At 36.5% G+C, this 72,089-nt stretch overlaps 2 protein-coding genes across 6 annotated transcripts; one reads left to right on the forward strand and one right to left on the reverse strand.

Annotated features, from left to right (window-relative positions):
- The first annotated feature begins 18,828 nt into the window (after positions 1-18,828).
- On the forward strand, positions 18,829-55,883 carry LOC140767560 (plant cysteine oxidase 3). Of its 4 annotated transcripts, XR_012105588.1 has the most exons (7): positions 18,829-19,018; positions 22,092-22,252; positions 31,931-32,093; positions 39,176-39,376; positions 42,627-42,745; positions 42,838-43,108; positions 55,731-55,883. XR_012105588.1 is itself a non-coding variant. In XM_073107520.1 (6 exons), exons 1-6 carry the CDS (start codon positions 18,907-18,909, stop codon positions 42,874-42,876), a joined length of 795 nt encoding a protein of 264 aa, XP_072963621.1. In that variant the 5' UTR covers positions 18,829-18,906; the 3' UTR covers positions 42,877-43,230. The 4 variants fall into 4 exon arrangements, 3 of the variants coding, with proteins under 3 accessions (XP_072963621.1, XP_072963622.1, XP_072963623.1); XM_073107520.1 differs by lacking the exon at positions 55,731-55,883 and having other exon boundaries at positions 42,838-43,230; XM_073107521.1 differs by lacking the exon at positions 55,731-55,883 and having other exon boundaries at positions 42,857-43,230.
- A 3,680-nt stretch (positions 55,884-59,563) lies between these two features.
- LOC140767706 (uncharacterized) lies at positions 59,564-71,083 on the reverse strand. Of its 2 annotated transcripts, XR_012105611.1 has the most exons (9): positions 69,628-71,083; positions 64,391-64,471; positions 64,220-64,279; positions 60,826-60,869; positions 60,621-60,663; positions 60,452-60,523; positions 60,278-60,379; positions 59,980-60,186; positions 59,564-59,886 (listed from the first exon to the last, which is right to left on the reverse strand). XR_012105611.1 is itself a non-coding variant. In XM_073107706.1 (8 exons), exons 1-8 carry the CDS (start codon positions 70,054-70,056, stop codon positions 60,067-60,069), a joined length of 951 nt encoding a protein of 316 aa, XP_072963807.1. In that variant the 5' UTR covers positions 70,057-71,083; the 3' UTR covers positions 59,905-60,066. The 2 variants fall into 2 exon arrangements, 1 of the variants encoding a protein (XP_072963807.1); XM_073107706.1 differs by lacking the exon at positions 59,564-59,886 and having other exon boundaries at positions 59,905-60,186.
- Positions 71,084-72,089: the final 1,006 nt, after the last annotated feature.

Consider the following 72,089-nt stretch of genomic DNA (forward strand, 5'->3'; position numbering starts at 1 on the left):
AGTATTTGGTTTTTATCCTAGTTTAGATCCGTAGTTTTTACCTAGTTTTAAGTTTTTCCACATAAAAACTTTTGTGTTTGCAATCATCATTTTCACGCTTTATTTTCCATATATTATTATCAATAGTGTGTGATAAATCCTATCTCCTAAGACATTTCTTACGTTTTTCAATAGGTATCATAGTATATCTAAGTATTCAAATAAGTTTCAATTTTTTTCAATCTAGCAAAGCTTTCTTAACATTTTTGGGTTCAAATGTTAAAATATAACACAAAAAAGGTACCTCATTGAGCATTTGATTCATGGTTTTCATAGGTTTCTGAACATCTCCATTTACTTGTGTTAGTGGATGATTGAGCTTCACACAGGCGGATGGCTCCAAATGAATTTGATCTTAATGTACTTCAATTTTGGGTGGTATGACTTCTTCTTATATCCTTTAGCTCCACCTCGGCCACATCGGTACATGCAAAATCAAAATTAGAAGAGGAATTAGACAATCCATATTTGTATCATCAACAATAATATTAGATAATTCCATATATTTAGATGTATCTAAATTGAACACTCTATAAGCTCTACTGTTAATAGAATAACCTAAAAGTATCCCTTCACTGCTTCTCAAATCAAACTTAGTTAAGTGTTCACGATCTCGAAGAATATTACACTTACACCCCAAAGCTCTAAAATATTTCACATTAGACTTTTTTTCCATTCCAAATTTCATAAGTAGTTTATTTTGTTCTAGGCCTAAATTAAACTTGATTAATCGCATACGCAGCAGTATTCATAGCCTTGGCCCAAAATCTTTGAGAAATAATTTTTGCATGCATCATAACACGAGCCATCTCTTGCACAACCCGATTTTTTAATTTCTAAAATACCATTTTGCTGAGGAGTTTTGGAGCAGAAAATTTATGTTTAATACCATTAGAATCACAAAATATGGTGTATTGTTCATTCTCAAATTCTCTTCCATGATCTAAACAAATTCTAACAATCTTGAAATCTTTTTCATTTTGAAGTCGCAAGTACAAAGATTTAAAAACATCAAAGGTATTAGATTTTTCTCTTAAGAAAGCAACTCAAGTCAATCTAGAAAAATCATCTACCAAAAGAAAAATATATTTCTTCCCACGTATACTTTTAGTTTTAATTAGGTCCATAAGATCCATATGAAATAATTCCAGAGGTCTTTTGGTAGTGAAAGGGTCAATTTTTGTGAGGACTTGATTTGTTTTCCTAATTGACATGGTCCACAAACTCCTTTCTTTTTCATATTCAGTTTTAGCATACCTCTAATAGAATCAAACTTAGTCAACTTAGATAAATCATTAAAATTCACATGACCTAACATTTGATGTCATAATTCAAAATCATCAAAAGATGTAGAATTGCATTTCATAAGAGTATTTAAACAAACACCATAACAGTTACCCATAGTCCTAACTCCATAAATCACAGTTTTTCCTTTTTGATCGACAATCAAATACTGACTGTTCAAAAAGTGCACTTCATGATGATTATCACACATTTGACTAATACTTAAGAGATATGATTTTAAACCCTCAACATAAATAATATTTTCTAACTTTGGTAAACCAGGAGTGATCGCAACACGTCATCGTATGACCTAATAATGTTATGATCACCAAAAGTTACACTACCACCTTCAAAGTTTTCAAGATATTGAAATAACGATTATCACTAAACATATGTTTAGAGCAACAGCTATCTAAGTACCACATATCGGAATTCAAGGTCTTAAGAGCAGTATGAACAACATAGCACTTAAGATCATTATTCTTAATCCACAAATGTCTAGTTTTCACACCAACTTTAGATAACATTGCATTCTTCAAAGCATAACAATTTGGTCTAATATGCCCTAAAACACTGCAATAATGACAAATAGGTACAAAATTAGATTCTCTTACCTAACCCTTCTTTTTGTAATTTGAAAGTACATTTTTCATATTTAAGAACGATGTACCTTTCATAACCTTAGGATGTGATGGTACACTTGAAGTCACAGATACATAATTTTTGATCGGACATTCTTGAGTGCCTGCAGAAATAAAAATAGCATTAGTTTTACTAGTATTTCCAGTATATCTAATATTATACTTTCCTTTTCTAGTAATTTGAGCATTCAGAATCTCGTCCAGCTTGGTTTTCTCTTGCAAAAAAGTAACTTTTATAGTAAGTCTTTCTGTTTTCAGTTTAGACTTCTCAAGAATGTCATTAAGTTCCTTTTCTTCTTCTAATTTCATCAATTTTTCTAAGGCTTCATTCAGTTGAACCTGTAGTTTATCTTTTTTAGATTCTAGGTGCTCTAGTCTGCTAGAAGTCTTGATGAAATTTTTCTTCATTTTGTATGTCTTGTCTCTTCATATAATTCATCATACGCCCTCTATATGTCCATGTCATCATTGCCCCTTGCCCTTTTGTTTCAAACTTACAAGTTGAGTAGGAACATTAGGACCTTTAGACTTGTCATGAGATTTTGACCTTTTAAATTTATCAGAAACATCCTTTGATTTTTTTAAAGAAAATTTTAAACTTCTTGACAAAAAGAGCCAACATCTTAGGATCAAAATCACTATCATCATTGCTATCAGCGTCAATCTTTTGCACAGAATTCAAAGCAACTCCTTTAGATTTTCTAGGTTGACGAAGAGTAGCTTTAGAAGTCCAAAGATTCCCAACTAGTCATTCAACTCTAATATCATCATCTTTACTCTCTTTGATACTGTAACTTTGGATTGAAATCTCTCAGGTAAAGATCTAGTAATCTTTCTATCAATCTGATTTTTAGAAATCTTTTCTCCAAGATTAAAGCAAGAATTGATAATATCACTAAGTTTGGCATAAAATTCATCAAAAGACTCATTGTCATCTATACGTAGAGTTCCAAACATAATCGTAAGTCTCTGAAGCTTAGATAATTTGATAGTAGGAGTACCTTCATGAGTAGTCTCAAAAATATTTTAAGCTTCCTTAGCAACTTCACAAGTGCAAATTCTATGAGATTCATCAGGAGAAACACTACTAAAAATTGCATTAATAGCTTTACTATTCCAACCACACAATTCATAATCTAATTTATCCCACTTGTATATAGGTTTGATAACTTCTTTTTGATCAATGATCATAGTTGGAGATGTTCAGCCATGAACAATCAAAATCTAGATTCATTCATCTATAGACTTTAAAAAAGCTCGTATTCTAGATTTCCAATATGGATAATTAGATCCATCAGGCAAAGGAGGTCTAACAGTTGATTGTCGTTCCCTAGGAAAATCCATAATAAAAAAAATCTCTTTCTAAAGTAAGAAAGACATGCACTAATACCAATTGAAAAACTCTAGGGCAAACCTTAATCTTAACTATATGGCCTTTAACAAGAAAACTTGATGATAAATAAAGAAAGCTAAAAAGTAAGCAACGCAAATACACATGATTTATGTAGAAAACCCCAAACTAGGGTAAAAATCATGGATCCTATATGCAAGAATCAAATCAACCACTAATTAAAAGCAAGTACAAGAATTGCTTATAGATTAATGTCAGCACCAATCCTTTCACTACCAATTGCCGGTGGCAATTTCATTATTTACAATGATGCTTCACTGAATGGATTAGTTTGTGTACTATGTAGAATGATAAATTCATTACTTATGCATCCCGATAGTTAAAACGTCCTAAAAAGAATTATCCCACTCATGATTTGGAGTTGGAGGCAATTGTTTTTGCTCTTAAAATTTGACATCATTATCTTTGCGGAGAGTCTTTGTTCTTTCTATATAGATCATAAAAGCCTTAAACATATAGTCACACAGAAGGAGCTAAATCTTAGACAATGTCGATGGTTGGAGTTAATCAACGACTATGATGTTTAGCATCAACTACCACCAGAACAAAGCAAATATAGTGGCAGATGCTCTAAGTAGGAAGTCGTCAATGACACTTATTTCATCGCTTATAATTTAGCATCACCTTTTAGAAGATCTTAAATGACTTGAGGTGGAAATAGTACCACATGGTATTGAAGCTCTATATAGCCAATTTATAGTTAGACCTACACTGCTAGACCGCATCAAGTTAATGCAAGAAGAAGACTGAAAAACTCTAGGGCAAACCCTAATCTCAACTATATAACCTTTAACGAGAAAACTTGATGATAAATAAAGAAAGCCATAAAGTAAGCAATGCAAACACGCACGATTTACGTGGAAAACCCTAAACTATGGTAAAAACTATGAATCATTTACATTGGGATCAATTAACCACTAATCAAAAGCAAGTACAAGAACTACTTATAGATTACCTGCTGAAACCCATAGCTAGATCTAAAGATTTCTTACTCGCTAGACCTCGCAATAAGTTGCTTCTAGTTGTTGATTGTACCGATCTCTTTAACCATTGAGATCAAACTAAATCTTGTCTCAGTAACCCTCGAGACAAGTTGCACAATGCTGCAACGATCAAAAACAATCTTTGAACACTCAAAACCTGTAGCTTCTTGATCAATGGAGAACTTACACTCAAATCTTTTCAAAAGCTTCAATTCATGTTCTCCAATCTTTTTTTATCTTCTAGGCTTTTAAAGACTTATAAAGGTTTCCAAGGATAGATAAGAAACCTAGTTTAAGTCGGTTTAGAATTGATCAACTTTGTAAGTGCATTCGAACGCACGAAGCGTCGTTCAAACGCACACAGCAAAAGTAGTCCAAACAGCCAAGGTCGTTCAAACGCTCACAAGGCACATTCGAATGCCAATTAAAGCCCACTTCTCTCGGGAACACACATTCAAATGGTTCTGGTGCCATTCAAATGCCTATTGAATGCCATTGATCTCGGGATAACATGTTTGAACAATTTTGGTTCCGTTCAAATGCCTATTGAATGTCGTTGCTCTCTGGAAAACTCGTTTGAACACTTGTGGTGCCATTCGAACGCCTGTTAAATGACATTGCTCTCGGCAAAACCCTTTCAAACGCTTCTGATGTCGTTCGAACACCTTATTAAACTACTCCTCTCAAGATATTGCATTCGAATGCCTCCAAAGGCCGTTGAAACGCCAAAATATTGGATGAAGGTATGTCTTGTAGGTGCATTCAAATGCCTAAACAATAAAACATTGTGTTTGTGACTTTTAAATGATTCTATTGTATCATGCTCTTTGCAAAATACTATCAATATAAATAAAATAGGATTTTGTTCACTTAATTTTTGATAAAATAAAGTTACAAAGACACTCAGTACCAAAAGATCAAGGAGGAATTCGAGAAAGGTGAAGTACCTAAATTTTCAATATCTAAAGAGAGAGTACTTAAATTTCAAGGTTGAATATGTGTTCCTGCTAATGAACAGCTGAAGAAAGAGATTTTAACTAAAGCTCATAATATAGGTTTTAGTATTCACCCTAGAAGTACAAAGATATATAAGCACTTACTGGAGCAATTTTGGTGGAATAGTATAAAAAGAGACATCGCCGAATAGCTCAATGTCTAACTTGCTAGCAAGTTAAAATTCAACACCAAAGGCCTATAGGAAAGTTGCAATCTTTGCCTTTTCTAGAGTAGAAATAGGAAAAGATCACTATGGATTTTATTTTAGGTTTGTATGAGTAATTATAGATAGATTGACTAAGTCCGCTCATTTCATTGCTATCAAGATGACTCATTCTTTTGATCGATTGGCCCAGATTATCTAAATAAAATTATTAATTTGCATGGAACACCAATATCTGTTGTATCTTGTCGTGATCTATGTTTCGTATCTAAATTTTGGAAAAGCTTACAATCAGCTTTAGGGACCCGATTAAATTTCAGCTCTGCTTACCATCCACAGACAGACGGACAATCTAAGAGAACCATTCAAACACTTGAGGATATGTAGAGAGCTTGTTCCTTACAATGGAAAGGTAATTGGGACAATTATTTGCCATTAATTGAGTTCTCCTACAATAATAGTTATTACTCTAATTTAGGTGTGGCTCTATATGAGGCTCTTTATGACCGCAAGTGTAGATCTCCACTTTGTTGGTTCAAAGTTGGTGAGAGACAGTTATTAGTCCAAGATGCTACTTTGAAGATTACTACCATTCGAGAGAAATTATTAACTACTCAAAGTCACCAAAAATTATGTTGATAATAGAATAAAAGAATTAGAGTTTGAAGTAGGAGAACAAGTATTTTTTAGAGTCTCACCTTGGAAAGGAGTTATTAGATTTGGAAAGAAAGGAAAGCTAAGTCCTTGGTACATTGGGTCGTTCAAAATTCTAGACAAAATTGGACCAGTAGTATAACGCCCCTGCCCGGCACGGGCACATGCATGCCCATGCGCCCACACGGCATGCGCGATGTATGCTACAGGATGAGCGAGGCCCGTCATACATAGAAACACTCCTGCGCTCACATAATCTATCATAAAATAAATCATGACATCATCAAGTTAAACCTGCTAACATATCCATATCTAAATCTACAACCACCATACTAGACAACTATATAATCTAGTAGGGCCCACACAAGCCACGACAAATTATCAAGATACAACTAAAATTACTAATACATGAGTACACTATAATATTACATGTATTATACAAATCATCATCTGATACAATAAAGTACAAATATAACAAACAACAATACAACTCAATTTCTATACAAATTATTATCTATAGTGTCTCACACCTATAGCTCACCTCACCATTCTAAAATATCTTTTCAAAATATCTCAAGTCACTATCCCATACCATATATCTGAGAGGGTTAGAAAAGAAATAAAGAGTCATGAGCAAAAGGCTCAGTGAATAGATCTTACCCCAGATCAGTGATGTCAAACAGAGAGTAAATCATATATTGGATAATATGAATCAGAAAGAAGCATCATGTCATAAATAAGTATATAAAGATATCATTAATAATATATAAATGTATAGTAGATATTATGTCATAACTGATCAAGTATACAATTCTCGATAATGTATAAATAATTCTCCATGTCATATCATTATCATAACTCTCTAAAATTATGCTACATATGATGCATGCCGATCATGACCATACTATGATATCAAATGCAACCACATATGATATATAATGACTACTCTAAAATCAGGTATATTAGTTGATTATGAAATCATATGCATTTCTCAACATTACGATCATCACTGACATCTCAGTATAATATCATCATACTAGACCACTGTGCACAGTCAACATTCGGTACTTGGTCTCAAAATCCAGCCCGAAGGCTCAGAGCATACACTGCCAATCGTTAAGGGTATCTCAATTATATAATCATACCCTACCAACCGTTAAGGGTATCATCATCATCCAAACCCGGGTACCCAACGAGATGATAGAAACCATATGAGGATAACTCATCATATGCCTTGGCAAATGGCATGTGTCCGAATATCTACGCACACAGATTATTGACTTCAGACGTAAGGTCACAAGATCGCGACTATGCCGAGCAATCAATCATCTTTAGGTATGCCCTAACCCTCGCACCCACTTGGTTTTCCTCATGCTTTCTACCAACTATCCTATTAATTAGATTTTATGCTTTTCTTCTAAATGGCAGACCATATGCATTTTATTCAGTACAATAACAAGTCATGCATATTAGAAATTTAGGTGGAAAAGGAGTCAAAAAAAAAATATGATGCATTGAAATCTCCAATAGTACATATATCGCATGCATACTTATGCTATAGATCATCTCGACATAAAGTAATAATAGTATAGTCAACTCCAATCATATCAATATATCATCAACATACTCATATCCAAGATCAGTCTACCCACATGAATGATAAAATATGATTGACTGAAATCATCTCTAGAGGCCAAAACATACATATACATAATTATATAATATATCCTAATTTGATAAAGACGTCTAGAGGATAAGACTACTCACATCTGATCAGAAGATAAAAGTCACGTATCCCTCACATCCAACAACCGAATGTCAACTCATCGTTAATAGGATCTACGAGGTATCACATAAGGGGTTCGGAATATGAAAATATTAGATAATATAAAGTAAGTCATTTATCCGATTTTAATCCATTCAAGTAAAATATGATAGTTTATTATGTTTTAAATTAATTAGATTCATAGGATAAATTTAATTGTGATAATATTAATATGTTAATACCATAATTTATATTTATTAATAAGAATCCTAGTTTGCTAATTATAGAGTAAGTAATATAGTAATTAATTAATGACAACCATATATATGATTTATAAAAATATCATTATAAATATAATCTTATTAATAACTATTTTGTGATACTTACTCTTCTTTAATTAATCATAAATTATATGAAAAATAGCCATTTTCCTATTATACAAAAATAATATGCAAAGTTTACTATTTCATTTTATACAAAGTAGTAGACAATAATAAGATGCTAAAAGCAATTATAAAATATAAATTTAGATATAAGATTATTATTAATAAAGCTACATGTATTAATCTAATGAATAATAACTAAACCATAAATAAATTTTATATGCAAATATTTATAATTATAATTAATTGTTATACTAAAAACACTTAGCTAATAATTATACTAAAGAGTGTAAATTATCAAAATAATTAATTATCTAAATAAACTTAGCCCCTCCCCACCGAGCTGGCCTTCCCTCCCTTTTCTATTTTTCTTCTTCTTCTTCCTTCCTTTCTTTCTTTCTTTCTTTCTTTCTTTTCTTCTTCCTTTCTTCTTCTTCTCCTTTCTCGGTTCCTCCTCCTCCTCTTGCTACTGGCCAGCCAGCAACCAGCCTCTCGCTGGCAGCTTGGGTCCGGTGGATCTGAGATCACTAGAGAGAGAGAGGAAGAGAAAAGTAAGGCGAGGGGCTCACCTTGGTGGCGGCAATAGAGGGAAAGAGTAAATGAGAGAGAGGAGAGTGAGAGAGCAACCGAGAGAGGAGAGTGAGAGAGGGGAGAAAAGAAAAAGAGAGCGAGAGGCGGGCGGGCGGGTTGGTAGTGGCAGGGCCCGCCACGCTAGCTGGCTCGACCAGGTTGGTCGAGCCGACGGCTGGGGGCATGTGGCGCCCTCGGCGGACGCCAGCCCAAAGCTTGTATGAGGCCGGCCACACTATTTTCTTTTTTAAGGATAGGTTGTTACAAGTAGCTTATAAGGTGGCTTTACCACCTAAACTAGCAGAAGTACATAATGTTTTTCATGTGTCCATGTTGTAAAAGTACGAACATAGTTTAGATCATATTATTGACTATAAAGATATAACTTATGAAGAAAAGCCTATGAAGATTCTTGATACCATGAATAAATCACTCGGTAGATGCGTGGTACCTCTCGTGAAGATTCAATGGAAAAAAATCATTCAATTGACAAAGCTATGTGGGAACTCGAGGATGACATGCAAGAGAAATACCTATCATTATTTAGTTGATGGTTTTCGTATGATTTAATTAATTTGTAGATCTACAATCCTTATTGTCATTAGTTAAGTAAGTTAGGCATTTTACTAGAATGTCATAACATTCACCTACTTCATAGTAGTAGTTATAACTATGATTGCGCAAATTTCGAGGACGAAATTTCTTTTAAGGGAGATAGAATGTAATAACCAAAAAAAAGATAAACATAGTAACAATAAGGATGATAATGCACTTATCCTTAATCTGTATTAGGAAATAGAAAAGAAAACTAAATTCATATCTCTTTAGGATTTTATCTCATATATAAGAGAAACCCTAAACTTTTGAGAGAGAGAGAGAGTGCAGATTTCAGCGACGGCGGACTACGGTAGCGGCAAACTTTACCGTTAGTGTTGGCCTTTGGTAGCGGCGAACTGTGGTGTCAACGACAAGAGAGTGCAACAAAGGAAGAAGAAGAAGAAGAAGAAGAAGAAGAAGAAGAAGAAGAAGAAGAAAGGAGAAAGAAGGGACAAGGAGATTTTTAGAAAGAGAGAGAGAGAGAGAGAGAGAAGGGGTCTGTTGCTATAGTACATAGCAGTAAAGTCAAAAGAAGGGACAAAAAAATAGGGAACAGTGATTTTGAAAGAAAATTTTAAAAATTAGAATTTATTTGGATAAGCATGAGAGGCAAGTTTTCTCATTCATATTTTTCTTAGATTAATCTAAAAAAATTAGTAGTAATTTTCTTTCATTAGATAAAATCTATTTAAAGATGTTTGAATACGTATGATCTCTTCTATAGGTTTATTTTATTAGTTTATTGAAAACTGTTACAAGTTAGACATTCATGGTTATATTTTATTGGTTCATTAGAAACAGTAATAATTAAACATTTATGATTATATTTTATTGGTTCATTAAATTTTATTGGTTCACGTAAATGTTTATTTACTATTAGTATTTATAATTAAGAATTAGAAATTTATTTTTTAAAATAGTCTCTTTTAGATAATGAGATGAATTTTAGATATTTACCCTATTTTGTTTTCATGTAAATAGGTATATAAGTTAATCATGGCATTAGAGTGTTGTATTAGTTTAAAGTTATTTGATTCAAAATACATTGACATTTATGCATTGTTTAACCGTATGTATAATGAATTCTTTGATAAAAATTAAGAATCTAAAAGTATACGGTCATGATTTGATTTGGATTGAGCCAATATAAATTATACCGGTGAAAGTGATATCTGGAACCCATTTTGAGAGATAGCTCTAGGGAAAATATTCTTGTAATTTAACGTTACGGCATGCAACCAAGTGACTCTAGAGATTAGAGACAAAATTCCTGAATTTTCGTCCTAGTGACTCTAATCTTACTTAACGGCTAAAAAAAAGTCGATAGGGCACTATAGAGTACCTACTGTGACCCTAGACAGATCAGCTATCTAGAAATTCCGAGAGCCATCTCGATGATAACTAGTAGTGTGATGTGACCACAGAACAGAGTACCCATTAAAGAGACAATATAGCATTTTATCAGTTTTGTCGGATATTCAAGATATTAATTTCAACAGATATAAATTCTACTTTTAGATTGATTTATTTAGAAATGCAAGTTATTGCAATATTCATAATTCAAGCATTTTGGAAATTTTTTGAAAAATATATTTATTTGAGAAAATTGTTATATATGAGTTATGATCCCTTCGTGCACTATGTTATATTTATCACTTATTGATTTTTCTGTCATTAGACATATTCATAGATAGAGTAAGATTACTTGCTGAGTGTCAAACTAATTAAACATCTACCTTTTTATTAGAAGCAGATTAGAATAATTTAAAGTTGGACTTTGGAGACCAAGCTTCAATCCTCCCTATTAGGAGTATATGGATTAGTTTTAGTTATTAGATTTCCTTTTCATATCAGATTAGTAATCGTTGAACCTCATGAATGATTTAGATATTATTTTAGTTAGATTAATTTTTGGATTGAAATCTTTGCTTCTATTGGATTCGTATCTCTTGGGATTGTTTTCTTGGGTTGCATGGCATGTCATGTATCTATGTAGGATGTGACAATTTTGTCTTATTTTCTATATCCCTCTACCATCTTCCTCGCCTACCTCCTCCGCCGTCGCCATTATCATCGCCATTGCAACCTTTCCTCATCTTCCCCGCTTCCCATCCTCATTCTCCTTCTCCTCATTTTATTATTCTTCTTCTTTTTTGAGAAGATAAAAAAAGAGGATGAAAAAGACAGGGGTAATTTATGTATTTATAAATTATATATTATAATAAAATATTCCTTTTCTAGTACTCGGGGTGTTAAATGAGAATTATAGGAAAAAGAATAAGGGATCGAATTACAAAATCCTTAAAGACGGGGTATGATGGGGTATGAATCACAAAATAGATAAAATGTAGGGTGTGATTTATAAAATGCCTTTTAAAATATCATAATCACCACTACATTTCTTTTCTACTTTTGGATTTGCCACTTTTAAAGAAAACCATAACAAAATTTTATAAATTAGCTATTGAGAGTCATGATTATATTACTAAGGAACATCTTTATCTGAACATTTTTTTGCTTCTCACTTTGGGCAGTTAGCAATAATTTTTCTATGGACGTCTTGAAATCTGTTTCATGTAGCTTGGCAAGGAAAATTTGAGTCGTGGATACAGAATCCTTTACATGTAAGTCCTACTACTAATGCAATTTAAGATCCTCATTTTGATCAACCAGTTATAGAAGCCTTTACTCGAGGAGGTGCTACTAGCCTAGTGAATATTGCTTATTCTAGTGTTTATTAGTGGTGGTATACAATCTAGGACTATCAAGCTCAACAAGCGGCTCATGCTTGGCTCGTGCTCAGCTCGGTTGAAACTTGAGTCTAGCTTGGCTTGGTCAGAGCTGAGCCGAGCCTGAGCCGCTAAAACCAACTCGAAATTAATATCGAGCCGAGCCTGAACTGGAGCCGGCTTGCTCAGGGTTGGGTCGATAGGCTCGGTATAAAACCTGGCCTTGCCCTCCGCCGCGGTGCGCCGATGCCGCCTCGTCCTCTGTCGCTATGTGCCTCCTCTTCCTCCTCCTCCTCCTCCTCCTCCTCCTTCTTCTTCTTCTTCCTCGGCAGTCGCAAGCCGTCGCGGTGCCGCCTCCTCCTTCGGCAACAGCAAGCCACCGTGGTGCCCTACCTCATCCTCCTCCTCCTTTTTCTTCTTCATTGGCAGCGGCAAGCCACTGCCGCCACGGTGCCCCGCCTCTTCCTCCTCCTCCTCATCCTTCTTCTTCTTCTTTCTTCTTCTTCTTCTTTGGCTCGGTCCAGCTTGATCTAGCTCGGCTTGAATGAGGCTTGATGATAGGCTCATTTTAGGCTCAGGCTCAGGCTTAACTCGAGTTGAGCTGAGCTGAGCCAAGCTTAGGCTCGGCTCGTTTACACCCCTAATACAATTAGATTACACGCCAATGAAGATCTTCATACTAGTATACAAATGGTAGTGGACAGCCATATAGTAGGGTGGCTCATGATGGAGGATGGTGGCTAGGTTTGGAAGCTTGGATGAGTTCTAATGTTATGATCTACTTCTAGAAAGATAAAAATGATCTAAAAGCTAGGATGAAAGATAAGGACAAAACAATAAAATAACTCAACTCAATGATTAATTCAATAATGATAATCAACTCATGAACTCCAATTTATAGGAGTGAAGTCCTAGCAGGTAAGATCCATATGAGCTTGTGCTTTATTTGAATTTAAAAATAATAAACAAATCAAACTAAATAACTTGACTTGACTCGATTTGGCTCGAATAACTCGACTGATTTAACCCACGTGGTCAGATCATAACAATCCACCACACTTCTCACACATTGTCCTCAACGTGACTAGTACATGAGCTAGCTCATGTTGTTCTTGTAGATCCATAGGTCTGCATGCAGATCTAGCTCAGTCAATTGACTCGCGGGTCCATTGAGTTCCACTAGTCATCCTCGAGCTCGTACTCAGCCCTAAGTCACGTTTATGGGTTCCCAGCTAGTTCAAGCGAGGTGGTCGAGCCAATCGGGTTTGGCCATGCGACGATTTCTAGCAGCTATGGTGGCCACCAATGGATAATAGTATGTAACAGCCCAACACTGCCACGTGGCTCTCATGAGGCTAACTCAACATGTGAGGGTCACATGGGATTTTTGGAGCTCAACAACACACCATCAAAACAAGGAATCCAAACAAATTAAGCAGAAAACAGAGAAGGGGGTCTACAGGCCACAGCAAATCCATCCATAATACAATAAAAAAGGGGTAACCATCCTCTACAGATGTACATGCTTGGACTAGCTACAATACGAAAACATAGATCCCTTAATATAAGTTTAGAATAAAGCATGGAAATAAAAGATCTATCACCCTATTAACTAGCTACCGCTAGGCATCCCGCTAGGGTGTAAGTCAATCTCCATCCAATGTCAACACGAAATGAGCTTATCACTAATTATTTATCAAGAATAATAACATACCTGGCTGAAAATAAGATACACAAAAGTGCACTAAGCAAAACAATATGTATCATAAATTGAAGTACACATGTCATGAATGGCAAGCATGGTCTGACAAGATTATAGTTAATTTATCAATTTTTTATGCTTGGTATGCCTCCTAACACAAGCCCTCGACTTTCCACATTTGCTCATCAATCATAGCGGTCCTCAAGGGAGGGTAGACCCTACTAGTAGAATCGCCTGCCCGTAACCCGGCGAACAGCATAACCGGTCATCCGCCTCTACAAACTAAGGACCCCAATCGTAAGCCCATCCCCAAAGTCGATACCGCATATCGATACGACCATCTGAGCCCACGGCTCCACATTATCGCACTATGGTGTAGTAATCTCGTGAATCATCACTCACGAATGCTTTTACCCTACGTCATCTAGTACCGCTAGGACTATGTCATTCTATCCTTACTCTCTAATTTAAACACGCTAAAGGGGTTGATTCTCATCGATCAACAGTAAATTGCCCATCGCTCAGTGAAATAGCTGTCTGATTGTCTAGGATCCACAGACTGAGACCTTAGGCGTGGGCCCTACTATATAATACTATAAATATCTCCAACCCCTAACCCTGACTAGGAAGGTGTTGGGTATTGCTGAGACATAGAAATCACCATTTTTTAGGTCGTGCATGTGTGCAAGTGTCATGGTAAGATATATAAGTCTAGCATAACGGCATAATAAGCAAGGTTATCTTTGTATGTGGCATATCATATTTAAATTAATAACAATTCATATCAAGCAACATATTAATCAGATAGATTTTTGCTGCAATGCAAGGATTAACAGGTAAAATATGGTCATGTTGTCATTCACCGCATCAAATAATAATGTACGAGTAGATAGACCACTTGCCTAGATTCTCTAAAACTCCCTAGCAATGAGTATCTAGCCGCCTAATCACAGCTAGCCTTGAGCTGAGCTTTGGCATCAAGGTACTCTGCCACAGAATCACTAGGTTAGCACCAACATCTTAAATTTATGGGAGACAAAAGAGAGGACAATTAATATCAATGTTGTAGATCATGATAAGGAGGAAAGAAAAATCTGGTTCCATCCTTGCCTAGCCCTAAGAATGAGTGAGACGAAGCTCAAAAGGGCCCAGGGCAAAGCTTGTTGGGTTGGGCTAAGCCCAACTTGCAACTCAGCGCTCGAGCTCGGGCTGGGCCAAGTCCAGCCCGAGGCTGGCGCACTCGGGCTAGCTCCACCTAGCCCGAGACAAGCATGCTCGAGCTAGGCCAAGTCCAGCCCGAGACCGATGCACTCTAGCTGGCTCCACCCAGCCCGAGATAGGCACGCTTGGGCTGGGGGGGTCCTAGCCTGAGCCCTACACGCTTGAGCTGGTTCCACTTTGTTTGAGGGCACACCTGAGCTAGGCAGTCCCAGCTCGAGCCTAGCATACTCAGGCTAAGCACAACCTAGCTCAAGCGTGGCACACTTGAGCGCGCACGAGTGCCTGAGTTTCGGCATGCTCACATTGGGCATCCCCAACCCAAGCTCAACAGTCCCATCTTAGATAAGCTAGGGCACTACCTAGAAGGGAGGCACCACCTTCCCTGCCACTAGATCACCACCCCCTTACGAGGGGTGGTGGGGGAGAGCACCAAGGCCGATGGCCAACCGCCGTCGCTTGCCAAGGAAGGATGGATAGTGATGACGCGCAGCTCGAAACGCCGTGTCGTCACCGCTTAGAAAAGAAAGGATAAGGAGGGAGAAAACTCATCGACGATGACAAGGACTACACCGGCCCGACCACAACAGTGACGGGAGGGGAGAATGGTTGAAGGGAAGAGGTGACGGCCAAGCTCTCCTCAAGGAGGGGAACAAATAAGGAGTAAGAGAAAAAGAGAGAGAGACAGGGGGAAGGGGAGTGCAGCGGCCCTATACTCGAGGTCACCGCACGTCGATGGTGGCATGTGCTGGAGGGGCTATGTGTGCCCTACTCCCCTCTCCTTGGTCTAATAAAGGCATTCCTTTGTCAGGCCAAAATGGGCCAAGAGGAGGGGGCCCCCCTCTTAGATTTTTTTTGGGGTGTGTTACATAGTCAACTCGAGAAAGCTAACCATGGTTGTAGTGTTTGCTGGAATGCTAGACGTGAGCCAATAAAGCTCGAGTCTGCTGTAGTGGAAAGAGAGTCATAGCATGAGGTTTTCCAACAATCTCATGTGGTTGTCATTGACATAGCTCAAGGCGGGGGGGGGGGTCCTTTGGAAGGGACCAAACATAGTGGTTTGGGGCTTGCATTGCAGCTGATGGAAAGCTAGAGTTTTCAACCTTAGCTTCTACTATGAGTGGGTAAGACAACCTGGAAGCCACTTCTACGGTCGGCTCTAGCATGGTTGCGACAATGGCTATGGTCTACAGTGGTGGAGGGGCCTCCACCACGGCTACTAAAGGAGAGGTCGAGGCTTCAATTTGGGCTAGCTCATCCTCTCCCTCACAGCTTGGATTATTCTCGCCGTGAGGGGGTCGTTTCGGCCATGGCTAGCGATGTAGGGAGGTGGTGCTGGATTAGGAGGGTAGACATTAAGGTTTGAATAGCCTTTCCATCCTTTTAGTGCTCTTTATGGCTGATTTGGCGACCACCTTAGAAAATTCTTTAAAAAATGCCTCCCCCCACGCCAATGGCTTGCCATCAATGGTGGCTACTAAAGAAACTTCCAGAAGAACGAAGGTGGGTTTCTAATCTTCCATAGTTGCTCCTTCCTCGTTCGTCTTAGATTGCATCTTAATTATCGTTCGAGGAACATTGACTCTAATACTAATATTACGAACTAGATCTGGACGTAAGAAAATTAAAATTTTTTATTATGGTAGCCTCATAAGTTAGGATCTAATGACATTGTTCTATATAAATCAAAGGTCAGGATAAAAAATTAAAAATAAAATTGTGGAAGAAGGTTAGAACATAATAGAAGTGGAAATATCCGACCTTGTGGCGGTTGTCGGAGAGTAATGGATAGTTATATAATAGGGTGGCTAGTGATGGAGGATGATGGCTAGGGTTTGGAAGCTTGGATAAGTTCTACAGTTACGATCTACTCCTAGAAAGATAAAGACAATCTAATAGTTACAACGAAAGATAAATATGAAATAATAAAATAACCAAAGTTAATGATCAATTCCACGATGACGATCAACTCATCACCACTCCTATTTATAAGAGTAAAGTCTAAGGGAATCGGATCCACTTGCAAATTATCATATTTATTTAAATTTAAAAAGAATAAATAAGTTTAATTAACTAACTTGACTCGATTGACTTTATCCACGTGGTTGGATCATAACACAGTAGTAAGGAGTCTAACTCAATCCATAGATTCAGAATATTCTTGTCATCTAAGCATGGGAAAGCCTCGAGAATGCCCATAGCTTTGTAAAGAGCAAAGCTAAAGCAGCCATTATGGTTAGTTTTTATTGGACTATTCATAAATAAAATTTTAAAAATAGTTGTTAAAGTTAATATATACATATAAATAATTTGCAAAGTTTATAGCGTAAAATATTTATGACTAAAATTTTCTTGCAAGAAAATAAAATTTTCTTTTTTGCAACTATGATATGGAGTAACACTAAATAGCTTAGAATCCTTTTAAATAATTTATAGGAGAGTACAATGGTCTTTTTAATATAAATTCAACTAAAATAAAAAAAGAAAAGATAATTTGATGATTAATTACTGAACTCGAAGCAAAGCCTTGAAATTTTTATATAAGATTAATATATAAAATTTTCTCTAAAACTTAGCAAATCTTATAAATTATTAATGTAATCATTGAAAGTCCATCACTAGTTAACATGTTTTGAAATAGTTTTTGACCAAATTAGCCCTCTTGTAAAACTTTTTTACGATAATAGAATACCCTCAAATTTATTTACTAAATGGTATCTAATTTACTGGAGCCCTAACAAAACTGGTCTTAGACCACTAATCTGTTCAGTGTTTTATGTATATAGATTTCGTTAACCTAGTATTTAAGCAATTTAGGGAAAAAATTGTCTAGCTATAAAAATGTTGAATTAATTAGCGTTTTTAGAAATGTTGATCAATTCAACGTTTTTATTAGGACTATAGTGAATTAGATCCTATTTGGTAAATAAGTTTGAGGGTAATCCATTTTGATAAAAAATTAAAAAAATGAGGCTATTTTGGTCAAAACTCATTTCGAAACACGCGAAATGAATTAGTCATTTAAGAGTATCTCCAACCAAACTCTAAAACTTCAAATTTGGAGCCCGATGGAGCTCCAACCGAGCTTCAAATGGGGCTCTAAATTTAGAGCATTTTCTAAAAATTTAGAGCTCAGCTCCAATACTATTTAACTTTTAGAAATACCAATTTTGCCCTACAAAAGCTTAATCCAAAAATTTAAATTCTGTCTGTATCTTTTATTAAATAATATAATTAATTAAACTGAATATATAATTAGTTTTGCTAATTAATTTTAACCAAAAATAGTACTATTAGAATAGTCTCATTGAGATTTTTAAAATGAGTCTAATATTAAATTATTTAAGTTATTTTAAATATTTTATTTTTATTTTATGTAATATAATTTTAATATTTTTAATTAAAAAAATAGTAATTTAAAATAATTTATGAAATTATTAAATATTAGTATTATTATAAAGATATCGATGAGAATTTTCTAACCATAATTAAAATAATAATAAGATTAAAAAAACTTATTAAATAATTTAAAATATAATATATATAATATATATATATATATTATATTAATTAAATTATAAATATAGAGCCCGGTGCAGATGAAGTATACGGTCCGGTCGGGTCGGTACAAAGAACGCAGTCCACAGTGTTGCAACACTTCATCTTCGACCTTTTTCATTTTCATTTTCATTTTTTTGACTCTTCCGACTTCGAGGACCAAATTCTATCTCTTATTTATCATAGCGCAGGGATCAGCCTTCGCCAAAACGAATGGCAAAGGCTTCTTCCGTGCAGGCTCTCTACGAGCTCTGCAAGAAGACATTTGCGCCTGCGGGTGTTTCGCCATCTACCCACGCCATCCGGAAAGTCTCTTCTCTCATGGGTATCTATCATCCTTCTTTTACTTCTTAATATTACTCTTTTATTCTTCTTGCAGGTTTTGCTCATTGTATAAATTGAGTCTGGCATTCGTTCTGGAACTCATTTGGTCCTTTTTGATGTTTTGTAAAGTAATTTTTGTTTGGTTCAGTTTTCTCGTTTTGGATTTCTTTAAATTTTGTCATGATCTGGGTGACCTCTTGCTGCATTTTTGTGATCTAAGTTTGTTATGTCTGTTTTAGGGATTTGGTTGGTTAGTGTGAAGCTTGATTGCAATTAATTTAGTTTGTTTTCAGACAAAGAAAGACTCTGTTGTGTCTTTTGATAATTTGCAAACTTTGTATTGGTGTTCTGTTAGCTAGCCCTTTGTTTCCCCTTTTTTTTTGTATTTAAAGGCTATTCTTCGACCAGATAAGCTGACGTATAGTTTGTTCTTTATTCTAAGTTCTAAATTTACTCTTAATTTTAAATGATTCACAGACTAAGATACTTACTATACATAGTTGTAGCATTTCTTTTTTCTGTTTGTATTGTTATGGAGTTCTTGTTCACCTAATTGAAAATTTGAGATGGAGGTCTCTCCTAAAAATAGACATGGTTATTTCTTTCGAGAAATAAAGAAAGAGTCAAGGAGCATCTTTTTTCTTCTTCGTTTCCTATGTTCTTACATTATACAATGCATGTGGATAGGGGTGTAATCAAGCCTGGTTTTGATCAAGCTTGAATTGAAATTAATTTCGAGCCTATATTTGTGATTAAACTTGAATTGAAATCATTTCTTCGAGCCAATTTCGAGCTCAAGCCTAAACGAGCTCGAGCCTAAATCAGCTAATCAATAAACAATTTCAAGCCTTAATCAATTCCGGCCAAATTTCGAGCCTAATCAAGCTTGAATTAAATTAAGCTTGATTTAGACTTGAATCAAGCTTAAAATAAGGCCTAATTCAAAAATATAAACTAATAGAATTAAAATTTAGAACTAAACTCTATAAGATCAGAGTACTTAACAATTCACTTAAGGAAATCTTAGAATATAACATAATTATAGTATAGTATAGAAAATATTACTCATTATTTATATATATTTAATTATTTTGAGCTTTATCAAGCCTTGTTGAGCTTATTTGATTAAGCCGGCTTATGATTAAGCTTGGCTTGAAATTATTTTCGAGCCTAATTTGAAGATCAAGCTCGGTTCAACTTATTTTTGAGCGGAGCTTGATCGAGCATTACCAAGCTAAGCTTGAGCTGGCTTGATTATTTTGACAGCCCTACATGTGGACACATGAAACCTAATTGAATGTGCGACTATTGACATGGCACAAGAACAAATTATAGAAACTAGTGGATTAAATAGGGCTGGACAAGTTCTGAATTCTTGACCTCAAGACAAAATTGACTATTTTATCATATTAGATAATTAGTTGACATAAAAGCTTAAACTGTTAGGTAAAGACTAACAATATATATCATATCTTTAAGAGTTGTTATTTAATAGTTTTCATTTAATTTTTTCTTATCTTGCTTCTTGTTTTTTTCTCTTTCTTCTCTTGTTTCCTAAGGTTTCTGTTGTTTCCATTTGCTGAATCAGATCAAAAACAGATATTTTTGTCAACGATTAGATCCATCTCTTGATATTGAAGGCTGAACTTTCTTCCCAAACATATGCTTCTTTTCTATTTTTTTACCTCTCACATTTTTCGGTGTATAAAATGAGCCAGATCTGATAGAAGAAATGAGATCTGATTGAAGAAAACAGATTTAATTAATCTTGAGTACTGCTTCTTACCTATGGGGGATTAGGATGGTTTCTGTCCTTATCGCCTCACTTTTGCAGAGGCTGTAGAAACAACCTAGCCACCTCTTTGGAGTCCTAAAATAACCTAAAATAACTGGATAACAAAGACCAAAATCTCAAAACATAAACACAATTCAACAGTCTGTGTATAAACCACCCTAGTATTCGGCAATGTTCATTTTTATTGCCGTTCTTGATCCCTATTTAATGCCTTAAATATTTCCTTTGTTGATTTAAGTGTTCCTTACTAGTGTTTAGCTGTCCTGCATCATTTTGGTGTCAGAGCTAGTTATCATTCTTTTAAATATTCTCATGAATTTAACTTTAACTAACATGAGTTTATTTCATGTTGTATATAGGCATACAGGTGAAAATGTGAACCTAAGACATGTCATCTTCATAATTCTCCTTCGTGTTGACATGTTTGTCCATTATGCTGCCATGTTCTTCCTGCTTAATTCTTATTTGTGGATTAATATTGCTCTTACTGTATATTCCTGTGCCTTTTTCAAAAAGCAATCGTCATATTCTATAAAGCTAGTGATCATCTTTGATCCTTCTATGAAATCCAAAGCTGAAGCCCTAAATTTAGTGGCTTCCTTAGTGTAACACCAAGCTCTTTAGAAAGGAAGAAGACAGAAAAGTTTAGTTGGTCATTTTATCAAGTGGCCATATATATTTATTTTCGTTCTTAAGGATACATATCTCCATTTCTGTCTCATGCACGCATAACCATAATGTGAGATTAGAACAGTGCTAAGGCGATAATTAGTGCCCTATGGTAGTGTTATTGCTAACATTTTGCATCGGAGGAATTAGAACAAATGCATCTCTTGAATTTGCCTACTGTAAAGGGGTGATATTCTCTACTATATATTTTAGTAGAGTAATGAACTTAATTAGCCTTGGTTCAGTCAAATATATACTCAACGTTGTATGTACATTTGTCATGTTTACTATTTGTCAAATACATCTCTTTAAGCCTTTTTGCATTATTCTTCATCTCCTCTCCAAGAGAAAGGAAGAAAATTGACAATTAGGTTTTAATATGAACCTGGATTTAGGACCTCATGTTGGTTTTAAGATTACAGTTTACCTTGCTGACACATGTAAATGAGCAATCTTAAACTAGCCAGGTTTACTAGATGAGAAAATGTAAGTGAGCAATCCTTCATTGGTTCTCATGTAACATATAATAATACAATAATTAGAAACAGTTAGAATGCAAAACTTTAACTTCTCTCTTACTATATATATTAAGATGATATACATATTTCAGATACAATTAGCTCGGCAGAAGTTGGACTCAAAGATGATGACCTGGAAGATGACAGGGGGCATGGTTTTTTCGGATCAAATTTGTTGAAGAATTCAGCGAGGACAGCTCGATGGGCCCAACCGATCACATACTTGCACATATATGAATGTGATAGCTTTTCTGTAAGTTTATTTGTTATATTGGTTGTCGTCATACTTGATCTAATCTGCATAAATTTGAGTTATACCACTCTCCTAAATAAGTGCATTGGGAATGAGGTTGACATGTTTGTATTAACCGAGAAGTAAATGGAAGAAAGCAATAATGTTGGCCGGAGAAACTGTCAGGTTGTAGGCCTGTGTATGTAATTTTATCAAGTGGTAGATTGACTTTTTAATTTTTACATTGTTTTTACATTGCTTTTAGTTTTTGCATTGCTTTTATTAGCCTTTTTTTTTCATTAGCTAGGATCCTTCACTTAAAATTGAGATCAACACTAATAAAGAACATGGTAGATTAAGGCTAATAAATAGAAAATTGTATGGGTTTTGAGGTAGAATTTGATAGGTTTTAGAAAATTAGAGCAAAGGCTATTATAAAAAAGGTTGATGTGAGAAAACAAACATCTTGATATAAGGGATAAGATAACCAGCAACAATCTATCTAGCATAACAAATTAGATGTGAGGTCCAAAAGAATGCTACTAGCCGTTATAACCATTGATTGAGTCCGAAACAATGAGAAGATGAAATCTGATCCACAATTGGAAGCCCTTGCTGAAAATTTGATCTAAAGGTGAAATCTGAAATCTAATATGAAAGATTTGATCTAGAAGCTGACGATGTCCGGACTAAAGTATCTAAATGGTTGGGCTCTCAACAAAGTTGTAGAAGTCTCGCGATGTCCTAGAAACATTGAAGCACACAAAAGGAATGAAAGAAGGTATTAGATATATGGAAAAAGACCCTAGGCTTTGACCTTCAGGTTTTGGATTTCACACCGGAAGGGATCTTCATGAAACCCTTGGAGAAACTTCAAGCTATCTTTTATTTCATCAAAAAATTGTCTAAACATAATGCCTTTTAACTATTTATAGTGCCAACATAAAACCCTAAGTCTCCCCGTTCATTTTAGGAATAACTTTTTTTTTTTAATTCTGAAATACAACCCCTTATTTCAGCAAAACAATTAAACATCACAGTAGTCTTATTCAAGAATAAAAATGTTATTTGTTAAAATTATCTCTTATACCACACACTAATCCAATTACTTACTCTTGATATCTATCCCATTAATTTATTTCATATTAAATCAAAGGGTATTTATCATAATTTTGTAAAAAGCAAAATACATTTTTTTTTCATCTTTTCCTTTACTTTATATTACATCAAAGGTAATTATTATACTTTTATTCCATAATACTAGTGAATATAGGAATAATTATTCCTAGAATAAATCCTAATAACAAATTAGAATAGCTATTCCTATTTTAACCCTATTCCACATGTGAATGAGGCCTAAGTAAGTCATAAGCCGACTAGACCAAAACAACTCAAAGCAGACCCAATGATTAATTGGTTGGAAATTAGCTCAAAAATACTCTCAAAATATCAGAAAAATAGAAAAAGATATAAAGAAAGTAATTAGAGTCTAATATCCAAAGATACATTTATAACCAGCCAAAGTGAAATTACTCCAATGGTAACATCTGTCTACGCGTGTGGACCCGTATATCCGGTACATGGTCGGTTCGATGTCGTCATTAGTTTGAGTGTCTTATTTTTGGTGTCACAGTATATATCAATCTATTAATAGTTGGATAGAGGAAATTTATCTATAGCTAGAAGATCCATGGAGGGGTTTAGAAAGCTGATTTAGGTGCCTTTTGTACTACAGGTAGCCCCAAAGAGTGGTCTGCCAAGCTGTCATCTTAAAATAATGAATTGTTTTGAAGCTATTTTTGCCTAAGCTCCTCTTTGTATTTCTCTTTGTTTTGGTGTAGTGCAGGTCAAGCAATTTTCTAGGCAAAATGCTAATAAAGGATGTTGGGGTATAAAGGAATAAAACCACCATGCTCTATTGACTTAAGTTTTTCGAGTAGTTAATGAGTTAACACGATATCAACTAATTAAAGCAAGAGGCTCTAAGTTCGAATTCCATGAGAGCTATCTATAATTTAAAAGATAAAACCTCCACCATTAAAAGATAACTTCCATAGGAAACAAGCCATTGCATCAGTAGTTGCTTCCTTTCAGTAGGGTCTGCTGTAATATGCAAAGGTGCTTGAGAAAATTATGTTAGAAATAGATGAGATATATTCAACTAGCTTTGCCTAAATATTTTGACATAACTTAAACTCCAGTATGAAGATATGGAAGAGGACTTAAGCTAATCATTTTAAGGATTTGAAAGGGACTTTCCAGGTATATTACTTCCAACATGGACTGTGATAGAAGTAAATTGCAGTGATTCAGGTCATATACTCTAATTTTGGTGGTAAATTATATTTGTTGCCAAATGATACCAATTGCGCTTGTGGATTGAAATGTAACTATAAATCTTCCTTCTGATCAACTAGCAATGGAAACAGTGAAACATAGGATGAAGCAAGGATTGTCGTGCAGTTGGCACAAAGCGTGCCGATAGCCACTTGCTAGCACATGGCATGCGGTTGCTGAAGGTAAACCCTATGCTGAGGCATTCCGATGCGTGCCAGTGGGCATCACTTGTATCAAGCAATACACAATCAATACTAGTGTGGTATCGGACAGCACATACTTGGTTCTATTCAATACCCATTAATGTAAGTCAAAGGGAGCCATTTTAAGGGTCTCTGTTCTGCCAACACTTTTCCAAATTGGGAGTGAGAGGAAGAGAAGAAGAGGAAAAGAAAGAGAGGAGAAAACGGAGATCTTGGAGAAGGGAAGCTATGCCAAGTTTAGGAACTTCATAACCTATCAAAAGGTATAAGTATAGTTTTCTTTTATTGTCTTGTATTTCTTTTTGCAAATGATATACCTAGCAAAGATATATCATTTGTAAGAGTCACTTAATACAACTAGCAGTGATAGCCGTGCTAGTGGCACGTGTCGTGCCGTGCTGTGCAAGTGGCACGCCCCCCGTGCCAGTGGCATGCCCCTTATAATATTTTTAATAAACTTTTTAGGATATTTAGAGATGTTTTTGGGTTTTTGGTATGCCAATCTTTAATTTTTTTTTGTCTAAATATATGTATTAAAATTTAAAATCTACATTATACTATTTTATCTTTAGATTATTTTTGTAAATAACCTATTTTATTAAAGATAAAACAACAGTTGAATATAAATATTATTCAACATATAATATGATTGAATACATTTATTAAAATTAATATTAATGATTAAACACTCCATAATATGATTGAATGCTCCATAATATAATTGAACACATAATAATATTCAATACATAATTGATAATAGTTCAATAATTAAAACTAATATTTAGTTGAACGTAGAATGACGAGGAAGATCAAAGACTTCATTTGCTAGCACAAGAATAACATGAGAATGTTGCGTTAAATACTGTCGATATTCTTCAAAACTTATCCACTGATAATATTGCTCGTTATAACGTTTCACATAGTTTTCATAGAAATAAGAATTTTGTAATTCTTTGATGATATGGTATGGATATTGAATATACACGGAAATGACCGGCATAGGCACAGACACACCATAAGCATATACAGATTGTGGATATGGAGTATAATAAGGGTATTGTGGTTCTAGTGGGTGTGATTGATATGATGGTAATGATGATGAACTCATCATCCTGTGGGCGCACCTTTTCTGATGTCTTGCTACTTATAGACTCAAATTCTTCCCTCATCTGACTATAATCATATTGAGCTTGAGATGGTTCTTTTCCTTTCTTTTGTCTCTGATAAATTCAGCTTTGTGGTTGTCTAGGTCTAGCAAATTAATTATCATTCCAATTTTAAAAAATGACAAATAAGTTATCATTTCAAAAATGATAAATGACAAAAGTTAATTGATGGAAATAAGAAAAAGTTAAAAAAATGGGTTCTACATATCATGTCATGTTTGTTAAGAAAATAAGTAAAGTTGATTTGATAAAAATTGATGGAAATAGAATTTTTTTAAAAAAAAGTCTACATTGGCATATGACAGGCATAAGGCTGTGCTGGACGGCATGTGGCCTTGCCCGGCACGGATCGGCACGGCATGTGTGTCGGTCAAGTGCCGTGCCTTTACTGGCACGGCAAGTGCCGGTCGGCATGAGGCTTGTCGACCGGCACAGCTATCCTTGACAACTAGAGCTGAATCAAGTTGTATCGGAAGTAATAAATTTGCTTGAGAAATAAGACTTTCTACTGAAGGGGTGTTTGAATGCCAGGGACTCGCGTTCGAACGCACCGTTCAAATGCCTGAACGCGTTCGCAAATATAGAGAACGAGATTTGCGCGTTCAAACAGCCTCGGGCTCGTTCGAATGCGCCTGTTTGAATATTTGCACGCATTTGCAAATATAGAGAATAGATTTTGCGCGTTCGAACGCTCCGCGGTGAGAATGTTTCATTTTAGGGATTTATTTTTGTTGTTTGGGTTGAAAGGGTAGCTTCTAAATACTGTGGAGTGCACCTTAGTTGGATTAGTTATGAAGAATTTTCTTTCTTCCTATCTCTTTCCTCTCTCTTCCTCCTTTGCCCTAACCTTCACGTCAACCCCTAGTTGATATCGGTTAGATCCTTCCCCTAGTCTATCATTGCCTAACTTCTTCTAGGAGAGACCCCTTTCTCCTCCCTCGTCCGATCCCTTCTCTAATCGCATGTATCCCTACCCCTATATTCATTCCACCTTCATTCTTTTCACCACCATTAAAGATCTTTCTTCAATCCAAATACCCAATCTAGACCTCTCTATAGTTTGGTTCGTAATAGTGGTATCAGAACTATCGATTCTCGGACCATGACTAACACAAGGTCGATGGCAAAGCGCGGGACGATGGATGCTAACTTGGACCCAGACCTGAGCTCATCGGCAACTGCAGGCGGTACTAGCAACACTAGCACTAGCGCCACACTGAGTGTGCCTTATTCCACGCCGCTCGATCCTAATGTTGCAGTTGTTATCCATCAAATGATGGATCAACAACAAAAGATGATGGACCATCAACAATGAATGCAGGAAGCCCTTGTGTAGTCCCTATGTGAGGAGATCCGAATGATATCGCGCGGAGGACTGACGGCGGAGGAACTTGTCGCAACTACACCAGCGGCCAACCAAACTCCACCGACAATAAGAGCTTTTCTTGGACAGATGGACGTGTTACTACCCAACCCTCCTACCCAACCCCACTAAGAGTTAACCATGGCATGGATGGAGGAAGAGCCGAGCACCATCAAGGCAGGTGTGAACCGGGAGCAGCATGGCCATATGATGATGAACATGAAGCTACTCGCGAGGAAGAGGAAAGAAGGTGTTGTGGTTTGGAGATTCACATCCTTCATTCGCTAGCAGTGAGGATGAATCCTCTAATAGACAATGGACACGATTATGGCATCCCCGTATGAACTAATCGACTGTAATTTTCAAAGTTTAAAGGAGGTAATTCTATTAATTGGATTTTTCTTGTCTAACAATACTTTTCATGTCATAGCATGCCGAAAGAAGATAAGGTACCTATTGCGAGCTTTCATTTAGAAGGTGTGGCCTTACATTGGTACTAATCAGTACATGCCCACCAACCGTTTGACAATTGGACGGCATTGAACGCCATAACCGTCAAAGACAAATATCCGATACCAATCATAGAGGAGTTATTGGACGAGCTAACGGGAGCTTCATACTTTAGCAAGCTCGACTCTCGTGCGGGGTATCACCAGATCCGAGTCCACAAACGGTATTCTGAACTCATGACGGGCACTATGAGTTTTAGGTGATGTCGTTCGGGTTGAGGAACGCATCGACGACCTTCTAGGGGCTGATTAACGACATATTCCGTCCACTCCTACGACGATATGTGTTAGTATTCTTCAATGACATTTTAGTGTACAACAAAACTTAGGAGGAGCACTTGGTTCATCTACGGTCCGTGTTGGCGCTCTTGATAGAACACTCTCTCAAGATGAAGTGGAGTAAATGCCTATAGGGTGAGCGACGAGTAGAGTACTTGGGACACATCATTTTAGCGGAGGGAGTCGTGGTCGTGACCCGAGCAAGGTGGCATGCATGCTCAGCTGGATGAAACTGAGGACAGTATGGGAGTTATGCGGTTTCCTTGGTTTGACAAGTTACTATCGCAGATTTGTGGCTAGCTATGGGAAGATCGCAACACCACTAATAGCCTTGCCGAAGAAGAATGCCTTTGAATAGACTGATGAAGCGACAGGCATTTAAGGAGCTAAAGGTAGCAATGGCGACTGCACCGGTATTGTCACTTCCTGACTTCACCAAGTAGTTCGTGATCGAGTGTGACGCGTCAGAAGCAAGCACAGGGACTGTATTAACAGACTAGGAGGCCGATTTCTTACCTTAGCAAAGCCTTGATAGGGAGATCATAGCAGCTGTCCACCTACGAGCGAGAGAAGCTTGCTATTTTGCATGTAGTGATGAAGTGGAGACCATATTTGATTCGGAAGTGATTTGTGATCCGAACAAATCAGTAAAGCTTGTCATATTTTATGGGGCAGCGGATTCACACGTCTGCGTAGCAGAGGTGGGTTACCAAGCTATTGGGATATGATTACGAGCTACAGTATAAGAAAGGAGTAGAGAACAAGGTAGCAGATGTGCTATCTTGACAACCCAAATCGGCTGAATTAGCGGCCCTGACCGTGCCTGTCTTTCCCTTCTTGGATGACATACGAGAAGTAGGTGCTACTGAGCCGGATATCTTGAGGATCTTGCAGGAGATAGATGACGACCCTATAAGTCATCATGGGCTTGTGAGCAGAAGCGGATTGCTATTGGACCATGGCGCATTCGAATACCTGCGGACATGGTCCTGCGACGAAGAGTAATGGAGCATTTTCATTCCACCCCTGAAGCGGGACACAAGGGACTCCTACGGACTCGTAGGAAACTACTACAGAGTTGTATGTGGCTTGGAGTATGACAGGAGTTGAGGGCATCGTGCGTGCTTGCGAGGTATGCAACGGGCGAGTTGAGGGCATCGTGCGTGCGTGCTTGCCCATGCCGAAGAGGATTTGGAGGCATTTTCATGGATTTTATTGAGGGCTTACCTTCGGTGAGGAGGTACTCAATTATATTCGTCGTGGTAGACAGGCTGAGTAAGTATGCTCACTTCTTAACCCTAGCGCACCCATATCCAACGAGGACAGTGGTCGAGGTGTTCGTGCGCGACATTGCCAAGCTTCACGGCATGCTGCGTTCGATTGTATCCGACCGAGACTAAGTCTTCATCAGTGGCTTTTGGACAGAGTATTTTGCACTCCAGGGTACCCGGTTGGAACTCAGTTCAGTCTATCATCCACAAACAGATGGCCAAATTGATATAGTGAACTAGGGCATAGAGCAGTACCTATGGTGCTTTGTGGGCGAGAGACTGAGGGTATGGCTCGACTACTTACTGTGGGCGGACTGGTCCTACAATATTGTATGTCATAGCACCATCAAGATGATACCATTCGAGGTAGTTTATGGTAGACCACAACTTACCTTGAAGACATATGACCCCGAGGCATCATCAATGAGGACAAAGATAGAGTTAGAGCTAGCAGATCGGGATGTAGTGCTACGGAGGCTGCGGGAGCATATGACAATGGCCCAGAACCACATGAAACAAGTATATGACCGCCGACATCAGGAGTTAGAGTTTGAGGTCAGGGATCTTGCTTTTGTGCGAGTTCAGCCATATCGGCAAGCTACTTTATGTTCGATACGTAACTCTAAGTTAGCGCATCGGTATTTTACACCATTTCGTGTATTGGAGCGAGTGGGACTAGTAGCGTACAGGTATTCGAGTTAGTACGCATGTTGGCAAGACGGAGGTGACACTGAGAGAGGCAACTGGAGACAAAGATATTAGTGGAGTGGCTTGGACTGTATTCTGTCGAGGCGACATGGGAGTCTGACGAGGGCATCGTGGAACGCTTTTCGGACTATTCATTTTGAAGTCAAGGTGACGGAAGTATGGTGGATTGATACAACTAGAGCTGAATCAAGTTGTATCGAAAGGAATAAATTTGCTTGAGAAAATAAGACTTTTTGCCGAAGAGGCATTCGAATGCCAAGGACTCGTGTTTGAATGCCTGGACGCGTTTGCAAAAACAGAGAACAGGATTTACACGTTCGTAAATACAGAGAATGGATTTTGCGCGTTTGAATGAGCCGCGGCGAAAATGTTTCGTTTTAGGGATTTATTTTTGTTGTTTGGGTCGAAAGGGTAGTTTCTAAATACTGTGGAGTGCACCCTAGTTGGATTAGTTATGAATGAATCTTCTTTCTCCCTACCTCCTTCCTTTCTCTTCCTCCTTTTCCCTAACCTTCATGTTGACCCCTAGGCACTATCGGTTAGATCCTTCCCCTCGTCTATTGCTGCCCTACTTCTTCTAGGAGCAACCCCTTTCTCCCCTCTCGTTCGATGCCCTTCTCTAATCTCACGTATCCCTAACCTTATATTCATTCCACCTTCATTCCTTCCACCACCGTTAAAAAGCTTTCTTCAATCCAAATACCCAATCTAGACCTCTCTACAATCCGGTTCGTAACATCACTTTACATAGATATAGCATTTTGGTGCTAGATCTATACAAAATACTTTTCAAAATGTAGGAATCGATGGAGAAATTTTACTTCCCAAAGTTTTGCCCCAAATGTAAAGGACCAAAAATAATATGTCAAAGCTATTTAAAGTGGGTCGAAATTGGTGCAGGAACATGTTAGATTAACAAAATAGATGTTTCACAATATTATCTAGTGATAAATGACTCTAATGTAGGCTTTAATACCTATATTAGAACCTAAACTGTGTATGAAAACCTATTTATAGTTCTGCCTGGCACATGCCACTGTTACGATAATTCTTGGGATGAAAGGTGAAAAATACTAATAGGAAAGGGCATTCTAATGCACAGGGCTTCCTTCGAAAAGAGGTTTGGTGAAGGCAAGATATATCATAAAAGCAGGCTTAGCCTAACTACTGGAATTGCTTTTCTGACTTGAATATTTGACACCATGGTGCATGGTGGTGAGTTTCCCCCAAAATAAGTGATGTCTCCAAGAAAATAATTAAGAAATTTGGAATAAAATTACTAGAAAAATGAGATGCACTCATTTGAACTTAGGAATAACTCCTAGTGATGTAAAAGTCTGATAGCTTTTATAAAAGGAGAAAAGGAAGAAAATCTTCTACCAGAAGAAAGTTATTTCTGTTAAATCTTCCTTGGATGATGACCATCTACATTATAGAAGTGATTGGCTGTACTTTTATTCAATAAAATATCCTGAGCCCTCCTTACTAGCAATCTAGAGCACTGGAACTGCTGAACAATAGTCACATTACACTGTAAGTGTGGAACAGTCACATTTGCAACTGGAGTTTTGTTACCGCAGATAACTCTGGAAGTTGTGTGTTTCTTCACTTAGATTACAATGATGTTGTTGTAAGCCAGATAACATAAACTCATGTTGCAAAAAATTTCTTGTATTTCCCTAAAGGAATGAGAGCTACAGTACTACCATAGCATTATTTAAAGCTTTTTTCAATGATGGATCTTTTCTATTACGTATCTGGCATCAGTTGTATATTCTTTGATGGTTTAACTGTAATATCTTTGATGGATCATCACATCTTACTGCTATTTTATTGCACTCAAGTTTGCATGTGCTTTTGCAGATTGGTATATTCTGCTTACCCACTTCATCATCTATTCCTCTTCATGATCATCCGGGGATGACTGTCTTGAGCAAAATCCTTTACGGCTCCATGCATGTGAAGTCATATGACTGGATAGAGCCTGCCTACTTGATGAGAAGTGCCGAGCCAGATCACTTCCCTGGTCTGCTTCTATGCTTCATGACTTGAATGCTAATAACTTCCTGTTCTATTAGTCAACTAGATTCTAGTTCTACTGATGTTTCTTACAAGTTATGTAAATAGTAACACATGAAGTGAAATTTCCTTGTAAATTTTAAAACAGTAAAATTTAATAAAGAATGCATGATTAAATATTGACTGAAGAAGAGGCAGAAGGTGAAATTGTACTCCTTTTCTGCTTAAATTTTCAAAAGAGATAGTCTTCCGAGTTGTATCTTAAGATGATCTTTAAATCTTTATGCTCAACTTTGAATCGAAGATCTAGATTTAGTGTTGCTAATCCTAGAAAATTGTCATACATTCTTGAAAATACCTAGTAGTATGTCATTATGCATGCCTGGTTGATTTTCAGTTGTCAAGTCAACAGTCAAATGTTGTTATTTCTTAGTTTTTGGAAAATATAAGCAATTTTATGGCCCTAAAGGGCCTTCTGTAAATTCGCTGCCAAGACACTCAAAATTTGGTGCAGTTGGAGTTGCAATAAGCCAATAACATACTTTGCGAGTTCATGCCACAAGTTGTAATAAAAATTTTCTTTTCATATTTTCATATCTGACAAGCAATTCTCCTGGCATATGCTAGATCTATGAATTTGGGTGGACCTGTTTGAAAAATTGGTTGAAACTGTTCCATTTCAGCTGGACTCAATTCAAAACAAGATCCGATACTGGAAAAATCAGCAATCCTTTTTTTCAAAGTATTCCTATTCCAATCAAATCAAATCTAAAATCTCACTTAACTCTCTCTTTTCACTTTCTTTCTTGTGAGTTGATGCCTCTAAATCTTTTTTTTTATCCTTTTCTTTTTTGCATTAATCTCAAATCAACTCTCTTTCATTCTCTTTCTCCTGAGCTGAGTGCTGTTGAAGCTCTCATGAAGAGTTGAAGACATTTCTCAGCTCATCTCAACCATAGCTCTCTCTCTCGCCCCCAGCTGTAGCCCCCCTCCTTGATCACTTTTTCTCCAACAATCTTCTTCGGTGGTGATAAGTGAGGTGACGAGCTTCCACGGTGATATTCTCCGATAATCTTTTTGTAGCTCGTGTATTTATGCGTTCCTTTCTTGACTCTCTTCCCATCTTCTTTTTCTATCATAGTAGCTTTTTTAAAACAACATTTATTACTTAATTGTTTTAAAGTTTAGACTTTAAGTCTAGAATTTTAGCAACAATTAATTTTTTTCGACATATTAAGATTTAACTATTTAAGAAGGGCTTCTGAAGAAAAGTAACCTGCTGATTATAATATCGGCCGGCAACAGTGCCATATTGTTGATGTTGATAGAGAGGGGTAAGGTGCAACCACTGTGGATAACATGCAGCTCTATGCCTACAAGTAAGCAAAGAGTATAGATTGCAAATGTGAGATTACATAAATCTGAAGGACAATTATAAGCAAAGATTATAAAGAAGAGCTGAGATGGTCTGTGAGCAGCTGATGCAAAATCCAATGCAGACTGATGATGATGATGAGGATGACGATGAAAATGACAAAGAGAGGGACATGAGAATTGCATACAAGCAAACTAAGTTGATAGACAGATACAAGAGAAGATGTGCTGCTTTTCATCTATTTATGTTGGAGGAATCACTGCACTTTTGAAATAATTTGTAGCATCAACTGACTTCAAAAAGACTATCAGTGAAAGAATACAATAACTCTTACTTAGAAAGAAAGCGAGGGAGGACACAAACAAAGATACATACTACAATGAAATAATAAAAAGTGCGAAGAATAAGATCATCAGGCTATTTCTAACTTCTTCTACTACAATTATATCTCATTTAATGGAGTTGATAGCCCATATTATCGCACAGTAGATGCAAGAGAGTGGGAGTGCTATAGCTCAGTGTTCCTCCATCTCAGCAGACCCCTCATGATAGAAGATCTAGCCCTAGCTAGGCTAGGATCTGCAATGCCATTTTCTCAAAATTCAAATGATTAATGATTTCATCCAAAGATGGTCGTGCTGATGATGGCACAGAGTTGCGCTGATCAGCATGGGTGCATGTTGACCTGTGCCAGTTGGCACGGTAGTGTGAGGTTCGAAACAAATTTTATTAATATGAAATGTATTCATTAGTGGTAAATCTAAAATATTTTATGAAGTATTTTTTTATCATGTGATAGACATAATATGCCATGTGGAGCCTATTTTTTTGAACTTTTTTCTATTTCAATCATACTATGGAATATTCAATTATATTATGGAGTGTTCAATAATTTGTATTAGTTTTAATAAATATATTCAATCATATTATGTGTTAAGTAATGTTTCTAGTTGACTATTGCTATATCTTTAATAAAATAGGTCATTTACAAAAATAATCTAAAAATAAAAAACTGTAATTTAGGCTTTAATACGTATATTGAAGTCAAAAACCAAAAATTGACGTGTCGAAAACTCAAAAATATCTTTAAATATCCTAAGAATTATATTAAAGATATGCCAAATATGTACCAATGGCATGTAGAGATGCACTGAGGGTGTTGGCATGTGCGCCTTGTGCCGACCGGCACGTGCTATGCTAACAGAGGATCGACATGGCATATGCCTTCGGCACGACCATCACTGATTTCTTTTATAACAATGTGTGGGTCCTAAATTTGTTTAGAAATTAGAACATCAAGCGTAAATATAGATATAATTAGACAATGTATTATTAGTTTGTTGCTCATTTTCTTACACTACAAGGTATCAAGCGACAAAAAAATAATTTGAGATTGTTCAAACCACAATAGTGGCTCAGTGGATTTGATAAGATGAAACTGAGGGACTGAATCATTGGTCAAAAAATGATAAAGATGATGCTTGGAAATAAATTTTGGACTAATGTCGGATTTTGCGTAGCAATTTTTGAGCCCATTACCAAGATTCTCCAGATGGTTGACAATGACAACAAATTTGAAATGGACTTTCTCCATGAAGCTATGGATAAGGCAAAAGTATTAATTAGAAAAAAAAGTTGGCACTACTAAGGGCCACAAAAAAGGGTGGAGGATGATTGACAAAAGATGGGATAAGTAACTACATAAAGATATCCATGCAGCTGATAAAATTTAATTTTCAACTAACATTGTACGCTATTTTAGTATTTTTTAACTAACTTACTAATATTTGTAGGCTGTTTCTTTAATCCATGATTTCAATATTGAAAAAGTGTCTCAAATGATCATGAGGTTATAAGGGGAGTAAGAAATGCGATTGCAAGACTCGAGTCTGACATCATAAAACAAATTCATGCAGACAAAGAAGGAAGTCATTATGTCATGGCCCGAAATCGAAATCATGATCAGCCATGTATCTGATAGACTTGAGATACATGAAGCTTTCAATAATTTTCTAGATTCATAATATAAAAAAACTCAATATGAACTAATATCTCAGTCAAAAACTTTTAAGGAAATACAGATATTCAGGTTATGAAACCAATGTCTTCTAAATAAAACTAAAGCAACAGATAATTTTTCAAATTGAAACTAAAACCACTACTCTAATTGAAAGTAGAAAAGCCAAAATCTGAAATGGAAGTAAATGAGTCCCAGTTCACTATGTTCATTCGCCATACCGATCAGCATCCGAAATATTAATGGAGTTTAGCAAGCTAACAACTTTAGCTCAACAGATGCATCCATCCAAAATCTAACAAAACAATAATCCAATCAGCATGATTTTAAATCAAAGCTCATAACGTGAATAATAAAGCATAAGTAACTATAATATGAATAACAAGTGATAATGTGCTTATATGTGAAACTTTTCAATCTCAATAAATGCCATATTTCTTATTTTAGGTCTATGCCCATGGTCCCAATCAACTAAAAATTATCTTGAGATGATGCTCAAGTCTTTTCCTCATAGCTGATTCGATTAGGGTCACTGGATTAGAGTCACCTCTGAGAGATTTTTAGTTTAGCATGCGACCATAGATTAAAGTATTAATCGATCATGATTCATACCGCCAAAATAGATTGGCTGATTTGGCTGATCCTTGATTTGAATCATTCGAAATAAAAAGTATCATGTGATATTGTCAATATGTATCATTTTTTTCAAGCAATCGATCTCAATCCCGAAACTAATATTTAGAACCTTGCTTACGATTGTTCTCTAACCCTATCAGAGTCACTTAAATATATCATAGACTGATCAAGAATAAGTCTTTTTCTTAGACTTCAAGGTAGATTTGAGCACTATAGGGAGATGCACAAAGAATGTGTAGTCCCAAACTGTTCTTGATGTCCTACCTATTCATAACCACTGTTTCGCTAAAAGCACGAAGATTACTATTTCACAAAGTCTAATATTGCACGATAATATAACACGAAAAATAATAATGCACAAAGTAGAATATTGTATGAAGACAATATAATGGCATAATAGCATGAAATATGTGAACTACGAGATGAATAACGTGATTGAATGAACTCACCTAAGGTCCATGTGGGATAGCTCAAATCACTTATCCATATATGAGGAAAATTTGACACATTTAATTAGAAACAAATTTATATCTAATTTAGCAATAAATAGAATTTATACAATTGAAACAAATACAATTGGACCAAAGTGAAGCCTAATCATTTCGTTAGCATGGGTTAGGCCAAGGCCCAAACTGAAACCAAATCAAACTTGTTGGGCCTTTCAGGTGCAACCAATTTGCTCATCCCAACCCGAATCTAGCTAGTGTGGGGATGACCTCTTAACTCTCTCTCGATGCAGAGGTGACTAATACAACCACCTCGCTCTAGTGGCTGAAAGACAATGAAGGACCCCACTACAAGATAGAGGGAGGTTAAGGGAAAGAAAAGGAAATGAGTGACTTGCTGGTCAAAGCAACCCACGACTCCATGACCGGCGTTCATTGAGCTCACTACATCAATAATCTAGACCACGAGGGCTCTTGTACAAGGCAACAATGGCACGAGACTAGTGACTCAAATCTTCTTAAACCGGTGTAGAGTCGACGCAAAATCATCAGCCATCGAATCACTTCGATGAATCCTAAAGAGTAAAGGCGAGGGAAACTACGAAATACTTTATTAAATTCAAATTAAATATGAGAGGTGGAAAATGATTCATAGATTAGTCATGGGGTAGTCTTTGATTGCTTTGAGGACGCTCTGATGGCCGAGTGAGGGGGAGGAAGAAGAATAGAGTGAGAGAGGAAGGTGATTGTGGCATGGCGAATAAGAGGACAGCTAGGAGGATTTTAAAGGGGAAGAGTTTAGGTTTAACACTCTTTCACCTCAATGATATCACTGGGATATTGCGATCAGAACAGCTCTAAGAGAGAGAAGGAAGAGAAATAATGGCACATGTGTGCCAACTAATTTTTTTAATTTCTAGTTATACAGAGTAGATATTTAAATTTTTGAAATTTTAAGTTTAACATTTTGTAATCTTAATTTTTTTTTAATCTTAGATAAATATAGACTCAGACTTGGAAACTTTACTAATGCCAAACTATTTGCAGCAATTAATAGCATCACTCCGGGTAAGAAATAATATTCATAAGATAGCATGCATCTTTATGTCTAAATCTCTAAATTATAAGTCGTGCTAACTTGTTAATCATATTCTATGCAACTCAATAGTGGTCAATGTATGGTCAAGACGAAGTTCTTACTTTGATGTGAATAGCAAAGAGAAATTTAAGTCAAATTGTTTTATCAAAGTTAGTAAAACAAATTTTACAACTTTCTCACTAATCCATACAATGCCTCAAAATAGACTCACGATGGAGAAATTGGAGAAGTTAGTATTTTGTTATTAAAACATGTAGCTTATAGAAAGAAATTGGAGGGAACAAAAGATAACCCCATTGATCTAGATCATGTATCTGATGATGAAGATCAATGACGCCTTGGATCAATGAAATAAAGGATAAAATTCTTGATGAAGAAATAATCCATGGTTGGACGATATTCTACGACTACAAGAGACTAGAGCTAGGGCTAGGCTAAGCTATTCTATAGTTGGGAATACCAGTATGAGGTCAGATGATACGAGTATTTAGAAAAGGACCAGAAAAGAAAACCAAAACTCTGGTCTGAAACTTTGAAACAGACTAAAACTCTGAAAAGTTTTGTTTTTTCTATGGGCCTGAAACCAAAACTGAAACTGAAATTTGAAACCATATTTGGGCCTTAAGGAATCTTGTTCTCTTGCACTACACTGATGAATGGGACATGATACAATGTAGATTGATTTATAGTCATCAATCATGTAACTTGGCATAGGCTAGCAGTTATATCTTGTGTAATTTCTCTCTTCTCTGTATTCTTACTATTCGCAGAATTTTTTGATGCTAAAATGTGGAGAACAACATAATCAACGTTGTCTTCGTGGTCAAGTCACTTAGCCCCCTGCTTTGTTTTAGGTTATTTTTTTTCCTATTCTTTAAGAAACACTATATATTTGTAACGAAACGTCAAATTATTCTTACTCTAGATAAGAACACTATTCAAATAATTCCACACATAAGCCCAATTACAATTTTACCCTTGATTCGACTAAAATTCTTCTAAAACTACTCTCTCCTCTCTCTTACCAACAATGTATCTCATTCCAAAAACCAAAAGTTCCCTCTCAATTTTCCCAATCAATTTTCCCGATCAATTTTCCAACCTATCTTCTCTCTCCTACCACCCTCTTATCTTATTTCTTCCTCAAATATACATTGCCCACTTACAGTTATGCACAAGAAATGAGAACACTTTAATTTAAATTTATATATTAAATCAAGGGTATTTGAGTCATTGTTACGTCTTTTTTGTACTTTTACCTTAATTTTATGTCACATCAAAGATAACTATTATATCACTATTCTAACTTACAACCAAACATCAAATTGCCCCATTATAGGTCAGAGGTACAATATTAAGAGTAAGAAAGTACTCAAATTAGAATAACTGCTCTGTATGATATTGTTTCAAAAACTGAAAAATACATTAAAGTTATTACTATGTTTATTGCTGGATTCAAAAACTGAGGAATTCCTTAACAACACCAAATATGTAATTGAATTCTATGTTTATGCAGTGAGATTGGCTAAGTTACACATGGATACTGTCCTAACAGCACCATGCCCAACCACTATCTTGTACCCCAGTAGTGGGGGTAATTTACACTGCTTCACTGCAGTAACCCCATGTGCTGTACTTGATGTGCTTGCTCCACCTTATTCTGAAGAAGATGGCCGATGTTGTACCTATTATCATGACTATCCATACTCCAGCTTCTGTAAGTAACTTTTTCATACTAATCTATTGCTGTGTTCAATAAGATCCTTCTTTTTCTCAAATCAGTCTGAACTTAATGGTATTATCAGTTAGTACTAGCATTTGTATTGCTATTTTGATTCACTCAGATTAGAATATTGTGCTTTAATTTGTACAATCCATGTCATTAAGCGTCATTTATGTGTATCGGAGTTTGCATTATGTGCTTTGTGTGCATGCTTTGTTTTTTAGAAAATCCTAGATGTAGAAGTACATGTTTGAATATCAAATGTAAAGACCAATCAGCCTAAGCTTTTAGAGTAGTTAGTGAGTTAATATGGTACTAGAGTAGGTCTTGATATAAAATCCTTATAGATCTACTTTGTCAATTGAATGAAGAAAAAACTTTCACCTATTTATGCTATTTCTTAGCTTATAAAAATGTTTTAATCTCATAAATAAGGGGAGTGAGTGTTAGAATGTAAAAGATACAAACTAATCTTTAATAACTTGAGCTTTTAAAATAATTAATGAGTTAAACCAGGGATAGTCGTGCCGATACAACACACGACTGTCATGACAAAGAACTAAGAGAGAGAGAGAGAGAGAGAGAGAGAGAGAGAGAGAGAGGCTTGTTTTGGGATCCTTCACCATCATCTATGGCCACCGATTCCTAGACCCAGGGTTACAAAAAATAGGTGTGGACCGGTGAGAAGAGAGGAAGACAATAGGGTGATGTGTTAGTTTATTGGACACTATTTTTAATAATTATGGATGAGAATCCTATTATAATGTTAAAGTATTCTGACTTATCATAAATGATCCTATTTTAAGTGATGCGGATCCTTTAAGTGAATGGATTCTAACTTATCTTAAGGATCCTCTTTTATCAGAATCCAACTTTTAAGTGATTCAAATCATATTTCTCCATTGTTTATCTTCATCCGATTAATAAACACAAAAAAATCCTAACTGTGGCCATTTCATCTTCTTCAGTTTCTCCACACGGCTACGGGAGTCTTCCTTGGCTCTAGATCTCCTTAGGCTTCAACACACATCAACGAAATCCCTTTGCCAGAAGTTTTGGGGTTGCCGTCGGCATTCCCCATGCTTGATGCCGACCTAGTATCGGTATGGCCTGTGTTGACTGACACAACCATCATTGAGTTAAACAATACAAAATAACATAAGAACTCGACATCTTTCGCATGTCAATTGCTAATGAAGATAAAATTTCAACTAGAAGTTGAAACTATGTCATGATGACAGCCACTAAGGATATTTTCTTCATTGAATTTCATTTTTTGTTGACTTGTTCATTTGAATTTTGTAAAACTTCAATAGTTGCACCAGACCTTTCCTTTAGCCAGCGATAAATCCTAAGATTCCTGTGTTTCATGTATGGTCATAAACTCTGGATTTGCAGCTCTTAAACTGATGACCAATATTACTTAGAGTGTTTGACTTTGCTCCATGCTCCTAATGATTTCACGGGGTAAAGCACGTCTATTCTTGGTGGGAAAGAAGCTAAACCTTGGGGATAGTAGCCAAGGGATTTTGAAAATGAAAGTTTCTTGTGGAAATAGAGCGAGAGAAGTTCATTGGCTATATTTTATTAGGTAGAGGCTCAAATTTAGAAAAAGCAAGTCCTAATTGGTGCAAGTGATGCAGCACTCAGGAAACATGGAGAGATTGTGGATCTTTGATAAGGAAATATCTTTAGGGGAGGAGAAGGTAAATAAGGGACATGAGCTTATAGGAAGAAGCCACGCCAGAAGTTTTATTAAGATGTGCATTAATATTGGAAGCTACTACATTTATAAAGAGAAGGAAAAGTAAGTAGTGTTAGCATGTTATCAGAAGATCATTGTTACATAGAAGAACTGATAGGAAATAGGGAGGGGAAATGCAATAATGACCACTAAAGACCTGCTTCAGGTGGAGGGTTTTGGGTGAGGGGTACAAAATGGGGAAGGGATGATTTGGGGTGGTTTCTAAACTTCAGATTGATTAGGTTGCCAGTGGTATCATATGGTATCCTATCAATGAAGGAGGATAGTACGTTATGCCTAACGGAACTTGACAAGTTGGGAGCGATAAGCTGTATGGATGGGGTACAAAATAGGGGTGGGACAATTTAGATGTGAAATCTGCGTCACAAAGGTGATGGAGGAAATCTGACTAGAGGAGGTGGGAATTGGACCTAAAAGGGAGTTCAAAAGTTGAATTTATAGTTGTGACTTTTGAGGTGAGATCTGTAAAATGGGCAAGATTAAGTAGCAACTCAATAGAAAGATGAATGCATAGTATGAATTCATTGAATCGCGATAATTAGTAAATACAATCTCAGGTCTATGTTTGGAATTAGGCTCAATCTTGTAACATGATAGAGTAGGTATAAGCGTGGTTTGAACTGTCAGCTGATACCGGTACATATTGGTATCAACCATCACTGATCTGTAGCCATGACTGAAACAAGGTTTTCCTTGGTTTCGGTCCAATATTGACCATGCCAGTTCATTATCAGCTGTAACAGCCAACATCAGCTATGTTCACTGATACATATCAGTCATTTGATTTTGGCCATATCGGTCGTAAATACAAAATATTCATTCTGTTTTAATGCAGATTTTGTGGATCACATCATAAGTTGGATCTAACCTAAATCTGACTCGGGATATCAATTATGATGTATTTAATGTCTGAGACACCATCTTTTACATTTTTTTTTCTTTCTTTCTTTCTCTTTTACCTTTTTCGTTGCTATTTTTTTCCTTTCTTCACACCACCCTTTTACCTTCTCTTTTAAAACCCCCTACAATCATCTCTATTGTGAAGGTAGTTGTTAACCACATTTGCAAGTGACTGACTTCCTGCCATCTCTGTTCCTAGGTGATGATATTAAGAGCATATATATTGAATTAAGTAGTTAACTAGCTAGTGAAATTTATGGTATTTCCATTGTAGTTGAAGTTGCAGCTCTTCTTAGAGGAAGTTGACAGTTTATTTACAACTCAGAAGATTATGACTTCCATCTTTCTGTCGCAATGATGAGGTGAAGATGTTTAGATTTGCATCATCTCTAAAACATAAATGTCTTCGGAATCCCTTTATAGTACTCGACTGTGTTGGAATTAGAAAATATGTAATCTGTACTTCTAAAGTTCATCTTAGAAGGCTAATTGAACATGAATACCATAATTACATTATCGAATATTGTTGAACATGAATTCATCATAGACCAGTAAATTACATGTTTTTCAAAATGATAGCAACAGAAAACAGATTGGAAGTTAATGAGCAGGAAGATGACTACGCATGGCTCGAAGCAATACGTGCACCACCTGATCTTTATATGCGTTCAGGCAGATATAGTGGCCCAACTGTACAGGTTTGGCTCTGCAAATTCATCTATTCGTATTAGTTGATGGACCTTGTTGTTCCTGACTCTTCATATGTTTGTTGGATGAGTTCCTAACGCAGGAAGAGTTCTGCTTTCCAGGATCATGCACAATAATCTAAAGAGTGCCTTTCATAGACATCAAGCTGCACGTACTCAAGGCACAGGGAAAACACAATTCAACTCGTTAATCCAGTCATGCTCACAGATGTCAAAGAACATACACAGTTTTCAGAAGGAAGAGTTATGCTGTTTTGCTTTCACAACATGAAGCTATTTGCAGAGAGAGCACATAAAAATGTAAAAGGGTAACCAGTTATATTGGTTCTTTGATCGCCGAATTTGTACTATCAGGTACAATGCTAAAAAGCTCACTATATACATGCAAACATGTATCATATATCAGCATTATCATCCTTTTTTCAAATTCTTTTGGACCCAAAGAAGGAAACTTTTGCTGCATGATGATATGCAAAAAGATTGAATTAACTAAGATTAGCGGACTGCTTCCTGAGCATCAAAAGGAAACAACTCTGCAGCTGCATAACCTTCTGACTACGAGCAGTACTCAGGAGTCAGGTCATCAAACAAGTTAATTCTCACTTTGGTTCTTGGTTTAGATCCAAATGCATGCAATTAAATTATTTCAATTTGGTTGTTAGAGTCAAGACTTCTCTACTTGATGGGAAGTTCACCAGTTTGCAGTATGCAAACTCTGACCTAACTAACCGCTACGCAGAACTAATATGAACTGAATCTAGTTTAACCCATTTGTACTTGGAGCAAATTCTGTGCTAGAATCAATGACTATCTGCACTTTCCAGTGCTTGTCTCAGTGCAATGGGTCCAATCAATTATTGGGTGCCTCGATTACTTCTGAAATAAGTGTGGAATAGATATAACAATTCTAATTTTTAATATCAGAAAAAGAGACTTAATACTAGCATAAGCTATTATAATATTTAGTTCAATACTAGTATAAAGAGTAATAATTATATTGATATGATATAAAGTTGATATTAAAATATTGAAGAATAATAAAATTATATTGGGAATCAATAATGTTTATAAATCAAATGACAAAAATATCTTTGAGCATAAGTTAAAATAGTAGTAGTAGTAGATAGTATTTTTTTAAATAATATTTTTTGTTATAAATACGTACTTAAAATGCTTTATATATTTGCATTAAGAATAAATGCAGACCTATAAATGCATAGGAGTATGTGATAGTACGTAGCAGTGCGTGATAGTGCATAGCAATGGGTGATAGTGCATGGTAGTTGTAACAGCGCGTGACAATGCATTAGTTATATAGTGGTAACAAAGTACATGGAAATACATAGCAATACATTGTTGTGCATGGCAATGTAGGGATTAGTACATGACAGCATGAATATTTATGTGATATGATTGTAAAACCAAAATAATATTTAGCAAAAAAGTTTAACAAAATTAGAATATATCATAACTCCCCAGATACTTATAATAATAGAGTAAAAATAAAAATAAATATCATCAACTATCCTCCTGGTCCATAAAAACGAAGGTGTGATGATTTCTTTTTCCTATAAACAATAACTCCTCATGTAGATGGCTCTTTCGTTAGCCTGGGGACCTCTATCTCAAGAGCCTTTATCTCTCGATGTTTGTCAATCTCAGAAGAGACCTCCAATCCCTCATGTACTGGTCTAGAAGACTCCTCTCGTCCTCTTCCTCTATGTCCCCGTTCCTACCCTCGTCTGCCATGTTTTATCCCTTGTGCAGATGGCTCTTGCGTTAGCTGCGATGTGGAGACCTCAATGTCAGGAGCTGCAGCATCCTCATGAGCTCGAGCTGCGTAATCCTCATGAGCTGGAGCTACAAAGTCCTTATGAGCTAGAGCTGCATCGCCCTTGTGTGCTAGATGTGCAATCAATCTTATTTAATGTTGTCACATATAAAGGAGAAATAAGTTGTCGGGTGATCGTTCTATATCACTCCATACAGGGGTTAGCAAATCCAATTAGTCCACTATGTGGGGCCTCATTCGCTATTGTATCTATCCATTGCTCGCACATACGAATGTATGTTGCATGATGCGTCTACCAGTGATAACTGCTCTTTCCATGCTTATCGACCTCATGAAGTGCATCCTCTGTATTACATACTATTGGGATCTGATGTATGCGACCAAAGTATTGCATAACACGATAAAAAAAATGTGACTCCACCACATCAAAGCATATGAGGGGAGCTCTAGTCCTCCATATGTGACTATCTGATGTATGTATGGCAGGTAAAGGAGCCATGACATCCTCAGTATATAGCTCCCATATCATTTGTATTATAATAGAATAATTAGTGAAAAAATAAAAGACGTTTACTTTCTATTATTAACTATCAACTACCTGATCATCTCTCTGTTGATCTAATTGATCTCTGTAGTATTGCAACATATGTGGAGTCGGATTATGCTGAAAAGTCACGCGGCACCGCCATTTGTACCAAGTGATCTATAAGTAGAGGTGGTACTACAAGTAGCTAGTCATGCTGCTCAATATGATAACCAACTGCTTCGATAGTAGGTGGGAGCCTATCTAGTCGTCCAACATGTAGGTGTGTATATATATATATATATATTATCTCATAAATATAAGGAAAATTTGTATATAACACTCTGTCTTTTAGCTAAATTTACATTTACATTTACATCCTATATTTTCACTATCTACAAATCGAGCCTTATGATTTAGGGAATATGCGCAGAAAATACCCCGAGTTAGGTTTTAACTAACACCGTGAGAATATTCTATTAATTAAATATATTTTATTTCTAAAATAATTTAAATGCCTAAAATGCCCTTAGGTTAACTTGTGGGACGAGAACGCGGCCACGACCCTTGCTTGCGTCCTCGTTGGGAGATTCGATGTCGTCGACGAGGGATCTAGAGTTCTCGAGAGCTGACCCCGAGGGCACGACCACGAGGGGCAAGGGCCGCATGCCGATCTGCCACCCTAGCCTTTTAGCCTACTCTAGTGGCGAGGAGGTGGGCATTGGCAACGAGCTCTTCCCTATTCACTGCAGTTTTTGCTAGCACCATCCCTTGGAGAGCATGGAGATGCCCCTTATCATCACAGAAATAGTCTGTGCAATTGCGGCCAAGGGAGAGTAGTCAGTGGAGCCTCCAATCCAGATAGTGTAGCCGAGTGGTGGAGTTGTCAATCCGAGCGGCGTAGTCGAGGAGATATTGTGCTCGACGGGGAACTTGCGCTCGAGCCAAACCCCAGTGTCCAACATGCCGATCACCACATCCCTTCTTGCCATCACGTCGCAAATGCCGGATCTTGGCGAGGGAGATGGGGATGATAAGGAGGGAGAAAGGAGGAGGGAATGAGGGAGGAGAGAATGAGATTGGAGGTGGGAGGAAGGAGTGTTAGGTGGGGATGATGAGAAGGGAGGAGGGAGGAGGGAGGAAGGAGGAGGGAGAAGGATTGGGTTTATATCAAATGGTGGAGAAGGGTTGGGTTAGGTTTTTGTAATCTTCTTAATATAGTTAATTCAACCTAAGAGTTTGGTTAACTTTAGCTAACAGATCTAACGGTAGGGTGTAATCTGCACATATTCGCTAAATCATAGAGCTCAATTTATAAATAGTATAAATGTAGGGTATAAATGCAAATTTTGTTAAAAGTTAGGGTGCTATATGCAAATTTCTCTAAATATAAATAGAATAGACAAAACAAATAGAAGTAGATTATACCTATCACAAGACAAGGGGGCAGTTATCTCTAATGCACCGAGTAGGGAAGCTCAGCAGAACTCTCGATAAAGTATTGCTAGTGCTGCATTGCCCTACCAGCTAATGGTGCTAGTGTACTGCAAGTTCCGTAGTAAAGGTAAATAAATCAATTAGACCGTAGCTCCTGACTTATCTAAGGGTGGCAATCGGGTTGGGTCAACTTTACCTTGACACAAACACGACTCATTTTGTAAACGGGTTGCATTTGGTAAACACGAACATGACCTGATTAATAAACGGGTAACACGACCCGACCCACCTAACCCGTTTAATAAACGTGTCGGGTTAACACGATAGGCTAACATGACCTGTCTAACCCGTATACTTAAAAGGTCGTGTCAACACCAATACGTTAATATGACTCGTCTAATCCTTTTAATATAAATCTTATATAAAATTTAATATTTCCTAATTTATCCTATATAAATAGTCTATTATACATACAAAATAGCTTATTACCAACTCAAAACTCAATACATAATTAAAATTACAATCCTAATACATATATGTTCATCTCCTCAGGCCAAACATGTGTCACATGTCCCACCGAAGTATTAATCCATTTCCTCTACTTGCTCTTCTTCCTAAATTTCAAAATAAATAAATAAATAAAACACTCACCCAATTTTTAGGAGACGACGACCATGGCGTTCCTCCATCGCCTCTCTTCTTCTTCCACCTCCTCCATCCACTTCCTCTCTGTCACTCCTCGTGGCTTCTCCTTCGCCTCTAGCAACAAAACCCTAATAACCGAGACAAGCATCCCCTTCACCGGCAACCGAATTGCCCCCCTCCTGCTTCATCGACACAACCTCCTCCAAGCTCCTCTTCTTCTAAACCATGTCCACCATGTGTCGCATGGAGATCGCAGCCAACTCCGTATACAAGGCGAAGCTCATCAGTGGCTTCTACCACATCTATGATGGCCAGAAGGCCATTGAAATCGGCATGGAGGTCGCTATCACTAAATCCGATACCATCATCACCCCTTACCATGATCACTGCATCTACCTCAGCCTTGGCGGTGATCTCATATCCGTCTTCGCCGAGTTCATGGGCCGCCGCAAAGGGTGCTCCAGAGAAAAGGGCGGCTCGCGGTAGGCGGCGAGAGAGAGAGGAAAGAGAGGAGGCACGGCGAAATGTTTTCCCTTTTTGGTGAGATGAGGCGGCTGCGGCTAGACTGCTGGAGAGTGGAGAGTGGAGAGAATGAGAGGGTTTAGACTTTAGTTAGCTTATATATACATGGGTTGGCTGGTTAGCGAGTTGGCGGGTTGACTCGACCTGACCCGACCCATATACTTAAATGGGTCACCTATATAAACCCAAACACGACCCAATTGTTAAATGGGTTAGGCAGGTTGATCCATTTACTACCTGAATTTGATTATACTAAACCCAAACCTAATTAAGAGTCAGATTATTGTGTCAAGTTATCGGGTCGGGTTAAGATTTGCTACGCCTAGACTTGTCAGCCAAAATGCAACCACCCAAAAGTGATAAAATATAAGCCCGAGCATATCTCTGTACAATTTTATCATTAGCATCTACAGGTAGCGTCGCAAATATGTCAGGCAACCACTATATCCAGATCGATGAACCTCACATAGAAATCTAAGGTGGCGTAACTCCTAAAAGCTCTAAACACAACTCTAACTATCTATAATCTATGCTACCAGTGACAACTAGACCATGGACATGCAAACCCATAAGTATCACTGTATCGCAAAGTCATTGTGGCCTCCCTAACTGCAAGATAAAATGTGTCTCTTACCGCCAATGCTCAACAAGAGCTATAATCAGTGCCTAGTCAACAATAATCTCTGCTAAGAAGATGAAGAACTCATGAATGTGGCATCCACTGTATCAAAGTTCATGTAAAACAATATCGACAAGTGAGGCTATTCGGATCTTACAATTTATAAAAACAAAAATTAAGTCATATGAACCATTAGAGGCATGTGATACACCTTGTTAGAATCTTTTCTTACTGCATTAGTTATTTATTTTTATTAAAATAAAATTCATGTAGGTCGTGTTCAAACGCGAAAGGGGTCGCGTTTGAACGCCCTTACGAATGCCTATATTAGGTTTGCAAATACAGAGGATGCGAAATGCGCGTTCGAACGTAGTCGGCCGTGTTCAAACGCCTACATTGCATTCGCACATATAGAGAACGTCTTTTGTGCGTTCGAACGCGATCGGGCACGTTTGAACTCGATCGGCGGGATTGCACTAGGATTAGGGTTAATTATTGTTATTAGGATTTGTTGGCTAGCCTCTGTAAAGGTGTGGATGGCAGCCAAATTCATCATGCCATTGGATTATTGATTTCTTGCCTCCTATCTTCTCTCTATTCTCTCTCCCTCCTCCTTCTTCACCATCCTTCCACCTCTACAGTTAGCAAGGTCTCTCCTAACTTCTAATCTCCCTCGTCTGTCGAGTCCTCCCTCTTCTTTGGAATCTCGACCACTTCTTAACCACATCCACCATTCACCTTCATCTTCATACCCATCCATAATCCTAACATCCACTCCACCTATCACCACCATCATTACCGGCGTTCTTTCGTATTTTCGTCCTAGTTGTAGTTCGAATCTGTGAAAGGCGTAAATACAAAAATTGTAGATCAGGGAGTTAAGAATCTAATCCACTTAGTTTCGTAATTTTCTGACTACGGAAGAATATTTGATGAATAGTTTTCCTTAGTTGCGTGGACTACTTCCTGTAATAAATTTAGATCTTAAGGGAATCGTTCCGTGACCTATCATTGGTATCAGAGCCTATGTTTTGGTACCATAGACTCTATCATTTGGTATCAGAGCCAGGTGAACCTCAGATCTCCATTAATGGTGGAAACAAGAAAGATGACATGCACAAAGGTTCAGTTGAAGATTGTCACTTTGAGGATGAGGTTGATCCCTTTGTAGATGGTGATGGACGTGCTCGAGGATTTAGAGAACAAGATCAACATGCACAAAGGTTCAGACTTGAACCAAAGATTTTTTGGGAACCCGATAATGCTATTTAAGGGAGAACCGCACGCTTGGACTTCTCAAAATTCTAAGGTACTTATCCAACGGATTGGGTGTTTCAAGTTGAACAATACTTTGATTATCAAGGGACAGCGGAGGACGCAAAGGTCTAGATAGCAAGCTTTCACCTCCAAGGAACGGTATTGCACTGGTATAGATCGATTATTCGTGGTGGAGGATTTACCGGTTAGGCTGACTTTTGTAGGAGGATTACACATAGATTTGGGACAGCGGCATATAAAGATTTTGCTGCCACATTAAGCAAGATGGTTCAGAGGATGACTATATTAAAGTACCAAGCTGAATTTGAAAGAGTTAGTAGTCGTTATAAGCTACCTTGGCCCGAACCGATATTAATGAGCATATTTATTTTAGGGCTGCGGGATGAGATACAAACAGATGTGTTAGGCTCTAATACCAATTGATATGCTCTGATACCAATTTGATAGGCTCTGATACCAAATTGTTAAGCTCTGATACTAATTTGATAGGATCTGGAACCAAAAGATCAGCTACGGAATATTTCCTTAAGATCTCAATTTATTACAGAAAACAGTCCGCGCAACCGTGGGAAAATATTCTTCAGATATTCTTTGGTAGTCTTAAAATTATGAAACTAATTGGGTTGGATCCGTAACTTCCTGATCTACAACTTTCGTTACACCCTTTACAGATTCGAACTGCAGCAGGGACGGTGATAGTGGTGGTGACGGGTGGAGTGGATGTTAGGGTTATGAATGGTTATGGAGATGAGGGTGGATTGTGGAAGTGATTAAAGAAAGTAGACGAGGAGAACTCAAGATCCCAAAGAAGAGGGGTGAGGGAGATTAAAAGCGAGGAGAAACCTTGCTAATGGTAGATGTGTGGAAGGATGGTGAAGAGGGAGGAGGGAGAAGTCTAGAGAGAAGATAGGAGGCAAGAAATCAAGAATCCAATTCTATTATGAAGTTGGTTGCCATCCACATATTTATAGAGGCTAGCCAACAAGTCCTAAAATAATATGAAATCCTAATTCTAGAGGATTCCCGTCGATCGCGTTTGAATGCGCCCGATCGCATTCGAACGCACTCAAAAAGCCCCTTCTCTGGATTTGCAAACGCGACACAAGCGTTCACAAGGCGTTGACAAGCGTTCAAACGCGACTCTACCTGCGTTCGAGCGCGACCTACATGAATTTTATTTTAATGAAAATAAACACCTAATGCAATAAGAAAAGATCCTAACTAAGTGTATCAGCCCACCACGCTTTCCCTACCTTGCCCTCAAGGTGAAAAGTCAAGTAAACGCTCCAAGATATCTGTCTCCAACTCCCATGTTGCCTCATCAGATGGCTTGCCAAGCCACTCAACTAGAATCTCTATCTCCAATCTGGTACCATGTCGTCGTCGGCATCTAGCAAGTACTCGAACTAGCTCTACGATCTCTATCTCCTTCAATGGCTCCGGTAGAACCAATGCAACAATCTCATGATCTCCAATGCGCTCTCTCAACAATGAAATATGAAAGACATGGTGCATTCTCAACCCTCCGGTAACTCCAAATGATATGCAACAGGACCAATACGTTCCAACACCCAAAACGGACCAAAGTAGCGATTTGCTAACTTTTGGTTTCGCATCGGACGTAAGGTCAACTGTCGATACGGTTGCACCCTCACAATCACCCAATTGCCGATGCCGAACTCTTGCTCCCTTTGGCTATGATCATAAACTTGCTTCATGCAGTTTTGAGTATGTTTAAGATGAGCACGTAACCTCCTCAATGTGGCGTCTCTATCCATCAATGCTAAGTCCACTTTCGTCCTATCTACCGATGCCACTGGATCATAAGAGCGTAACGTCGGAGCTATGTGTCCATACACCACCTCAAATAGAGTCATGCCAATGCTGCTATGGTAGGCGGTGTTATAAGACCACTCCGCCCATGGTAAGAACTCCAACTATCGTCTGGCATCTCTCCAACAAAGTACCTCAAATACTGCTTAATGCCTCGATTAACCACCTTGGTTTGGCCGTCCGTCTGTAGATGCTAGGCCGAACTGAAATTTAATCGAGTCCCCTGCAATCTGAAAAACTCAGTCCAAAAGTCGCTCATAAATACATGATCACGATCCGAGACAATCATGCGTGGCATGCCATGTAATCGAGCAATATCTTTAACAAAAATTTCAGCCACCGTCTCAGCTGAAAGCGGATGTGATAATGCTAAAAAGTGTGCATATTTGCTCAATCTGTTAACCACCACAAAGATAATAGAATAACCACGTAACATCTCGGCTACCGTCTTTGAGATAACTTCTTTTTGCACATGTGGATACCGATATGGCCTCACGTTAGCCGGTGCAGCCCCGGGTACAATCTCTATATGATGGTCCGCCGCTCTCGTCGGTGGCAACTCTTGCGACTCCTTAAATAGTCCAAAAAAGTTAGCTAATAAATTAGACAATTCAATGGTAGTACGAGAACTCGTTTGAGGCTCATCTCTTGCTGGTCCTAACTGAAGAAGATAGGCCAAATCATATACACAAGGCAGTCCCACCAAAGGTTGCATCGCAGGAATCGGCAAAGACCAAACACCATCAAGCCGTACATCCTTGTTTCCTTGTTTATATTTCATCCACATGACCCGGAAATCAAATGTGACGAGTCCCAAACTTTGTAATCACTGAGCACCAAGGACAATGTCCGCTCCTCGCATCACCAACGGATAGAAATCCACAATGATGTCATGTCCTTGCACCCGTATACCGACTCGGTGACACAAGCTCTCTACCCTAAGCTTCGTGCCGTCTCGAATAGCGACGTCAATTCCCATGGTCGGTTCGGCATCCAAACCTAATCTCCTCACTAACCTCTCGTCTAGAAAGTTGTGTGTACTCCCCAAATCAATGAGGATGTGCACACAATGCTTTGTAACGAGTCTATTTACTCGTAACATCCTCCGCGCGGAAGTATCCGAATATGCATGCATCGATATTTCCGCTTGGATATCTTCCTCCATGCCCTCTACAACGGTCTCCACATAGACCTTCTCTGGACACTCTCCATCGTCAACTACCTCATCATCCTCCTCAGGACCACCGATAAGCATCACACTCCCGATCGGTTTAGAAGACTGATGACCAGGGGTGAAACGCTTATTACATCGGAAGTAAAGGCCCTTTGCTCTTCGCTCCTCCACCTGGGTAGGTGTGAGAGTTCGAACGGGGGGTCTAGTGCCTCTTCTAACATCGAAAGAAGGTCTCAAAGGTGGTCGTGATCTAGTACTCGCAGCCGCTATTTTTGAAACCATAGAATTTCCAATCGGCGTTCTAAGTGCAAACCACCCATCTCGGTTGCCCTAATTGTTTTTTGCTGCCATCCTTAAAGCCTTAAGCTTTTGTTCCATCCTCACGGCCTTCTCAAAGGCCTCCTCAAGAGTAGTAGGACATAGAGCACAAACATCTGCTTGTATCTCCTCTCGAAGCCTTGAAATAAATATACTCATCAACGTACGTTCGGGCCACAACGGCTCACAACGACTACTAGCTCTTTCAAACTCAGCTTAGTACTCCAATACGGTAGTCCTTTGAACCATCTTACTTAATATGGCAACAAATTTTTCATATGCCGCTGTTCCAAATCTGTGTGTAATCCTCCTACAAAAATTAGCCCATTCAATAAATCCACCACCACAAATAATTGATCTATACCAATGCAATGCCGTTGCTTGAAGGTGGAAGCTTGCCATTTGGACTTGAAATACCTAATTCGTTGACAATCAAAATATTGTTCAACTTGAAATACCTAATTCGTTGACAATCAAAATATTGTTCAACTTGAAATACCTAATTCGTTGGATTATCGCCTTGGAATTTTGGAAAGTCCAAGCGTGCAATTCTCCCCCGAATAGCGTTGTTAGGTTCGCGAAAGATCCTTGGTTCAGGTCTAAACGTTCGTGCATGTTGATCACCTTCTCTAAACCCTCGAGCACGTCCATCACCATCTTCATAGGGATCAACCTCATCCTCAAAGTGTCAATCCTCCTCATCGACGAAGCTCACCGATACCGCACGCCTCTCGGGTTCCACCACCGCCGGTCTTGGGTTTTGTAACGGAGGTAGGGGATGATGTGAAGGTATAGGTAGGAGGGGATCATTTACACTCATATGACGCACCTAGACCTGTGGGGTCCCACCGTTGGTCCTTTTTGAAACTTCATTCATTGTCGAGGAGATGACGAACCCAATCGATTCATGACATATTCCTTGAATTCATCGTGATCCTTTTGTATGTTATCAACTTTATGCAACAATATTTGAAACATGCCCCTAAGTTCATCCATATTCGAACTCATAAACGTTGGTTGACTCGGTCCTGCCATGGTCACTCCAAAGGAATCAGCCTCACGGTTAAGATCATCGTGCATTGAGTCCTCTCTTGTCGGTGTGCTCTCCATAGGTCTCCTTGTTGATGTCATCTTTCTTGTTTCAACCATTAATGGAGGTCTGAGGTTCGCTTGCTCTGATACCAAATTGATAAACTCTGATACCAAATGATAGGCTCTGATACCAAATTGATAGGCTCTGATACCAAATGATAGCGGGTTCTTGTACCAAAAGATCGACTACTATATAATTCCTTAAGATATGAATTTATTACAGGAAGTAGTCCGTGCAATCATGGAAAAATATTTGTCAGATATTCTTCGGTAGTTAGAAAATTACGAAACCAATTGGGTTGGATTCGTAACTTCTTGATCTACAACTTTTGTATTTAATCCCTTTACAGATTCAAACTATAGTAGGGACGAAAACATGGAATAACGTGGGTGATGGTGGTGGTGACGGGTGAAGTGGATGTTAGGGTTATGAATGGGTATGGAGATGAGGGTGGATTGTGAAATTGATTAAGGGAAGTAGATGAAGGGAACAAAGTGGTCGAGATCCCAAAGAAGAGGAGTGACTCAACAGATGAAGGAGATTAGAAGCAAAGAGAAACTTTGCCAATAGTAGAGGTGGAAGGATGGTGAAAAGGGAGGAGAGAGGAGTCTAGAGAGAAGATAGGGGGCAAAAAATCAAGAATCCAATAGCATAATGAAGTTGGCTGCTTTCCACATATTTATAGAGGCTAGCCAACAAGTCCTAAAATAATATGAAACCCTAATTCTAGAGGATTCCTGTCGATCGTGTTTGAATGCGCCCGATCGCATTCGAACGCACTCAAAAAGCTCCTTCTCTGGATTTGTGAACGCGACACAGGCGTTCGAATGTGGGCGTTCGAACTCGCCCGACCGCGTTCGAACGCACAATATGCGTTCTCTGTATTGACGAACCTGATGTAGGCATTTACAAGGGCATTCGAACGCGACTCCGTCTGCGTTCGAACGCGACCTACAGAAATTTTATTTTAATAAAATTAAACACCTAATGCAATAAAAAAAAATCCTAACTAAGTGTATCATTCGGACATATGCCATTTGCTAGGGCATATGTGGCGAGTTATCCTCACAAGGTTTCTAGCAGCTAGAAGGGTGCCCGGTTTGGATGGATGTTGATACCCTAGCGGATGGCAGGGTATGGTTATATTTGAGATACTCTTGTGGATGGTAGAGTATGCTTTGAGCCTTTGGACATGATGTTGAGACCGGGTACCGGGTGTTGACTACGCATAGTGGTATACCGAGATATCGGTGATGATTGTGATACAGAGAGTTTCATATGATTATTGAGTAATTATCATGATTTATATATCATCGCATTTGACATCATGACATAGTCGGCATGCATCATATGTGTTATATTTGAGAGTGATACGATGATAGTATGACATAGAGGTTTATTTATGCATTATCAAGAGTTTGTGTTGTTAATCAGTTATAACATGACATTTACTATAGATCTAGGATTATCGAGTGATACGATGATAGTATGGCATGGAGATTTATTTATTCATTATCGAGGATTATATATACTTTTATCAATTATGACATGTTATCTACTTTTCATTTATATATTATTGAGAATACATTCATATACTCATTCATGACATGATGCTCTCTTTCTGATTTATATTATCTAATACTTGATTTGCTCTCTATTTGGCTTGACTAATTTGAGGTAAAGTCTATTCACTAAGCCTTTAGCTCATTACTCTCTTTATTTTCTCCTTTCCAAAAACTCAGGTGAACGAGTGGAGCATGATATTCCATTAGAGGTCTTGCTAGTAGGTGAAGAATAGAGTGTGGCTAGTGTTATACGCTAGATGAGTTATATTATCTAATATATCAGTGGACATCCTCCAAAGTGTGTATTTATCCTTGTCTTATATTCTAGTAGGTGACTTTGTACTTGTAGAATTATATACATACCATCGTCGTGTATATGTAGTTGTGAAAAGCTCTTGATGATGTGTTGTGGCTTATGTGGGGCCCAAGTAGGGTTATTTATATGCTGTTGATAGTTAGAGTTGAGTTATTCTTAGTTTAGATGTTGTGGATAAAATTATGATGTTGATATAGGTTTATTTGATTGTTAGTAACTAACTAAATGGTCAGGTGCCACGCATGTGTCGTGTGGACTCGTGCCATGCATGTGTTTAGGGTTTGGTTGTTACACCTACAATGTTTAAATATATAAATTAAAGCTCCAAAGGACCAAAAACACACCTAAACATCTTCGTATTTAGGTTATCCAATCTAACTTTATCCTATTGAACCACTGTATTAAGATTCTTGTATTTCACTTCCATCATATATGAAAGCAATGGCTTACATGATTCTGATTAACTACCAAATAGATTTGCCATGACCTTTTGATTTGCTCTCCATACCTTTTGATATGAAATTCGATAATGATAAGTATGAATAATCTGTTGTTGCAGGAGACTAATTATTTTTATACTTGTATTTTTTTTTTCTCATAGAATCTGTAAATTCGCGAGCCACAAATTTGATATCTAATTGATGATGATTCACATTTATGAAAGGGTTGAGACAAGTATGAGGATTAATATATTTTTTTATTTTCCATATCCTATGGCTATTGTGAATATATGCTAACATTTCACATAAAAAATGGTAGGATTCGAATATTTAACCTTGTATGGGTAGTGTGAGGCAATTGCATGCTTTTTTAAATACATCTGCAACTCCTCTTTGCTTTTAAATAAAAGACCAACATGTGGCTCACCACTAATATTCTATGAAACAACGGATATACTTTGTACCTAGTTATTAACAATCATATGAGGTGTCTAATCTGTGTTACACCACTTTAGTGGAGGTTTAGATAAAAATGGCACAAAATGATCTTGATCAGTCTCTAGTTGCTGATCAATATCCTCATCAAATGTGGAAGCACAATCATCATTTGTTTTTGCACCACGCATAATATCTACTATATATGCGATATCAACTCTACAACTTCATTGACTTGGGCCTACATTATACTGATCTTTATAACTATTCAAATGTATTACCGGTTGAAATATTCTAGGGCTCACATTATTAAAATTTGACTTACTTGTACTTGCATAATATTATTCATGATAATTTAGATCAGTTGATGCTTTAGATATCACTAAGCTGACGTTGTTAAAACTTGGTTGACTTAGGTTTGCATAATATTGTTCACAAAAATTCAATTTACTGGTGGTTGAGATATCACTTATTCATTAGATTGTGTAAGCTAGGTAATGAATACCATCAAACCACCATGTACTATATTATTTGGCATATACTATAAATAATTTCAAGAAACCGTCACTTTGTTTAGGCAAATTAAGTTTTGCAGCCACACTTTCGTCATCAATAATCAACATAATCGAATTCATGACCAATGTTGCATATCCTGTAATGCAATTCCAAGTTCTATTCACCCCTATTTAGTTTAATAAGTGTCGATATTTTATCTAATTACTCCTCATATGTTGACCTTCTATCCACTCTAACAAGTCTTTTTATTCCACCATCATATTTAACACTATGGAGCCCCCTCGTAATTGAGCCACTCCAATAACAAGCGATAGACACAGATTTCGGAGTCTAATCTGTATAAAAAAATAATAAGAAAATCTGCCAAATATTTAATTGAAGCACTATGATGACTTCTTAAAATATCAGAATTTATTAAATAGATGAATTTGGCTTGGCATAACATATTGATAGTTAGAATTAGAATACATGGTCATATGAACAATCCCAAATATAAAATAATTGTTCTCTTTTTCTTATTTTCTTGGAATTTTTGGTGCTTTATGCTTATAATTGAAGAGAAGAGTCTCTTGGTATATGACAATAATGCCAAAAGTTATGCAAGTGAAAATGATGATTGTAAATGTAACCAATAAAAATTGTCTAAGCATTTGTTTACTAACTTTTCTGAAAGGGTTCTCAATATTTAAAATGTAAACTAGGTATGAATTCTCCATTCACCCACAATGGCCAAGATTGAGGAACATACAGTATAAAATTGAAGAACATATAGTATAAGATAAGTTCTAGCAATTGAAGAATCCTCTTCTTAGGTTAACATTTAATCATTAGTACCGGCGATAGATTTTTTTTTTTTTTTTTTTTTTTTTGAGACTAATTAGCAATTGAAGAATCTTCTTCTTAAGTTAACATTTAACCATGTTACACTATGAGAGAGCTTACACCAAGAGAGGGAAGGAAATGCCCCATGAGAAAGAGGGAAGGAAATGCCATACTGCTTGTTGGCAATCGATCGACAACCCACGGGACCATGAGATAAAGGGAGATGGCAGTGAGAGAGAGAGAGAGAGAGAGAGTGAGGTCAACACACATACAAAGATCTTACACTAAGAGAGAGGGAAGGAAATGCCGCATTGCTCGTCGACAACCCATGGGAACTGTTGAGGAAGAGCATCGCATCGCTCGCTTGGGTGTGATAGGAAAAAAGGGTTGGAAAAATGACTAAATGTCGTGAGTTGGTTTTTGTGTAAGTTAAATTGTTCTTTAAGAGAGCGATCTCAAGTGTGAGAGGAAGAAAGGGTTGGGAAAACGACTAGGTGTCATGGGTTGATTTTTGTATAAGTTAAAATGTTTTCTGGGAAAGAGATTAATCAATTTTTTCGAAAGCGATTTAGTTGGCTGCAAAATAAGACTGTGGGACTTAGTTGATTAATCGCTTTCTCATACAACAATTTATGAATCATTTTCCCATAGAGCGATTTATTAATCGCTTTCACCAATACTTAGAGATGGGACTTAGAAAATGATTAGAGAAATAATAGTCATTGTCCGAAAAAGCAATTTCCCTATAGTACTAGTTTGTGGTTAAATGTTTTTACTGTAGCGGTATTGTGGTAAAAAAAAAAAACTCCGATAATTGCGCCCGTGGCTTCTTTCTGTTAGAGTTCCGGCGAGCCACATTGGAAGGACTTCGATCATCTTTCTTCCATGCAAGATATTCAGGGTTGACCATTTTGTGCCTCAGCGCCGGAGCTGTCAACCACAGAAAGGCATAACTATCTTGGTTTGCTTATGCTTTTAATTTTATTTATTCTATTGAATATTTTCGCTTCCAAATGCAAAGGCACCTTTGGAAAAACGATTGGATATTAGTTAATTCATATTCGAATTTATTTTTTTAATCTAGATTAAAAAATTAGACGAATAATACAATTTAAAACCTGCATAAAATGAATACAAATATTAACTGAATTTTAAACGAATACGAACCGGATTTTACACGAATTTGAATACAAACTAAATCTGAAATAGATTTAAATACAAATTAAAAACAAATAAAATGAAAATTTTAGAAAGATTTGAAAAATAAATAAATTTAACTATATATAAATTTTGAGGATTATAAGAACGAGAAAGTTTGAGGATATGCAATATACTAATAAATTTATTTGTTACGTAATTACTAATGAACAAAAATTTGAATAATCCATACTCAGTAATAGACAATCTATATTTATCGTATCACTTTGCCCCCAAATTTGAGACTTGGCCTCACACCGAAGGACAGGAGAAATGACATCTTGCAAGCTTATGAATAAGAAATGGTTAGTAATAGAAGACAACGTTAATTTTGACATTCTAAAGTCCATCTAGTCGAAGAAACCCATCAAGAGTTCATCTTTTGGGTACATTTTCCATTAAATTTAAATGAAAAACATAACAGTATAATATCAAAAAATTAGATTAGAAAGGGGTCAAACGGTACAAATGGAGAAGTAAACCATCATCACAGGCTTCCCACCAGTTGTTCCCAACTCATTTTTCCTTAGTGGAACCCGTGTAGCGATGTGTGTCATATTTCCCTGGTTTAGCTTCGGATATAGGAGAACAATCTTTGCATATATACCTACATAGAAGAATGACATGAACACATATTTACTTTGATTCCATAAAGAAACTGTAAGCAATCTCAAAAGTTGTTTGTGAAATTCCTCTTTACATCTTTTCCAGTAAGAATAGAATGTCAGTTATGATTGCTCATGAGGCAAACATGCCCATGATCTGTAAGGAAAAAAGGTAGAATGAATCAGATGGCCCTCTCCATCCATTTCGGGAGCTTCAAAGAAGTCCTCATTCCAAGTTTAGTAAGGAATACTGCATATAGTATGTGCAGTAAGAAAACAAAGAATCCACAATTGAGTAGAAGCTGCGAAAAATAAGAAAATAATCAAATTGATGCACAAGATCATACAGAATTTTGGTAAGAAACTAGAAGGTCTGATTGTTCCGAAAGTTACCAGACTTCCAAATATAGTGTATATGGCGTACATTGAGGGAACAGTATTGACTCCTATTCCCGTAAGGATATATGTTAGAGAAGCATGAATGTTAATGGTAATCTGCAGTTGCACAGTAAGTTAGTGTATGAAAAATATAAAATATGAGCTTGATATATATGTTCTAGGGCATACCAACGCAAGTATATTTTCTCTTATTAAGAAGGAGGATAAGAGCACATATCCGACAGCTCCCATGGCGCGAACCTGCATATTAAGCCCATGCCTAGAGATTAATATTCAATAACAACTAATAGATTAAGTTAAAAGAGATTTGTAAGTATAAATAGGCTAATAGCATTACAATTGTGCAGAGGATGATTGAAGTAGCCCAATTTGTGCCCAGCCTGAAAACATAATGAAATGGAATTTATCTTGGTCAACTACTACATAAAAACCATTATAAGGCATTAAATCTAACAGGAGTTGAGGATGGGCAGACAAAATATTACATAAAGAACTGAAGCTAATCATCAGAAAGAAGAGTCCTTCACTTTCATATATCTCACCTCCATAGAGAACCCATAGCTAGACCAACTACTCCATGCATTAGCTACAGAAAGATAATAGCAGAGGCATGAGTAAGGTACCTATTGAGCATCTTCCAGAATTGGAAAATAAGGCAGATAACAAATTATTGGAGACCTAATAAGATGACAATTTCTGCACTTAAAGTTACATCAGATAAAAGCTAAATAACAGCATGTTACAGTACAAATTCTTGCCATTACATGAGAAACATGGTTTTGTTTGAATAAGGCTGAATTGAGTTAGCAGTGGCCAACAATAATAAAACCACATTATCCTACAAGAGAATTTCTAGATAAGAAAATTATGTTAAAGTTCAAACAAAAAGTTGACTTGCAGTATCACATACTTTCTAGTGGATGTACAAATAACAACTGAGTTTCGGTTATACAGATGAACAAAGGAAAACAGTAGCAAACTACTTGGTTAATCCAAAAGTTTCTAATTGAGAGACCAGTAAATTAAAAGAAAATTTAGGAGTTAAAAAGGAGTACTGCTTATAAGGTAGACCAGATTCACGAAATGTCAAGATTGGTAACTTCTGTTTTTCTTGAATAAAAACCACATTCTCCATCTGTTGGGGCCATTCTTTCAGACAATTTGGGTTTCATTCCAAAAGAAATACTCCCCAGAAGTGATACGTAATGCTATACATAGAGAAGAGTACAACCTTTTTGTCGAACCTTCAGGATTTCTAGCCAATGTTTGGGTCTTGGGATCATAAAAAATCATTCCAACATGGAGAGAGTAAGTTTTCTCAACTATTTTCACCTCGGGATGAGATTTTTCAGATCCCAAGGTGCATGCATTATTTATAGGTGTCAAATCTTCTATCAAATATTTAATCCAACATGTACTCGGTGCATTTTTCAAAAGAAAATTTTGTATTGATTTGGCATTTAGCAATAACCACAAAGGATATCTTGCTATTCACAAAGGATAAATATTAGTGCAAGAGTTAAGGTCACGGGAGGTACACGGCCAAATTGGACTAGACTTTGGGTGTTAGGAATTAGTGGAAATGCCAACATGGTGTGCAGCTAATAATCCCCAGTTTTTCCTATTGTGTTTATGGGTATATGCTAAACATAGCTACCCATACTTAATGTGAGTTGTAATTATGTGAGTATTTCAATAATATATAATTTAATTTATGATCCTAATTTTATTCTTAAATAAGCATGATTAAATTACCATTGAATAGTAAATCGACTGGAAACTCTTTCCAATTGTTGATAAATCCTAATTGGCTTAGGCTTAGTTTGCCAAATTGAAATTATTCCAAACACTGGAAAGTTAGCCCTAATTAAGTTGGATTTAGCTATCTAGATCTTAGACCTGCGAGACTAGTACCTATATCCAAATAAGGTGGACATCTGAATAGTAGACCTACGAGAGTTTGTACCTATATTCGGATTTAGCTTGAGCGTAATAATTAGATAATTGTGTTTTCTAAGAAAACCCACTGGGATTTTGGAAAATTTGAGTTATCATGTGCTTGTAGCTTGTGATAGTCTTGTGAAGGTTATCTAATAAGTTCTCATGTGATATGTCAGTGCATGAACACTTGGGATTCATCTTTTAGTATTATGGAGGCAATATTTGCCAGAACCCTTGCATGGGATCCTTTTGCAATTTAACCACATTTGATTTTTAATTTAGCATATAAAACTAAGTGTATATATTTTTTATAGTTAATACACATTTTGTTATAACGAAGTACACATAATTTTCATATGTGATACATTCTAGAGTTTACAATTGAAAAATCAAATATAATTAAATTACAAAAGCCCCCCTTGCATGTAGAGGCAAATAACTAGGTGTTTTTGTAATTTAATTGCATTTGGTTTTTTAATTTAGCATATAAAACTAAATGTAAATATTTTCTATAGTCGATGCATATTTTCTTATAATGGAGCGCACACAATTTACATATACGGTGCGCTTTAGAGTCCATTGTTGCAAATAAAAAAAAACAAACACAATTAAATTGCAAAAGCCCTTTTGCATGTTTCTAAATAACTAGGAGCTTTTGCAATTAAATTGCATTTGATTTTTTGATTTAGCATATAATGTTGAGTGCATACATTTTTTATAGTTGATGTATTTTGTTATAATGGAATTTATGCAATTTATATTTGCGATGCACACTAAAATACATTATTACAAATAAAAAAATTAAATGCAATTAAATTGCAAAAACATCTGCAAATAATTGTCTTAAAGAGTATGTTAGTTGACCACACATTTAAAAAAAACGCTACAACTATGACAGTTTTTTTAAAACTGTATATAATGATTTTTTTTTTTTTTACTATTGGGTTTTGTGTAGGCAAGTTGAATCAACAAAAGTTGATAGCACTGTACTCAACATGCCCTGCCCGCTATATGGGGTTAACTAGTTGATGGACCTGACAAGTTTATGACAGTTATTTTGGTGCACGTAAACTAGGAAAGTACATAAAAGTTGATGAGTTTGTTAGCTAATTCTTAAGAATAAAAGTTGTCAGGTTTGTTAGCTAATTCCTAAGGATGCACCTATGAGCCTTCAAAGTGCCCTTTTGAAAATGAGAAGTCAATATGCACCTTGAGAAGTAAAATGTATCCATATACTATCTCATAATGTGAAATATGCATATTGATGGTCATATGCGTTATTCTCAATTGTGAGTGATACATGTAATTAACATTCTCTAAGTGGCAAGGCAAAAAGCACACAAAGCTGAGTTTATTTAAATTTTAAGCAGCTTTCATACAAATATTCCTTGTTTAGAGCTTCCACTTCTCTAGTTCCAAAAGCACAAAATTTGAGACACCGCAGCATTCGACTCTATTATAGCAATGCTCTCCATGAGATTAAAGGCCTTGTACCATTTAGTTTATCTATTGTAGTCTCTCTTCTCTTGCTTTGCATTTTGTCACCTCTATCAGGAGCATGCTAATTATCTTAACCTGTTATCTTCAGTTCGATCCTACATTAGATAAACCACTTGGTATAAGTAGAATCTTCTTGTTTTTTTCTGTATCTTTTAATGCTGACACTACTTGACCATTTCATCTTTCTCATCTCAGTTGCATTCATTCTCCACAAATGCTTTTTAAACTGTTTAATCATCTGAATGAAAGTGCCTTAGCTTCTTGAAATCACAAGAAGACAGTTGCTTAAAGATGGAAAACCTTTTGTTAGTTACTGTATATTACTGTATAGACAGTATAATGGATTGATATTAAGTATACAAGATAAAGACAGACTGAAGAAATCAATGAATGAAGAAAAAAGGTAGAAGTACAGAACCTGAATAAAACTTACCAAATATGTTGATCAATGAATGAAGAAAAAAGGTAGAAGTACGGAACCTGAATAAAACTTACCAAATATGTTGATGCCTTTACTGGACCTGACAATGTGAGTAGTAGAATAGCAGTGGCCACCTAGAAATGATAAAGGAAACAAATAATCTTTAAGAACAACCACCGCTAGAGCACGGAGAGGAAAATTACATCAAAGAGTATGCCCAGACGAAAGTCTTGATGGTGACTGACCATGGTTTTCCTGCCTGCTGCAAGTCCCCATCTCATTGAAGAGATCACTATTGGCAACGCGAAGAAACAACCAAAGTAATTCTGTAAACACAAAAGTTAAGTTTATGAATATAAATGATTTAACAAAATACTGCCTAATTATTCTGTGTGAATGCCTGAAAATAGGAACACTAACTCAGAAAATCAATACATGTTAGATGACCAACAAAATAATTTTAAGATGATATTCAGCGGCCAGCGCCACAAGAAAGTTACAAAGTATATAAGTACCACACTCATTATACTAAAAAGCATGAAAGCATTTAGAGGCAGGCAGCATGTAAAACAGATACATCTGATTCAACATCAGATAGAAATATTATCAAAAATAATATTTAGACATAATACATGTTGTAAGTTGTAACTAGGACATGGATATAATTTACAGCTTTTTCACAGATAAATGTTTGGAAGACCCTTACTTCTTCACTAGACTTAAGTACTAACTCATCCAGTAGATAAGGCAATGTTGGTGCAAGAATCAAAATTATAAAACTTAAAAATAAAAAGAAGTACATAGAAAATGATCATGTCAAAGTGGACATAATACCTAAAGGAAATATTATATAAAAATATCTGTAAGGAATACCTAAAGAAAATATTATATAAAATATCTGTAAGGAAATCATTAACGACTATATCACATAGTAACAAGAATATGCCAAATCATATTGAAGCACAAGATCATTAGGGCCTCTTATTGTAGAATTTTAGAGAACATAGCTTTGAAGGTGACAAAGCATAATATAATGAATAATATACAGATAGTGCAAAAACCTACTACTGAGTTTCTACTTTCTACATATTCCTCCTGCGCTTTATAGGGCCTTGTTTGGTTGGAGGCTAAGCTTCGAGCTCAATTAGTTAGTTTTATTTTTTAGTCTTGATTTTTTAGAGAGTAAACTTAATTAAAAATAAAAAAGATAAAAAGATCTTTGGTTACTAAACCAGTTTAAGAGTCCCTAAACCAGTTTAAGAGGGTTTCTAAACTCAAAGCAAACAAAGCCTAGGGTTCTTATTCTTGATGAAGACTCCTTGTGTCATAACTTCTCACTATTACATGATACATATGAACATCTATGCAACATTTCGTAAAGTACTCTCATGAGTAATAGTGTAATACTACTTCAACTGTGTATCACTAGTTAAATTATAAGGGAGTGCATGAACCATGTCTTCTTCTTGTGTCAACCTCATTAATCAGAGTAGTGGTTCCAAGAAAAGAAAATCTATGTTCAAAAGAATGCCAAAGCTAGAGCAATAAAGGCGTATTAATGCTCTAAACTCTAGTTCGAGGCTTCCAACTGTCACACACACATAATAGCCATGGATAATACCTTGCATATACATGCATTTATGCAAATATCATGTATCCACAGATGCATAACTGTTCTTTCATTTTTTGTGTGGAAAGACTCACATATTATACCATATTACACTAAATAAATACCCGTATTATGATTTAATGTTGAAATAAATTGATTAGATTTGGTCCCATCAAATCTAGACAATCTTATTGTTTTGGACATGAAGAGAGAAAGAAGCCACTACAATTACTGGAAATACTAGGCCTACTAAAGGCACAAAAGTAGAGGTAAGTTGAAATCTGTCATAGAATGGGTGCCTCGATTTAATATTTGTATCCATTAGAAAGATCTTATGATATGATAAGTATTATTGACTATTAATTTATATAAAATAATGTAATATTACATAAGTTAAGCAGTATTAGCTATATATAGGATAGTATAAGATATATAAGATAATAAAAGATATTAACTTTATAAAATATAGAATATAAGATATAAGGATATATTTTATATATAAATATAATTAGTAAATAATACACTGATTCATAATAATATAAAATAAATTTATAAATTTTTCTTATATAGGCATTGGGGTGTAAACGGGCCAAGCCTAAGCGAGCCAGCTCTAGCTTAAGCTCGGCCTGAAATTAATTTTAAACCTTACTTTGATGTTTAGGCTCGACTCAGCTCAACTTGAGCCAAAAAAGGAGGAGGCAGCAACGACTTGCTGATGAAGGACAAGGAGGCCGAATAAAGAGGTGAAGGAGGAAGATGAGGATTCCGACGCCAAGGCCGTTGGATAAGGCTGATGGAAGAGTAGTAGAAGAAAGAGGAGGTTGTGTTTGTTGGAGAGATTTAGGATTAGAGTTAGATAGAGATAGGATAATAGTAGCCAATAGCCATTGGATCAAAGATCTAATGGTTATAAATACATTTACATATAATATATATTAATACATATACAAGGTTAATAAATATTATATTTAAGCCGAGCCTATCGAGCCGAGCCTATCGAACCGAGGCTAAGCGAGTTGGCTCTAGCTCAAGCTCGGCTCAGCTCAAACCAAACCGAGCCCGAGCTAAGCCTAAGCTGAGCTCGAGCTACTCGTTTAGTTGGACACTCCTATATATGTGTTGGGTACAAGGAAAGACCCTATTGAACAGTTTGAAGATTCCTTGATTAGACATCATGCAGACAATCCTTCCATAATTTCTTAGCTAGTCATGATCAAATATCTTGTTAACCTTGATAAACAATCAATCATACTACTAGTCTTGGCAAATCATCCTGCTAATCTTGATTGATAGCCAATTGCTCTATTCATCTTTATATTCTTGTTTATCTTGTAATACCTCGAATCCACTAGCTTAGAGTTTCTCTATTTCTTTGTCACTCCCTTAGCTAGCTGATTCGTTTCTAGTATAACATGGTTCTCAAAATTGACAATTGTTATTCATATATTTTACTCTATTTTGAATTACTATTTTTAATTCGGTAGTTTATTCATTTCAATTCAGATGAATCTTACCTGAATAGGAATCATTCTTCCAATTCCTATTACTTGTGAAATTATTATAATTGGCCGGGCAAATCGAAGTTATCTTCTAGTCAAATATCCACCCAGTCAAGTAGAGCTTGTCATAACTCGCACATGCAGCTTTCTATAGTGTGCTCTCGTGTTGCCATGAGCTTGCTCGAAACGGCCTATACCCTAACCAAAGGAAGCAAAGATGCTTTGCATCACTATTCAAAAGGAAGGAATGAGGCTGACTTTGGGCTACTCCTCATCAAGGCCTGAGAGTGCTAATCTTGGCTTGGGCCTACTTCGATGCTCTATCCTGGCTTTTCATTGGTTCCTACAGGATCAATCACCTGGGCAAATCAACCCTCCTCCAATTTTCTGTGATTGTGTTCTTGTTGTGCTTTCACATTCATGCTAAATAAGTATAATTTTAGTTCATATTCTAATATCTATTTGAGTTATTTAACAACCATTTGTTTCTTATAACATAAAATTAATATATCATATGATTGTATGATTTAAAGTAATTATCTTTGGCAATTCCCTTTCTAATTTGATTAAGAAAAATAAATACTTAAATAGTAGGGGAATACAAGGTATATTTAAAGGAGATATGCAAACAATTAAAACATTTGCTTGTACAACAATTTTTTCCTTATCACAAAATTTACATGCTTTAATAAGGGAATTCTTAAGGTGAGAGTCTTCTACATGTAGGTATCAACTATCAACAATCAATTACTAGTTAGAAGCTACGAATCATGGACACTTTCATCATCTTAGCATATCCACTTTGGATATTGTATAGGATATGATACAGGTCAAATATTTTCATCTAAGTATTATATCCTTTCTTAAAGTATCTGAATTTCTAAAGAAAATTAGTGCTGCGGATACTTCCCAGATACTTCTTAGATGAATCTGGATACTTCCGAGATTCGAATCAATATGAGTAAAAGTGAAAGAGGATATTACCCTTCCTTTTTTGTTAGATATAAAAGGTTTTCTTTGTGATAAACATTGAGGCATGTTTACAATTGTCAATTTCTTACGATCTATAGATCGGAATTACTTGTTTATCTTACATCTTAGTCAGTAATATACTATATATTATACTAGGCCTTTTTTTATGAATGGTACTTCTCTTAATGTTTAAATTAGATGTATCCACAAGCTGCACTAATATATAATATATAATTTTTCAAATAAAAATGGAAGTACACAAGTGTACTAATATATATATGGGTAGACCTAAATATATACATGTATGAGCTATGTATCCTAAACATATCATATCCTTATTTTTCAAGATTTTCCATATCAGCATACTTGTATCCTGTCTAATCCGTATCAATATCTGTATCCATGCTTCAAAGGTCAGGAAGAATATACGATTATAGTGTGACAAAAATTAATCAAACAAAGAATCTTATACATAAATAGATAAAACAAGGAAACCGGTACTTTAAAAAGCTTGCTTACATCGCCACACATACTCATGGAACATATAATAGTACGTCGACATAATGTTCAACTAGAAAAGTAACAGCCATTTGCACACAAATTAAGCATGTCTTACGGTCTTACCTAGCAAGCATGTTAGATTTGAGGCAAATTCATTGTTAACTTGAGCCTTCATGAGCTAAAGACTGTACCCTATCTGGATGGTATTCTCTATAGCAAAGAGATTTATAAAAGTAATCAATCTCTGTCTACCGATATAACAATACAATGAGTTTGCAGCAGATTGTGATGGAAATGTTTTAGAAAAGAGCCTCATCATCTCATCCTCATGAACTAAAGAAAATGGCTCCTATAAGTGGCCCCTAGTTCAGCACTAGAGATACTTGTATAACCAAAAAGACTAGTTAGTGTATACGGTAGTCATGCCTATTAACTTTATTGTCATATGTTGCATCCATCATCTATGTTTTAAATATTTCAGTCATTTACAACTTCTTGCCAGATAACCAAGTGTGTATGATACCATTCATCTGGAATCATCCAAATTCCCGAACAAATGAGTAACAAAGTTAAAACAATTGAACCAAGACTGAAAAATACATGGCCTTATTCAACTTATTAATTATCTGGGCTCTTTCATCTCCCAATGGAGCTACTGAAACTGCATTCGAAAGTTAATAAAATTCAATACCATAACATAAAACTATCTGTAGCTTCTTCCCACAACTAGTCATTTCTATGGTGTAAACCTTTAAAAGTGGAGTGGATACAAAGATCGAGCCAATCCCGGCAAGCTCAGTTCATATCACCACCAAAAAAAAAAAACAAAACAAAAAAAACAAAAAAAAAACAAAAAAAAAACACAAAAAAAAAAAACGCCAACTTTGTGAAAGATTCTGACCTCAATGGCGAGGGAGTTGCTCAAGAAGTAGGCAAGCCCAGCAACAGACGCGAACATTGCGCACTCCACGAGCTTCAACGTCTCCTTGAAGACCTCCCCTTCTTCCCCCAAATCCTCGTAATCCCCCCAAATCCCACCTCCATCTCCCATCTCTTCTCCCTTAAACTGACGGCCGCCATGCTTCTCGGCTTCGCCTACGAAAGCCCTACAAGGCCGGGATTGAAGGAGAGGGATTGAAAAAGGATACGAGAAAGGATTGAGATTGGGAAGTAGATTTGTGGTCTTGATAGGGTGAGAGAGATGGATTGGAGGAAGGAGACGACGAGATCGGGGAAGTAGAGAGGCTAACGAAGGTGGGGAGAAATGGAGGGGTTGCGAGTGTAATCGAGTCATAAGGCAGAAAGATAACTTACTGCACTCATGACACATGCCAAGATAATGGATATGATATAAATATATAATTGTGATTTATTGGGTTACCAGGTTTAAAGGATCCGACCCGGTTTAGTAAACTCGGTTATGTCTGAATTCATTTTTAACATCGGTTATGTCTGAATTCTTTTTTAACAGAGTAAGAAGTACACTTGTGAAATCATTCACCTAACCAAAAGCAACGGTAAAACCTCCATGCAAAAAAAGGTTTTTTAACCAAACCAGTCTTCTTTTATATTTTATTTATCCAAATAGGCACCGCCTCAAACTTAATACCAAAATATGTCAGAGGCACTGTAGCCACTGATAAATTCAACATTTCAATATTAGATGAAAAATGCTAAAATATTTATTTTATAAAACGCTCAACTCATCAATATTTTATGTATAAAAAATACTAAAAAGTTGACCATTTTATATGAAAGAAGTGAAAAAAAAATTTCAACATAAATTTAGAGGAGCTATAGTCCCTTTTTTTTATGTGTGTGTTACGATCCTTCCTCGGCTATAGGCTCTGATACCAGCTTGTTACGATCCTTCCTCGGCTATAGGCTCTGATACCAGATTGATACGAACCCTCTTTTGGTGCTATGGCTCTGATTCAAGATTTATACGATCTTGCACGGAACTTTGAGATCAGATCCCGAAATATCCCGCCGTTGGATCGCTGTGAAATTTTGATATGTTGTAGGCCCGGAAAAGAGCTTTCCAACGGATCTAGTTTGAGACGAATCGGAGATGGGGATCTCGAAATATCGTTCGTTTAGTGGACGAACGTCAGGATACTCTGTTTTTGGATTCCGTGGATGAAGGCACGAAATCCTAGGTAATGGTGGATTGTGGAGGGCCGGTGTTGATGGGGTGGCACCGGTGTAAAAGTGATGGTGGAAGGGTTATGGATGATGGAAAGGTTAGGGATAGCGATGGATAAATTGGAAGAAGGGGGAGAAGAGGGCCACTCCTAAGGGACTAGGGTGATTGGCCTGTCGAGGGAGATTAGAAGCGGCGTCGCCGGGGAGATTGAGGGAACGGGAGCGAAGAAGACGAAGGAGGCAAGGCAAACTCAATTCTCAATAATCAATAATAATTTTGGTTGCCCTACACATACTTTTATAGGCTAACCAACAACTCAATCTTATCCTAAAACACAATCTTATCCTAAAACTCAATCTTATCCTAAAACTCAATCTTATCCTAAACTCAATCTTATCCTAAGGTAAATCCAAACTCGAGACGATGTCGGTGAAGTCCGAATCGTATTAGTGTGTGTGTCATTCTGAGCATAGTTGGCTTTAGATAACTGCATTATTCCAAATTATAGAACTCCTCGATATATTCACAACAACATATTTTATAACTAAAATCGATAATCGAGCACAAAATTATAATGTTATAAATTTTTCCTTCATATCTTTACTTATATAGTTGTGTTCTATTTTTAATAATAAAATACTTAACTTTATATGTATCCTTTTTTTATAGTGAATTGCTGAAATGTTCAACATTCTTTTAAAACAAAAAAAAAAGCTGATTAGATCAGCATTTTACTTCGTAAAACGCTTCCAGTTAAAATGCTTAACAATATTTAGACCCTTTTGATACTAAATTTGTTCAAAATAGGCCTAGTTTGTTCAAAAACTCTGCAAAAAAAAAAAAACGTCCTTTTCCTAGCTGGCAGCACTTTGCCCTTGGGGTGTTTTTATTTAAGAGATATAAAAATGAAATTAATAAATATGATTAGGGTTCGAATTGAATACCATATCCCTCAAAGAGTGGACAAAGCATCCCACCTAGGGATGGAATGATATATATCCCCACGTAGAGAGAGAGAAGGGACTTATTACTATTTTACTCTTATATAAGAAATAATATATTTAGATAAATAAATAACAAAATAACAATCTTAATTACTAAATTTGATTTTTATTTTTATATTTTTATTAGTATTTTATATTTATTTAAAGTATTGCTATAATAAAAATTTTATAATTTATTTTTTTATTAAATATTTTTATATTAATTTATTCTAT

The sequence above is a fragment of the Typha angustifolia genome, chromosome 9, assembly GCF_048772165.1.
Source record: "Typha angustifolia cultivar Huaian chromosome 9, ASM4877216v1, whole genome shotgun sequence".
NCBI classification, from domain to species: domain Eukaryota; kingdom Viridiplantae; phylum Streptophyta; class Magnoliopsida; order Poales; family Typhaceae; genus Typha; species Typha angustifolia.

What these genes read in the sequence shown, in the direction of transcription:
- LOC140767560 (XM_073107520.1), top strand. Translation starts at nt 18,907, where the DNA reads ATGGCAAAGGCTTCTTCCGTGCAGGCTCTCTACGAGCTCTGCAAGAAG. An exon ending in CTATCCATACTCCAGCTTCT is followed by an intron (nt 39,377 to 42,626) that starts GTAAGTAACTTT and finishes TCAAAATGATAG; the next exon opens with CAACAGAAAACAGATTGGAA. An exon ending in ATAGTGGCCCAACTGTACAG is followed by an intron (nt 42,746 to 42,837) that starts GTTTGGCTCTGC and finishes TTCCTAACGCAG; the next exon opens with GAAGAGTTCTGCTTTCCAGG.
- LOC140767706 (XM_073107706.1), bottom strand. Translation starts at nt 70,056, where the DNA reads ATGTGTCATGAGTGCAGTAAGTTATCTTTCTGCCTTATGACTCGATTA. An exon ending in GAGAAAATATACTTGCGTTG is followed by an intron (nt 60,380 to 60,451) that starts GTATGCCCTAGA and finishes GTGCAACTGCAG; the next exon opens with ATTACCATTAACATTCATGC. An exon ending in ACACTATATTTGGAAGTCTG is followed by an intron (nt 60,187 to 60,277) that starts GTAACTTTCGGA and finishes TATTTTTCGCAG; the next exon opens with CTTCTACTCAATTGTGGATT.